The 53,635-nt window shown below is 43.1% G+C and overlaps 1 protein-coding gene across 1 annotated transcript; it reads right to left on the minus strand.

Annotated features, from left to right (window-relative positions):
* Positions 1-4,505: 4,505 nt before the first annotated feature.
* On the minus strand, positions 4,506-52,712 carry CNGA3 (cyclic nucleotide gated channel subunit alpha 3). The gene is made up of 9 exons (XM_050932093.1): positions 52,625-52,712; positions 52,140-52,271; positions 27,731-27,847; positions 22,924-23,103; positions 18,675-18,728; positions 13,449-13,556; positions 11,605-11,712; positions 8,568-8,674; positions 4,506-5,917 (listed from the first exon to the last, which is right to left on the minus strand). The coding sequence occupies exons 2-9, from the start codon at positions 52,238-52,240 to the stop codon at positions 4,506-4,508; spliced, it is 2,187 nt and encodes a 728-aa protein (XP_050788050.1). The 5' UTR covers positions 52,241-52,271; positions 52,625-52,712.
* Between the last annotated feature and the right edge of the window lie 923 nt (positions 52,713-53,635).

Raw genomic sequence — 53,635 nt, forward strand, 5'->3', positions numbered from 1 at the left:
TCCAAGCACTCATTCCCTTTCCTATCCCCCTGCCACCAAGCTGTCCTGACTAATGGGACAGGAGGTGTGACTGAAGCAGATCTATGCTAGTAGAGTGGCTTCTAGCAGAGTGTGTGCTGCATTCATGGCATACACACAGAGACAGTAGATTAAAAACATAAAAAGGTTGAATGTTATTTACTTTATTTCTTAGACACCAGAATTCTACCACATTGAACCAAAACCAGAGCAAGAGAAAGCAGGTGGTTCTCTAAGGCCTTGTCTACACTACAGAGTTTTGTTGACAAAAGGCAGCTTTTCTTGCCAAAACCGTGGAGCTGTACACACTGCAATGGTCCCTCTGCAATTGACAAAACAAAAAGACAAGAGGCACAGAGCTTTTTGCGGCAAAGTTATATCACCAAAGTATCAGTGTAGACATTGTACTTGGTTATGTCATTTTAAAGGCCCAGGAATTTTTGAAATTCCACTTTCTGTTTGCTCAGCGTGGACAGCTCACATCGCATCTTCTCAGCTGATCATGGCAGCCACACATAGCAAACGCTTTCCCACTTGGAGCACACCAGAGTTGCTGGTTCTGTGGGGAGAGGAGGCTGGGCAGTCTCAGCTCCACACCAGCTGCAGGAACATCGATATCTACGGGCAGATTCCTCATGGCATGTTGGACAAGGGCTATGACCAGAACATGCCTTCCAACAACTCCCAGCTGCCAAGGTTAGAGACTCCGCCTGAAGTTGTCTTTTGGTGGGGGGGAAGGGGGACCAGGAAATCAGCACATGTGTAGGCTCCACTCCTAAAAATTAGGAACTCTAGGCAGCCACCCTAACAGGAGTCCTGGCTCACACTGGTATAACAGAGGTAGGGTTGCCAGACATCTGGTTTTAGACCGGAATGTCATTTACACAGTGTGCCAGGTGCTGAAGAATCTAATTGTCTCTGTCTAGTTTGGTCTGGGCAAGCTCCACCCCGGTTCAGGGTCAGCTACAGCAATTGTACTGTTGACACAGCTCTGCTGGGAATGTTGACACCCCACATGGACACTAGGAAGCTTAGATCACTCATCCACAAGGGTAATGAAGTTGCTTCTAATTTGCAAAAGGATGTAGAGTTATAAAATGTGTTTCCAGAAATAAAGCAAGCCTCTTACGGCAGTAGAACCTCAAAGTTAAGTTTGGCCAGCTTCATTAAGGTGACACTGAACGAGTTCACAAGAGGCAATGTGTGTGATGCTTTTCCTAGAGCCCCATAAAATTCATGGAGCGAAAGAAAGGAAAGAGTAACAGCTTCTTAATATGATTTCAGAGGCCACATTTGTTCCACATTTGATTTTATCACCACGACGTATTAAAGAGTCAAACTTTTATGGAAGCTGGGGAGTAAATAAACTGCAGGTTAATAAAATTGTCGATAACACTGAAGATGAAATTCTGTGCTCGATAAAGAACTTTTGTCATTAACTTCAGTGGGGACAAGTATTCACACTACACTTGGAGGGGCTGCAAATGCCAGTGAGAACAGAGAAATAATACAGGAAAATGAGAGCTATTCAGGACATGAGCAGAAAATACAAAAATGAGGCTATAGGGAGAAAAGCAAACTAATGCATTTGGGGGGAATAATCCAAAGCACACCCAATGGGAGAGACAGAAATCTGAGAAGTAGTCATGCTAAAAGAAGATCCAGGGGAGGAACACAGTGTAGGGTAGTAGCCATGAGTTTGCAATAGGATTTGCAGGGCCCTACTAAATTCATGGCTCATTTTGGTCAATTTCACTGTTACAGGTTTTTTAAAATAGTCAGTTTAACAGTTTCAGATATTTACATCTGAAATGCCAGTGTTGTAACCACGGGGGTCCCAAAAGAGGGTCACAGGATTGCTACCCTCACCTCTGTGCTCAGAGCTGGGCAGCTGGAGAGTGGTGGCTGCCAGCTGGGCTCCCTGCTCTACAGCCAGTGCTGGTGTCAGCAGCAGAACAAAAGTGAGGGTTGCAGGGTCTGGGGCGGGGGCTCACTTTGAGGGGGAAAGAGGTGGCCTTACAGGTGGGCAATCACCCAGTACCCCATGGTTAGGGGGGCACCATGGTCCTCCCACCTCAGCCAGCTCAAGGCCCTTCTAGCCCCCGAGTGCTGGGCCCTGAGCTGGGGTGGGGCAGGACAGGGCAGGGCAGTGGATGCCCCACCTGGGGGCTTCTACCGCGTGCCGGGCTCCAGCTGCTAGTTCCAACAGGGCTGGGACTTCCTCTTCCTCTGCAGGGAGTGCTCCCAGAGCCGTGTTAGACCCACCTCCCCTGGCAGAGCTGGATTAAGGTTTCCCGGGGACTTGGACTAGAGCAAGTCACGGCCCCTCCTTACCCCTTCTGCCTGTGACCCCACCCCCGTTCCTCCCCCTCCACCTGCGGTCCCACCCACAGCCCCACCCCTTTGTGCCGATTCCACCCAGGGTACCCCCCCATTCTGCCCTCCCCAAAGCAGCCCTGCAACCTGTTTGCTCCTTTCTACTCCCTGCCCCACTGTAGCTCCAAGACCGAAGAAGCTCTGTCCGCACCATGGCCCAGGGCTGCAGCAAAGAGTGAGAGCTCCTCCAGTCCCAGGACTGCAAAGGGGTTTCAGGTGCTAGGGCTTTCCCCACCACCCCTGTGCTTCTGCGGGGGACCAGGGTGGGAGTGATGGTGCCCCTCCAATCCCACCCACCCAGTGCTTCTGCTGGAAAGCAGGATCAGGCACTGGGGCTTCCCCTGCCACCCCACGGCTTCTGCCAGGGATGGGGTCAGGGGCCACTGGGCTAAATTCCCTCTAAGATGTGTGTCCAAGATTAAGTGCCGTGCAGGCACTAAGGGCTGCAGTGGGGAGAGATGGCCCCGACCCAGAGCCAGACCAGCCCCGGACTTGCCACAGCCGGGGAAAAGGTGCTGCCCTCTCTTTCCCCCCCAGCCCAGGTGTTACTGTGGGGAGAGAGAGCTGGGGGGGAGTCCTTTCTCCTCACCATAGCCCAGGTAGCCCCACTGCACCCCCAAACCCCTCATCCTGAGCCTGCACTCCCAGCCAGAGCCCTCACCCCCCTGCACCCCAACCCTCTACCCCAGCCAAGGCCCCCCCACACTCCGAATCCTTTGGCTCCACACCCACCACATGAATTTTGTTATGTGCATCAGTATGGAGCTGGAGGTTAGCACATGGTAGGAGCTCCCTATCCCTACAATAGCCAGATTTCATGGTAGGGACCTAGTGATGTGGCAGTAAAAATCCTCAATACAATTTTGCCTGCCAGTGTGATTGCACCTGGGATGTTGCATTCAGTTCAGGGCAGAAATTTACCAGAAAGATAAGTGACAACCTAGAGCAAGTTCAGAGAAGAGCAACCAGAATGATTAGGGACCTGAAGGGGCTGTATTGAGGAAAATTAAGAGTAAATTTTGTCTAGCTTAGCTCAGTAATGCTGATGTGGTGCCATGGTAACGGATATCTGAAAGCCATAAATTCCAAGAAGGGAGAGGAATTCTTTAGGCTGGCATGAGGGGATTATAACAGGAGTAATAAAATAAAAAGAGAAGGAAACCTTAGGCTTAATATCAGGAAAGGCCTCCTAACAGGATCCAGGATCTTCCTCCCCTGCAGAAATACTTGCAGATGGAGATCTGGGTGGAGGATCAGAGCAGAAAAATCTGCTCCCCCCTCACACAATTTCCCTCAAATTATTCAATAGGGGTTGCCCCCATGCATTATAGTCAGGAGTTCTGCCCCAAAAGCCGGATGAAATCCTAGGGGATGGAGAACAGGCCCTCTACATAAAAGCAGAAGGTTAAGCACCACTGGTTGCTCTATAAGGACTTTCCAATGACCACAGCAGAGCACAGTAGAAAGGAGTCATTTCGAGATCTGTAGCATTCAAGTACCTGGGTATTTCATAGCATGTAACACATTATATAGCCAAGACAGGCCTTTCCTATAGGTTTCTTAACATTGCTGTGAAAGAATATAGATTTTGGGTAGTCTGGATTTACTACATGGATTTAGTAGGTTACTAGGCTACCAAGTAGAGCGTGTGGACATAGCATAGTTAATTATTAATACAGATCTGTCTCCTCTTTCTGGAAGAGTCCATTACTTTACACATGACTCCTTCAACCAGACAATGGAAAGAGATAAACAACAATTAAATGTGTAAAGATCTATACATACCACATTAAAGATAATCTGAGCATGACTCGTAAGAAACATGTCATCAGTACAAAAAGAGACCCAAATGACAATCCAAAGTCTCCGCTTAAAAACAAGATAAAAAGTAACAATTTCCTATTTACAAGAAAATATTGCTTTAGTTAAAAACTCTAAAAACCATTCTCTTGGAGTCCATATAAAAATAATTGTGTGTGTGTGTGTGAGAGAGTGTTTTCACATATATAATATGTTTATATATATATGTATATGTGTGTGTATATATATATATATTTATGGCTTTACATGCTGAAATATTCTAGATTAAATGAGGAAATATAAATGAACTATTAATTCTTTTTCTGCACTTCTTCAGTTTTTACAGATTCTTCCCCTCCATCAGATAAGAAGCCACTTCCATATTTCTTCATTTTGTTTTCCACTTTGGTGAGTCTCTGCTTTACTTTGAGTTGGGTTGAGTTGTATTCTGCCATGAGCCTAGCAAACCTCGTCTGTAGATTGTCCAGAGTGCTTTCAAGTCTTTCTACTTTTTCTTCTAAGTCTTTAGGGTCGGCTCCTGCTTTTGCCGCCTCCTCGTCTATTAAATTGTCTTTCATCAGAATTTGCCGCCCTTTCTCTTCCAATGCCTTTTTGGCATCAGGATATTCAGTGAGGGCTTCCATCAAATCATCTTTGGACAAACAGAATAGATCGGAATAACCAATGCTCCTGATGTTGGCTGTCCGTCTGTTACCAGATTTGCTACCTTTGATGTTTAAGATGCTGATTTCTCCAAAGTAGCTGCCATCGCTTAAGACAACAAACTGTGTTATGCCATCATCTGCCACCACAGCCAACTTCCCCTCCTTAATGATGTACATTTCTCTCCCAATATCCCCCTTTTTGCAGATGTAATCTCCAGGACTAAAGACTGTAGGTCTCAGCTTCAGCACCAGCTCAATAAGAAGCCCAGCTTCACAATCCTGGAAGATACGCACTTTCTTTAGCGTGTCTAGATGGACATTGATAGCAATTTCAGCCTTAAGTTTGTCAGGCAGGTTTTTAAGAACTTCTTTCTCATCTACTGTTTTCTTGTTGGTCCAGAGGTAATCAAACCACTTAATGACCCTGGCCTCCAAATCCTTTGTCACCTTTCGGAAATGCATATACTGTTTTATGGAATCAATTTTGGCCTGGAAATCTGCCCTGGAGGCATTCATGTTGGAAATCATAGAGCCTACGTTACCGACAATAGTAGCGAAGATCAGCACACCCACCAAGAAGTCAATGACCACAAAGAGATATTCTTCATCTTTCACAGGAGGTGGGGTTTCTCCAATTGTCGTTAGTGTCAGTGTTGACCAATACAAACAGTAAATATACTTTCTGGATAGACGTCCATATTCTGGATGGGACACATTGGGATAGACCCAGGAGTCAGTTCCAAACCCAATAAGCTTTGAAATTGCAAAATATATGCATGCATTCCAGTGGATGATGATAAGAATGTACAAGACAAGATTTCCAATCCGAAACATATTTGGATAGTTTGTCCTGGTTTCTGTGCGGTCAAAAAACTCAAATAGCCTGGCAAACCTCAGCAAGCGGTTAAACCGTAGTTCAGGATAGTTCAACCCAAGTTTTAAATATGCCAAGTCTGTTGGTAAAAGAGAGAGCATATCTAATCTGAACTGTACAGTAGTAGTGTAATGTAGTCTTAGTTTCTTTTCATCTTGGACTAGTAAGCCTTGTTCAAGGAAGCCTTAAAAGGATAAAAAAAAACCGTTTTTTGTTATAATACATTAGAAGATGGACCACAACCTATAATTAGTCAGAAACCGGCTGCAGCTTATGCTTGAAGGATTCCTATTTGCTTGCAAATACTGAAGACATTATTGCATTTCAAACTTATAATATATATGGACATTAATGTACTTTCCATAGGTTTTTAGTATAGTTCACAAAAAGATATTGTATAAGCTTTATATTTAGTAGTAGCAGTAGAATTACAATAGCACATAGAGACCTCAAACAAAACTAGGGGTCCATTGTGATAAACATTCTATATACATTAAAAGACAGTACATGCCCCCAACGAGCTTAAAATATAAAGGCCCCAAACTCACAAAGACAATTATTTGGACCACTGAAACACGGAGCCCTAATGAAGTCAGTATAGCTCCATGTGGGTGTTGGTTCTATCTGTGCAGATCTCATTGCAGGATCAGGGTCCAAATAGATAAGCCACACCATGAATGGAAGCATTATTACCCCATCCTCCCTCAATGTTAACAGAGATTAAGGGTCAAATTCTGATACTCTTCCTCATGCTGAGTAGCACTTTATTCCATGATTAGTCCCACTGAAGTCTATGGATTAAGATGCTCTTCAGTGTAAGGATAGCAAAATCAGTCTCTAAACGTATGTCTACACTACAATTAAACATCCATGGCTGGCCTATGCCAGCTGACTCGGACTTGCAGGGCTCATGCTAGGGTGCTGTTTAATTGCAGTGTAAACATTAGGGCTTGGGCTGGAGCCCAAGTTCTGGGACCCTCATCCCTCGCAGGCATGGGTGGCAAGTTTGTAGAAATTTTGGTGGTGCTCAGAACCCGTCCCCCCCAAACTCCGCCCCCACCTGCCTAAGGCTCTGGGAGGGGTTTTATTGGGGAGGGAGGTCTGGGGTGCAGGTCCTGGGCTGGGGATTAGGGTGCAGGAGGGGTGCAGGGTTTGGGATGGAGTTTGGGTGCTGGGTGAAGGCTCCAGGCTGAGGCAGGGAGTGGGTGTGCAGGAGAGGGTGAGGGGTGCAGGCTTTGGGACGGAGTTTGGGTGCAGGCTCTGGGCTGGGGGTGGGGGCACAGGAGCGGGTGAGGGGTGCAGGCTTTGGGGGTGGGAAGGGGTGTGTGGGAAGGGGGAGGGGGTGCATATTCTGGGAGGGAGTGGGATAGGAGGGAGTGCAGGGGTGAGGGCTGTGGGGCTGAGAATGAGGGATTCATGATGCAGGAGGGGGCTCAGGGCTGAGGCAGAGGATTAGGGTGCAGGGGGATGAGGGCTCTAGCTGGGGATGAGGGGTTTGGGGCATTGGAGAGGCTCAGGGCTAGGGCAGAAGGGCAGGGTAAGGGCAGCCTGCCCTGCCATTAGGAGATGGGGGGAGCTAGGACCCTGGGGCAGCAGACAGCAGTTCTGCCGGGAGCAGCTCCGCATAGGAATGTGCTATTCCGGCAGCACAAGCAGGCACGGGAGAGGCACCCGCCGCTTTCTTTCAGGCAGTGACGCGGCGGGGCGGGGGGGGAGACCCATGGCAGCCGGGGCCCGATCCAGGCAGGGCCAGAGGAGAGACCCAGCTCCAAATATTGCTGGAGCACAGCCCCCAGCCCTGAATATTTCTGGTGCTCGGGCACCTCAAGCCCATATAACCTGCCGCCTATGCTCACAGGACCCTATAGCCCATGATCCAGCCTGACCCTGAACATCTACACTGCAATTAAACAGCCCCACGAGGACAAGCCCCATGAGCCCGAGTCAGCTGGCATAGGCCAGCCGCGGGTTTTTAATAGCAGTGTGAACATACTCTAAGTGACCTGCTCCAGGTCACACAGCAAGTCTGTGGCAGAACTGGGAACTGCACTCTAGAAAGTTGCAGTCTAGTGCTAGCCTTAACCACAAGACCAATACTCCTCTCCCGATTTAAGTGAATAACTTGGGCTGAGTGATGCAGACAAATATGTGACACAATATGAAAAACTAATCTATATTTTAAATATATTTATGATAAGGAGGCTGAGTTTACTTTCTGCTGTGAATTGTTTAAATGTCTCCCATGGCAATAGCAGGTTTTACCTCCCTCCTGCAACTGTTGTCACCGTTTTACTCATGTCATTTGCTTGGTTGCACAGAACACAGTATTAAAGTTCTGGTACAAATCCACTGCAAGAGAAAAGTTCTTAGCAGAGGCTGTCACAGCACTCTTGCAGGCAAACTGGCTCCGTCACCTCATGACATACTTTTTTTTTACACAGAGAATAAATAGCCTGTAGAATTCATTGCCACAAACTATCATTAATGCCAAGACATTAGCAGGATTAAAAAAACGTACTCAACATTTATATGGATTTAAAAAATCCACCATTATAGTATATAGGGTTGTTTTGTTTTTGTTTTTAAATTTGGAAGGGATATAAGACGGGGAATATACCAATCTCTAATTGCGGGGCGATAGGAAAGGCTTTTCCTAAACACAGGTTATTCCACAATTTCCCACCTCAAAGTTTCCTGTGTTTTCTTCAGAAGCATCTAGTTTTAGATGCTGTTGGAGACAGGATATTGAACTATATGGGCCACCAGCATACTGATCCAGTAGGGCAAAACCCATGTTATGTCTGAAAACAATGTAAAATCCTAAGAGGACTCACCTGTCCTGAATCTGACGAATGTGTCCAGTATGTAGATGATATCTGAGCTATAGTCCAAGACCACCCATAATATAATATGTTCGGTTTGTAGCTCATCAAAACAGGCTCTAAAAAATAACCACAAAGACATGGAAGATTTCATTCCTCTTGTATAAGCAGGCGCAGAGAGTACTATATATGTATTCTGAAAGCATTTTAACAACTGTTGCTGGCACTGCACAAGCTGTGGGCATCATGTCTGCACTGGAGTATTTGCTGTGAATTTAAATGTAATGACTTAACATAATGGGATATTTCTGAAACCAAAGGTCTTACACAGCAGGGGCAAATTTCACACATATACACACATCCCACAAGTTACTCTGCATCAGTTTTCTCAGCTCAGATCCTCAAAATCTCACATCACAGCATCAGAGCTACAAGCAGAGGAGGACTGTACAGAATTCATTCAGACCCCATCAAGTTAATTCTTGGATCAACTGGAAGAAGGTTTGCTCCTGTGTTACACAGGGCACACCATCTCCCATGTCTCCCAGAGGCTAAGTGATCTGCCTTCATAGCACTCCCATATGATTCTGATACACTGAGTCCGATTGTCCATTTCACGTACTCCAGTAATATCTCCCTGCCATTGGAGGAAAAGCCATGTCAAAATTCCTCATACTAACTTTAAATGACTCTTCTCTGCCTACTCCCCGATCTTGCGTGCCATCCACCAGCCTATCTATCCCTTATTGACTACCACAAGTTTATCCATAAATGGTAACAGTGCCCTAGAGAAATACATTGGCTTAGTGTCACTTTGTACTGTAGACACTAGATGGCACACAGATGCCACTGCAGGCACAGATTTGGGAGTGCTTGCTGCCAGTCAAAGACTTTTTAGGCAGACAGACAAAAATCATCAGGCCACACATCCTAACTCATAAAGAAGACATATGAATAAACTATACAAAGGGGTTCCATGCAAAATCATCCAAGAAACTTTATAGGGAGATAGAATGATCCAATGGGGAATTAACCAAATTGTACACTTCTAAATGCTACCTTTAAGGAGAAAATAAAACTGGAATAAAGTCCAATAACTACCAGCCAACCCCTCATCTGTAAAAGTAAAACTGCATCTTCTGCTATAACTGCCTCTGATGGCACCTAGCAAGCGGTCATCAAACTTCTATCCCAGGAAGGAAGAGAAAAGAACATTTCAGTGACAAGCACTCTGGGCTCCTATGAAAATGCAGAAAGCATGAAATGCACATTCTCAGCTTTTGTTTCGCAAAAGCAGAGATTTACAATTTAAAAAAATAGAATGGAGGAGTCTTCTCAACCTATCATAGAATTATAGAAATGTAGGGATGGAAAGGTCTTTGAGAGGTCATGTCCACCCCCCTACCCTAAAACAGGACCCTGACGGATGCTAGGACCATTAAAGGCTCATTATTTTCCAAGTCATGCCTGTCCCCAGCCTGGTCTCTTATGAAGGAATTAAATTTCACATTAAATAATCTAATATAGTATCAGGATTGTTAGATTTTTAAAGCTGCCTCAAAAAAGGGAAAAAGGAGGGTGAGGTAATATCTTTTATTGGACCAGCTCCTGTTGGTGAGAGAGACAACAAGAAGATCCGTGTGTGGTTCCAAAGTTTGTTTCTCTCACCAACAGAAGTTGGTTCAATAAAAGACAATACTTTATCCACCTTGTCTCTTTAATATCCTGGGACCCAATACGGCTACAACTACACTGTATAATGAAGAAACAGCTTTTAACAAGAGTGCTATGTTTTTTGTACAAAACGAAAGAGAAAGAAAGAAAATGCATGATGGTGTGGTGTGATAAAAAGGTTTTAACAGCATGAGTTTAGCAATAAGCTCTGCAGGTAATTCCAAATGAATGCTGAGAAAATCTTGATAGTGCCCCATCCAGTGTGTGTGGAGGGGCACATTTTTTACCAAAAAACTATTTTAAGAGAACATCTTAAATGTTATTGCTAATATTTTCAGCTCCCTCTGCCTGGAACAACAGGCTTCATTAGGATCATGAGTCTAAATATACAGACTTGGAGGGAGAAGAACACTCTTCAAAATCACCTAAAATAGCATTTTTTTACAGAATATCAGGATTTTAAGGCCCAAGGAATTTGGGGACTTCTAGGCTAAAGGCATAGAAAGAATTTCCATCTTTCTGGAATTTCCTCTCATCAACAGTAGAAAGCTCCTGTTTATATCCATGATTGGTGGCAAGATTCTCCTAGCATAATCCTATCACTGATGCAGTACTCACTCGTCCTATACCTCGAGAGCTAGGGGTAGAACTTTTATCTGGCTTTTTGGGCTACTTGTGGGAGGTGGAGAGTAATGGCAGCTGTTTTAATCTGTTCAGGAGAGACAGATTAGTGAGCAGAGTGCAGGGAGTCCAAAGAACATGATATATGTACGGGACTCTTAATTTTATCTCATAGATATTGTTTCCACATATGTAGTGTGCATATGTAGGTGTGTATGTATATTATATACATGCACTTTAGAAGAACAGAAACCAGAATAAAGGATTTGGAACAGATGTCTGACACATAATCCTAAACCAGGGATCGGCAACCTTCGGCATGCAGCTCGCCAGGGCTGTTTACCTGCCGCATCTGCAGGTTCGGCCAGTCGCAGCTCTCACTGGCCATGGTTCACTGTCCCAGGCCAATGGGGGCGACAGGAAGCGGCGCAGTCCGAGGGATGTGCTGGCTGCCGCGATCAGCCGAACCTGTGGACACGGCAAGTAAACAAATTGGCTCGGCCCTCCAGGGTGATTACCTTGGTGGGTCGCATGCCAAAGGTTGCCAATTCCTGTCCTAAACCTTTAAAAAAAATAAAATAAAGACATATCCTCAAGAAAATTAATTAGTGATTGAGCAATGCAGCAGCAGTAATGGGGAGGAAAAAGTCTGGACACTATATTAAAATAAAAGAATCAGGTGGGCTTTTCCAGTTCCAGACAAGCCAGGCATTCCTTCCACAGCCTAAAATAAGCATTAAATATAAATCCATACCTGCACACTAGCATACACCAGTTATAGAATACTGGGGTCGCGATTATGGTCAGCCACCTATAGTACAGGTTGCTTGAAGGATCAATCACAAAGATCTCCTTTTTCTTCCTGAAAAGTAAAAAACATGCAGAGGTACACTGAGGGAAATTATTTCCATAAGGAGGTCATGTTTTTGATCTCCAAGGCTGAACACTCTTCTAGTAGATTGTAATGGTTGCAGCTCAGTTAATGACAAAGGCATAACACCAGAGGGTGTGCCATTCCTGCTGAAATCCCAGATATTACTCAATAGAGCAGCTGAAGCTTTTCTCATTTGACTCAGTCTATTCCTACATGCCCCAAAATCCAAGGAAATAAAAAAGAACTAGAAAAATTTACATAGATGTCAAAATAACACTGAAACATGTGTTATCATTTAAAAAACCCATTCTGAACAGTCATAGTATAGGCACCCTTCTTTTAAACTGAAAACAAACCTATTGACCTTTCCCATCAGACAAGAATTTTTACCAATTTCTTCTAAAAACCACAACAAAATTGTGATAACCCTGTTCCTTGAGTCAAAGAGGTCATTGCCTACTTTGCACTCTCAAAAGAATAACCCTTTCTCTTATAAGTCAATCCCATTCTTTTCTCTTCCGGTTTATTTCAAAGAACCTTAGATTTGTGTGAAAGGACAAACCCCACTGCACACTGTGGGAGGTTGACTGAGCTTCCTCTAGAAAAAACTTTGGTTAAGAGAGAAGAATCTATGTCCTGGGATCAGAAAGAATCCATCCAGAAGTGGCATTCTTAACTAGGGATTACTACAGCAATACGGTACCTACAGCACACTCTACACACATCTGTGATATATTCATTATAACACACACCTCAGAACCAGCGTTCATTCTGCACATATAACACTCATTCTCTTTCCATCTTTTCTTTACATGGCATTGAACAAAAGCCAACTCTAATCAATGGGAATGGAGTTTATAAATTGCTAACTAGGGAACAATTGTCTATTTACATACACTAAGGGCCAAATGCACTGCTTGATGGAAGAAATCACAACCACATTGAAGTCAATAGAGTTTCTCCTGCTCACAATAGGGTAAATAATGGAAAATATAACTGAAGATGTTGAACTGGTCAGTATTTGTATAAATACAATGTTTTTGTTCTGTGCCCCACCTTGATTCTACAGATATTCTGAACCAGGACCAAGCCTGTACAGACTTGCAAAGGAGACTGCTGTTAACTAATAGGGCCTTATAGAGAAGGCAATTTCTTGCCTTCTCAGGTGATCAGAGATCATTTGAATTCCCTTTACTGCTCAGTCTGAAGCAGGGGTGCCAGAACAGGTTGGGGGGGGGGGGCAGAGGGCCATGGCCGCATCACTTTACCGGCTGTAAGGACAAGCAACGGGGTGAAGAGGAGCGAGTGGGGGGGGGGGGGTCTTGGGGGAAGAGGCAGGGTTGGGGCATGGCCTTGCGGAGAAGAGGTGGTGCGAGAGTGGGGGCTTGGGCAAAAGGGGTGGTGTGGGGGTACGGCCATGGTTTGGGCACCAGTGGCCCCGTCCTTTTAGGAAACTTCCGCTACTCCTGGTCTGAAGTTAGTGCAACAAAGCATTGGGAAAGTGCCAAGGAAAAACCTGTATGGCTGGGAAGATTCTGCATGTTCCTTGAGCAGTTGCAGTTTCAAATTTGAAAATTCATTATAGCTTTGACACGAGAACACTCCTGCAGCTTGGGAAAACACTGACTGTAGCAGGAGCCTTGCTCTGAAGACTTAACTACTCCATGTAAGGCTCTATGGTGCAGGAGGTGTGTTACAGCCATACATTCACTAGCAATACTTACTCCTCTTTTTTTTTATCATCTTTTTTGTCGTCTTTTTTCTCCTCTTTCTTTTCCTCCTTTTTTTCTTCTTTTTTCTCCTCCTTTTCATCTTTCTTTTCTTTATTCTTGCTGTGTAATATAGTGTAACATTTAGCAATGTTCTCAATTTACCAGGCTAGGCTAGGCTAGGCTAGGCTAGACTAAGCAAGGCTAGAGGATGGAAGTTGAGGTGGAATAAAGGAGGCTATAGAGCTGGGTTTTGCTCCTACAGAAGAGGAGAGGGCAGGGCTTCTCAAGTAGGCCATCCACCCATTTGGTATAAATGGGACCTGTATTACATGATCTACACTCCAGAATTAAGGGTAGCATGGTACTAAATCATGTTGGCTGATTCTGTGAGAGATTAACCCATGCTTTATCAGGCAAGTACATATAACATTGTTTGCTTTGTTTATAGCAAAATGTTTCCTGTTTGCTTGAGTCTTTAAAATTCAGGCAGTCAAAAACATCTATTTTGTGGCATTAGAACTTGAAATGGTTCGACAGTCTCAACATCTGCTTGGTCCTTTGATATACTCTAACCCCAACAGCAGCGACTGCCTGTTTAAAGCTGTGGTAGTGATTAAGTAAAAAGGGTCAGATCCTTCTCTCACACTTGTTTTGCTCCTGGGTAACTCCATTAAAATTACCCCTGACTTACACCAGTACAAGGGGAGAACCATAGCCAATGTTTGAACAAAGCCAATCAAAATGTGGAAACAAGCTTTTGCTGTCTATTCAGCACAGCAGTGTTATTCAAAATCTGAACATGAAAGGTGAAAATCTAGAAGTCAATAGGAATTTTGTCATTGACTTAAATAGGTCAGGTTTTCACCTCACATTTATTAATTTTTCCGTAGACAATAAATGTAAATAAACAAATGGTGTTCTGCTACTGCTCTCTCTTCACACTGTTATTTCCTGACATTCAACAGCATAAGAGGTAGACTCAAGCTGCAAGGTTCTGGTCCGGATACAAACTCTTCTAGAGTTCATACCTGGGGTTCTGCTTCAGCCCAGTACAGAGGAAGCAGTCCTCTATTTGATTTGAACTTCCCCAAAGTTTGGGGTTGTTCAAATCCAGGTTGTGGTGGTATGTCTCCATTTGCCATATAGTCAAAGAAACCCTTTTCAGATTGGATGGAAATTATTTGCTAGAATTTTGCCACTGCCTGATTGATCTTTAAATTTTGGGCCAAATTCTTTTAGTGTAAATGGTGAAACTCCATTGAAGTTAATGGAACTGTATCAATTTATACCAACAAAGAATTTGCCCCCAAAATTTCTACATACAATGTTTGTATTTAATATTTTTCTTCCCAAAGTAGACAGTGTCCCCATGCTTCAGTTAGGAAAACATCAATATCCCTGACAGTTTAATGTAAATGGGCCACTTGCAAGTCTAAAACTCTACGTATGAGCTGTGGCTTGCATGGTAGACATGGCATTTTCCTCCCATGGTGTCTGTCTGTTCCACTCTGATCTGCACACGCTAGGGGCTAGTCTACATTGGCACCACTGCTGCAGCAGCACTTTGATGTGGCTTGTGTGGTCGCATCAGAGCACTGGGAGAGAGCTCTCCCAACGCTCTAAAAAACCCACCTCTACAAGGGGCATAGCTACGACCGCTGGGAGCATGGCTCCCAGACACCCCCGCTCCCACCGAAACTTGCTGTGCTCGGGGGGGCCGGGGGGGGTTCACACCCTGAGCCAGAAAGTTGCAGTGCTGTAAAGTGCCAGTGTAGACAAGTCGGAGGTCTGATTCTGCTCTCACATCAGAAGTAAATTTATTCAAGTGAACTGAATCACTCCAGTGTGAAGCTAGAGAAGATGAGAGCAGAATCACCTACCAGAGAGGCAAGTAGAAAAATCCTATTGCAGGATCTTAGCCAATGGGCACAGCAGGGAAAAATGCCATGAGCTCACATCACGTGTGCTCACCACATGTTCTTGCACATGCCTCTCACAGCAGAGAAAGCTTATGCTGCGGTTTGTAGAGTTACCTAAGAACATGCCAGTTTTAACCAGAGTACAGTATTTTAAGGGACAGGAGGACAGTGTGAAAATATATTCACTAATTTTAAGATAAGTGCAATTGGCTTGGAAATATCCCTTACCCAATGGCAATAAACATGAGCCCTGCTACTACCGCACTCCCATTGTGATGCAGTAGGGCATGGTTATTTGAAAGACCCCTGCCTTACTTGGCTGGGAGGATTCAAAATCCTAAAACCATTCCTGTTTGCATTCTCCAAGAGGTTATTTAAATGTTCACCAAACCAGGTTTGAGCACAGTCAACACATACAGTGAAACTTCACTGATGCCCATGAAAATCCAGGGAGCACAACTGTAGGGCAAAGCTAGTCTTTGTGTTGATTGTCTGATTAATTGAAAGAGCTCCTAAAGTCCTACCTATACATAAGGCCAATCAAATAAGTTTTTGCACATCAACCCACCTTAGCAGGGCTAGCACAACAGCAGAGGGTGCTATTCACAAGTTCATTTTCTTTACCATTAGCCTTCTGATCTTGTGTGATTGCATTTTAAAGTCAAATATTGCCGTTCCCACAAAGCTCTATGCCATTCAGAAACACTCTTGGGTTATCACATTATCCCTTCTGACAGCAAGCTACTATGCTTTTGTGTATGACATGAACCCCATTCATAACCACTATTTGTATCAATGAACTGGTCCACGATACTCCAAGTGTTTGGCTCCCAAGGGTGGTTGTATCACTAAGGCATAATGTTTCTTTTAAAAAGAGCTGTGCTGCTGCACATTTATAAGCCTGATTATGCAAGGAAGATTAATTTGACACGGCTAAGCAATCAAAATGTATCAGTGCCATTGAATCATGGAAGGGGTGTTTTGACAAAAATTAGTAGTTAACCCACTTATCAGTAGATGGCTGTTTTTATTGTGTTTGGGGATAGAATTTCCCCTGACCCTCTCCATTTACTACAGACGTTCACTGAGGGCTGGATTCACTCGCCTCTTTGTTTAGACACTGCTCTATCCATCTCCCTACTCTAACTCGTCCAGACTAACCCGCGGCATCGGCGGGTTAAAATCGATTGCTCGGGGATCGATATATCGCGTCTAGTCTGGACGCGGTGTATCGATCCCCGAGCGCGCTTACATCGATTCCGGAACTCCATCAATCCGAACGGAGTTCCGGAATCGACGCGGAGAGCCGCGGACATCGATGCCGCGCCGTCCAGACTGGTGAGTACCTCGATTTTAGAAATTCGACTTCAGCTACGTTATTCTCGTAGCTGAAGTTGCGTATCTAAAATCGATTTTAATTCCTAGTCTGGACGTGGCCTAAGAGACAGTAGCTATTGCCACGGCAATGTTAGTACAATGCAAAAGCACTCTAAAGACTTGCCACTGGAGTCAAAGGAAAGGACAGGCCACTCCTTTCCTCTATCCTGAGAGCAAGCACAGCCCCTGCATGACATCTGCAGACTTGAAAGCCTCGTCTCCACTGCCCCAAGAGTGGGCACTCTGCTGCCCCTTCCATCTTGACAAACATGGAGCTCTACCAAAACTGTAGCTTATTTCCTCTGAAGTATTATTGAGTAAGCAGCATTCAAGTAATTGTTTGAAAGGATATTCATGTTTATTCCCTTTGACTAAAAGAAAAGGAAAGGTCTTTTGTCCAGTTTCTCCTGAGTACAGGGAGAGGAGATGTCCCCGTAGGCTGGGAAAGACTTGCCTGCCTATACCATTATAATCATATTACTATAATATTTAATAAAATGTAGTGCTTACATAATGTTTTTCACCTTTAAACTGCTCTACATATCAACTAACTATGCCTCATGACACCCTGGTAAGATAAGTCAGTATTGTCTCCATTTGGGGAAACTGTAGCACCAATAGTTGAGTGACAGGCACAAGATCACAGCATGAATCATGGCCCGAAATGGGATTAGAATTCATATTTATGTCTCTCAGTCCTGTGTCCTGACCACTAACCCAGGCTTTGCACTTTTAGTTCTACTATTACTGTTCTACAGTAACAGCCCCAAATCCTGAGTATTGGGTCATTGTTGGAGCACACATGACACTTATTTTTAAATCAAGCACATGGAAACAAACAAAAACAAATCACTTAAAGAGAAGTAAGAATTTCTCCCAAATGTAAGTATGGGGTTTGAAATGGAAAGAAGTTTTCAGAGGATTTATCATTTTAAATTCACAGTGTATTGTGAATTAATTAACAATTAATTGTTTGGGGGAATAGGAGCAATTTCCTCTGTTTCTAATATGGCCTAAAATGATCAAAAGAATTTCCTTTTGGTCCTGGGGATTTTTTATTTTTGTTTTTACCCAGGGGAGAATTGAAAAACTAGACTAGCATCATGGCAGGAACAAAGCTGCTACTGGCTGCTGTGCCATTCCCAAAGCTAGAGGGCAAGAGCCATTACCAACAGTAGTGTGGAGTGATTTCAGATTACACATTTTCTAGAGCTCTTCCTTTGAAGGAATTAAATAGCCTCAGAAATCTAAAATGTTATTATTCCCTATCACTTCCACAGATCACAAGACCAGAAGGAAATGTTGTGATCATTTCTGTAAGACCGGTATGACACAGGCCATACAATTTCATCAAGCAATTCCTGCACCAACCCAACAACTTTTGGTTTAGCTAAAGCATATCTTTTAGAAAGACATCCAATCCTGATTTACACAGAGTGCATCCAGAACTTCCGCACAACCTGCTCAAAATCAACTTTTAACCACAGATGACAACCTGAAGGTATTTGAACATTTGATTTGGAAGCAAAGCCCTGTGTGTCAATAAAAAAAGAGAACACCATTAAAAAAGAATATAGAGCTCTCTCATTCATACGTTTAAATGTTAACAAACCCATTAGCAAAGCTGCAAAATCAGCCAGCCTGAATTTGAGGAGGTGGGGGCTAAGTAGCTGTTCACTCAGACTGGGTGGGGGAAAAGAAGAGAAGCTGCCCTTCAAGTTAAGACACTAAGAATTCTCCTGGAAACAAAGGGATATTTCCATGACCTACAAAACTAAATCTTTCTCTACAATAAAGCCATATATCAGGAAGGTGCTTGGAAAAAGATAAGCAGGAGTCTATAGCTACAATTGTCACTAACATGTTTTCAACAGGGAAGAGGATAAGGAGCTGGTACATCACAGGCAGGTAGGTGCTATAAAGCAAGCAGTGATGTACTTACTCTTCATTGGTGTTGTTGCTGTTGTTGACATTAAATCTGGCCAGGGACCAGTGGCTGTAGCAAGTTAAATAGAACACAGTAAAGGAACAACATGAAAGCCTTGGACATTTTGTGCACATGTTCACCAACATGATAGATCAAACTGCTGGTCCTATACATACTCTGAAAAGATTAAGAGGGTCAACTTTGACCGCCGCTGTAAGTCCCTTTGCATAACTATTCAGAGCACCCTTGATCATGTACAGAACATACACATTTGTGATCATGTCAGATGTCTGAAGCACTTTAGCCTGCTCTCAGGTGTATTAATGCTTGACAGCATGAATCTCGCTATTTATAGCAGCGTTCCCATTTGGCTGCTCTTATAAGCGTTTCTCAAGCCTTTCAAGTCTTCTTCATAGAAGCAGTGCCAAGAATCCTGGACAGACAGCAGAAATGCCTACTGTTGCTGCAAAATTAACTCTACATAATGGCACAACAATTTGGAGCTGCTGTCACATGGTAACAGCAGCAAAATCTGAGATGGGGAGACTGGATATCTCAGAATTTGGTTATCTAAAGAAATAACATTGTTGGCACACGACCAGTTTTGTCCACTCTAATGGCTTTGAATCAGAAACACTAATGGGCTCCTAATGCAGAAATCAGAAAATCTCTTGGCTCTTGACTTGAGTGACTAGAAGATAGAAGCATAACTAATCAGACAAAATATATTACACATGCAAAGAAATACACAGTTTCCAAGCCTGAATTATTAAGAAGCAGTTTCAGTAAAGATGGAACTGTATCGATCTGCTGCAAATCTGTGTGATGTTCACTATAATATTAATTACCAGCTGCAAATTCAAACCAAGTCCTTACCCATCTCAGACTGTGCCACAAACTATGGGAGCCTGAACTTCAAAGAAAGAGCCTGCCAAAAAGTTACAAGTTACATCAAAAACACATCACTGTGTTTTAACAAACCACAACATTTTTTTTAGCCAGCTGTATGGGGTTAATTTAAACCACTAAGGCCTGGTCTATACTACTGAGCTAAGTCAATGCAAGGCAGCTTACACTGACCAATATAAGTGTCTACACTAAAATTTCGCTCCTGCCAATGTAACTGCCCTACTACACCAACTTAATAACTCCACCCTCACAAGAGGTGTAGTCAGTGTTGATGTAGTTAGGTCAATGCAGTGTCAGAGTAGACCAGTGGTTCTCAAACAGGCGTACACATACCCTGGGGGTACACAGAGGTCTCCCAAGGGGAGATATTTGCCTAATTTTGCCTAGAGATATCTAGATATTTGCCTAATTTTGCAACAGGCTACATAGAAAGCACTAGTAAAGTTGGTACAAACTAAAATTTCATACAGACAAAGACTTGTACCTACTATACACTGAAATGTAAGTACAATATTTATATTCCAATTGATTTATTTTATAACTATATGGTAAAAATGAGAAAATAAGCAATTTTTCAGTAACAGTGTGCTGTGACATTTTTATATTTTTTGTCGCAATTCTAAATCTGTGCTCAAACATGGCATCTGTATGGCCAATTGTCAGTCAAGGGGTCACATTGGTGCCGTGTGCAACACCATAGTGCCGTGTGCTACCCTATGGTGCACTGTGCAACATTATAGTGCCGTGTGCCCATTCTCGAACCTTCTGTCTGGTCAATTGTGGGTCAAGTTAGTGCCATGTGCAAAAGAGTAGGGTGCCGTGTGCAAAAAAGTAGTGTGCCGGGTGCAGATCCTGTTTACGTAGAGGGCACCAGCTCGGAACCTGGAAGGTGAAGGAGCTACGGACCAATCAGACGCTGACACAAGTAAGAGTCTTCAAATAAAACTATGTCTCGTGCCAAAAATGGCAGGAGTATCCGCATATTAGCTGAAAGGCCTGATCACCCTTTCAGCCAGGGTCTCTTTCAGATTTTGCCGGCTCGTGTCGTGTCATTTCGTTTTGTTTTTTGGATTATTTCCCATCAATTCGTAATGCTTTTGGTGTCTGTACTGCTGGTCAGTTGCGCTTGGAGTGTGGTATGTGCATTTTAATTTCTGTAAATACTCTGTTTGCTTAGCCTCTTCCTTTTTTTTTTTTTCTCTTCCCTTACTTGGTGCAAAGTTGCGTATACAGTATATGAGAGCCAAATTGTTGTATTAATTGCTATTGTGGTTGGTTGGTGTATTTTACAATATTCAGTTAATGCGCAAACAGTTTACTTAGTTTTGTGTATCTGCTCTGGTTTTTAGTGAGTAGTTGATCATAAATCATTTGGATTCTTGTTGTTGGATGTAAATAGACTGTGTCAAGTTGTGTATGGTTTTATTCTGATAGTGTTTCTAGTTGATAAATTGCCCTTCCCTGGCCCAAGTTGTAACTTATCCTCGTTAATAAACAGCCACGTGGTTTGAAATTTCAATCTGTCACGTTTTGATTTTCCTCTCTCAATCAAATACTTACTCGAACCTGCATTGGTCTCGGACATTTTTATGTCTGACTTTGTCAGCAAGTAGTTTTTAAGTGAGGTGAAACTTGGGGGTACACAAGACAAATCAGACTCGTGAAAGGGGTACAGTAGTCTGGAAAGGTTGAGAGCCGTGATTGTAGATGCTATATTGGTTACATCAACTGCTACTGGCTTTCAGAAGCCATCCCACAATACCCCACATTAACAGTACAATCAGTGCAAGTGCTCCTGGCGAGTACGCACACCACCAACACAAGGAGTAAAGTGTAGATGCACACAACCAATGTAATTATTGCAGTGACTGTATGCTGACGTTAGTTAGGTCGCCTTAATTTTGTAGTGTAGACATAAACTAAGTCATGTATTATGTTCATTTGCAAAATAGAAAGCCTGGAAACACATGAAGGGCTCACTTGAAGGCATTAGTTCATTTATTTAAAAAAAGATTTTAGACAAGACTAAAACTGCTTGTGGCACTGATCAGTGAATATCTTCTAATGACTCAACTCAGCCAAAAAAAATTCTGATTTCTGGACCAGAAGCCTATCAGTGATTTGATGGAGGATATTTGGGTGGATACGATTAAGCGTTACTGCATTTTGCACAAATACTTGTAGTGGAGTTTCCAAGCACTAGAGGCTAACGTCCAGATTCTAAATGTCTTTACACTGGGAACTGCTTTCATCCCTAGTATAGAGCAGCAGAGTGACAGCAAGTAAGCTGACCACATGTCAATGTGCTCTTTTGGGAAGTATTTTCCTCCCAAACAGTACAAAATAAAGTCCAGGTGTAAGGGACTGTTATGTCATAAGCAATGTAAGCTAAAAACATCACTTCTGAAACCCTTGCCAACATGCTTTTGAGGAAGAAAATATTTTAAGGAAACAGCATTCATTATCATCATTCATGTGAGACTCAGACAATTGGTTTGTTTAGTGCTTGAGCAGGATTGTGTGGTATAGGTGTTTACACTACAACCTGCTTCTTACTGCAGAGTGGGAAAAAGTGAGGAAACTGGGGCATACAAATAGTTTAGGGGGACAAAGCATTTATTTTCTTCATTCAGGAACTGGGTTTGTTACTCTTACCTAATGAACAAATAGAGAAATAGCATTTCTAAGCCGTGGTTGCACATTTGCTAGCAAGCACAATGACAGCCAACAAAAGCAGCAGGAATGCATTAGTTGTAGCAGAAGTATCAACATCATCTGCATGTTGCACCCCTATGTAAGAATTTCTTATGTTATATCAGCTGCTGGGAAAATGTATTATTTACCTAAGTGCTTCTGCAAGCTACCTGCAACTGAGGGCTTGTGCCTCCATCTGTGAGGTCAAAGACCCCAGAGCTGCAATTTCAAACTGAACCATGCCCTCCTCCACTGCTTATCCAGGGAGATCAGCCAAAGCAATGGTTACTTTCAGCTAATTATGTATAAAAACCCAGCATGATGATCCCTAGGGAAATTACATTTATTAAGCAGCTCTATCTTATTTCCATTCCATTGCTGGCTAAGCTCTACTCTATTGAAACGCATGTAATAGGATACGCTGACTTCTGGAGAATTAGGGAAGCCTCAGCTTGGACTAAACTCACTATTGCTTTCTCCAGTTTTCTTGGAAATTGGAGGACTTAAATTATCTTTCAGGAAAGTTTCTGGAGAGTATTAGCTACCCTACTCATTTCCTATCCTCAAATAAAACACAGCCTGCTCACATCCCATTCACAGAAAGAACATGATTACCCCAAGACCACTCTTCTCCCACTAAAGTACAATCAGATCAACTTACTTTTTCACTTTGCCTGGCTGCTCATAGTTGCTCAAATTGGAGTGAGTGTTACTTTCCCTGCTGGATATCTCTTTGAGCTCTGGCCCTCGGATACGCTCAAGGAAAGAATCTGGCCTTTGGTCTTCATGATGCAAATGTCGTGTCGCCCATGATCTCAGTGATAAGATGAAACGGGATAACCTGTAAGGAAGAGACACACAATGTTGTCTGAAGAGACAAGAATCCCAGATGGCTCAGGCTTCGTTCAGGACTAGAGCCATGTCCTGTAGCAACTAGAACTTCTGCATCAATGGGGCTTAGGTGGAGAGTATCCCAGATGGCGTTTTCACAGCCTCTGGACCCCTGCCACATCACTGGAGTATGACATTTTGCTGTATAATATTAGGCACCTTCAACAACTTCCACATCATGGGCTCCCCATCCTCTAACATGGTAAAGGAACCAGGAAGATACATTATTCACCAGGCCTCAATGTCCCCCACCAGCACCACATGGGACGGGAGCCAGAGAGACATCACTAGCTGTTTGACCAGCAGGCAGCTTGCTAAGGGTGGGAGGGACTGGAAATCATACTCTAGAGTTCTAGAAGCTTCTGACATTAGAAGTAATGTAAAGAGGTGAGAGATCCTGTGCTAAGGGAAGGGGGGAGATGTTGAATCCTCATGTGATGACATACCCAAAGGTTACCATGTGAAGTAAGGACAAAGGGTGATTGGATGGTGAAGGAGGATGGGTTATGAAGAGATTGCTGGAAAGTGATGGAGGCTGGAGATTCAGATTAAGGGGACACTTTCCCTTTAAGGATATTTTAGTGGGTTGAGAATGTGGATGAAGTTTACCAGTAACTCTGCAACCTTATTTTGTAAATCTCATCTGTGACACTGGCAAACAAGGTACCAGCTCTTCCCAAGACTGCAGGCATTAGCTAAGAACTGAGAAACTCACAGCTGGAGATCAGACAGTTCACCTGTGTGCTGGATTTGCTCAAAATAGGATAAGAATGTTTTGTGTTTAAACTCTATGAAATGCATGTAAGTTGCTGTGTGTATGAATCTCACTTGCAATGTCTGTATTCTGTGCTATCAGAAACTATGTACATTTTACTTTATAACTTTGAAAATGTTTGCTCTGAACTTGTGAATGCAGGCACAGGAATCCTCCCTTCTCTCTCCCCACCCCTCCAGGACTCAGGAGGACCATCAAAATTTAAGTAGTCCATTACAAGACAAAAGCTTTGTTAATTGCCTCATCCACCCATGGGGAAGCACATGCAGAAGACCTCCTCCCATCACTCTGAATTCTGGAAGAGGGAAATAAAAATAGTTGATGTGAGGATTTTTCATCTCTTTACTGTTTAATTTCTCTCAGGGCCAGGTAAACCAAACTGAAGCCAGAGATCCCCAAGGGTTACTTCCAGTATTCCTTCTAATTTTTTACGTCCACGTGCGGTATGAATTCTGTTATGTGCATCAATATGGAGGTGATGTGTGACACATCACCTTCATATTGCTGCACATAACATTGATGTGGTGTGGGGGTGAGGGTTTCAAAGTGTGGGAGGGAGCTCAGGGCTGGGGCAGAGGCTTGGGTGCAGGGGGTGGGGGCTGTGGCTAGGGGTGAAGGCTCTGGGGTGGGGCCGGGGATGAGGGGTTTGGGGTACAGGCTGCCTCAGAGCTGCAGTGAGGAGAGAGGACTCCCTCAGTCCTCTCTCACTGCAGCAGCTTGGGGCCAGGGAAAAGGTGCCTCTCCTCAGCCTTGGCAGCTTCAGCAGGCCTGTGCCGGGCCGGGGGTTCCTCTCCCCTACAGCTCTGGCAGGCCTGTGCCGGGCCGGGCCAAGGGAGGGGCTCCTCTCCTCCGGCTGCAGCAAGTCGGGGGCAGATCTGTGCTGGGGAGGGGTGCGTCTCCCTGCTGCTGCAAGTCCATGGTGAGGGAGAGGCGCCTCTCCCCACCACAGCCCTGAACCCCTGCATGGGGCTTAATAGGCAGCTGCATGGCCGTGTGGCCACACAGCTTAGAGAAAACATGGTTTATTTCCTTGGTCCACCCTAAAAGATATTTTGAATTGACAGATCTCTCTACAGCTCTGTCACTTTTAGGATTTAGATGGTAACTCATTTGTGTGTACAGGGATAGGTTTGCTTGCTTTAACCTGTAAATAACTCTCTTTTTTCCCTAGCTAATAACACTTTACATAGTTTATTACAGGATTGGCTACAGGCCTTGTCTTAGGTGCAATATCTAGGGAACCCATTGATCTGAGATGAGTGACTGGTCTCTTGAGACTGGAAGCAACCTGAATGTGGTTTGATTTTTAGTGTAAGTGACCATTTATCACTAAGTCCAGTTTGTCTGAATGGCGATAGGCTGGAGAATCTAAAAGGACTGTCTGTGATTCTGTGTTAAGACTGTTACAGTGATCCCTGAGCTCACATTTGTTACTGACTTCGTAAAATCTATTTACAGAACATACCACCAGTTTGGGGTGTCTGCCCTGTTTTTCCCAGTCTGCCCTGAGGTAGGCACCAATGGTAGTGCACCACTCCAGACAGAGTGACATCATCTAACTACCTTCCTATTTCACTTCTTACTGTTTGTAGCTTTTGCCTGTTGTGTCATGTCAATTATTAGACTGTAAACACTTCAGAGCAGACAATATATCTATCTGTATGTTCTCTAAAATGTCTAGCATACTGTGTGCATTATGAATAACTAATTATGATAAAAGAACTAGCCCCTGTTATGAAAGCCACCAATCGCCTGTTGCATGTAAACTAGCATTTCCTCATCCTAAAATCCTAATGGAGCACTAGAATAACATAAACACACACTCTTGACACCCGTATAAGTTTTGTCACTGCTGCATGGTTTCTCTTTATGTTCGTCCCATCCCAAGTTATATGTTCTTAAAGGACAATAGTCGTTCTTTGTAAAAGGGGTAAAGTGAGTATTATGCTTCTAAAATGTGTCCAAATGACAATATTTGAGACTGAAATCCCCAGCAGTAATAACAGGTTATCAATATAATATTCCACCGAGGAGACTATTTTCCTCTAATGGCAGCCCAGTCGAGACAGTGCTGTGTACTTCCATGCTTCCTAGACCTGCCCTGAGCAAACAACATGGTGAAATGCTGAACAGAGCAGAACTTCTTTGATAGGCCCAGCAATATTCAAGGAAAATTCTTTAGACTTCTCCAGATACGCAAGTATTACATCTGTCCAGAATCTACAAGGTGGATGACACAGTAGTGAAAACACTAGTGCTTTAGCAATTTAAATGCTACTGTACAGTACATATGCCACTTGATTGCATATTCTCAAGGGCCTAAGACAATAGTTTCTGACAGACTTTCCTCGGAAAATCTTATCCTTGAGTTGCAAAAGATAAAAAAGGAAGGAACACAGAAATCAGAGGAGTTTTTCACATTCCTGTTTCTTTATTAGTTTCCACATCGAGTCAGTATCATACATATAGTCTAAAGCCTACATTAATTAAAGGATAGAATGTAATTCTAAGACTACAAAACAAAAACCTCACCAAGGCCACAGAATAAATGATATAGCCTTCACCTCATTGACAAAAACCTTCACATATGAAATTAAGGACCAGTATCTTTGTGCCTGTCTGGTAGACCACAGTTTGTGGTTTGCAAATATAATGAAAATGATTCATTTGGTTCATCTTAACTACACTAGAAAGCAGAATATTTTAAAGGGGCACAGTCACCTCTTTTAGGCACCACTTTCACAAACCTAAGATCAGTCAAGAAGTTCCTAAAATATATTTTGATTCCACTGAAAGCCATTCACCAACAGAATTTGCATCCCACACATTACAGCACTGTGTTACTGCATGAGAACCGGAAAGTAAAAGTAACTAGAAGCAAAAAGGGAACTGAGTAGTTTATTTTCCATTGTCCAAGATGAGAGAAATGGAGAATAATAAACTACATTTGTAAAATGACTTCAGTTTTAATAATCGTTTGCTTTAATATGTGACATTTAACTTGAAAGTGTCCCTCACATAATTAATGACTATATCAGAAGACAAACAGAGCTCTAAATTCAGTTGAAATTCTTTAAGTCAGGCACAGAGGCCCCTATTTAGGAATGCACTTAAATCCAGGCTCCACTTCAGACACGTGCTTAATTTCCAGTGAACTAAATGGGTCTTAAGCACATTCCTGAAGATAAGCATGTGTTTAAGTGCTGTCCTAGAGAGATGTGTTTTCCTAAAACTGGGCCAAAGTCAGCACCTCCAACCTTTGTTGACTGAGGCTCCAAGTGCATCAAAGACATCATTTAATCCTAAAAATACTCAGCAATCCCTGTATTCTCAACATCTACTATCTGCTTTCTTGTCAGAGCCATCCACCATCAAAACTGGGAGGGAATAGTTATTACACTCTTATTACATAAGATTATATCCAGTTAACAGTCTGAAAAGAAACGTATTTATCCCTTCCCTTACTGTCTGACTTTACTACTAATTTTTCCTCCATAATCAATTTATTTTCAGCACTGATTAAACCTTTTTCCTATTTGAACTACAATGTGCTTTTCTGCCTGAGCCCACTCACCAACTCCAGCACACTAAAAATTGAGTTATACGATACAAAATTAAGGTCAAAGCATCTTATTTCAAGTCACATGATATTTATGTTCATTATAGGCTTTTTGTGTTTTCAGATGGACTGAACTCATTTTCTAGTAAATCTGTGATGACCACCCCTGTCCTCCCACATTCAACAACCTTTTGCAGACATGCTATCCTTTAATATTCAGAATTAAGCTACTTAGCCAGTTACCTAGCCATTGCTCCAGTGCCTGTGAACGAGCTCCTGCGGGATTCAGACAGGCCTCTCGTCTCCATGGAAATGACTCTCTGCAATTCTGAACAAGTGTCCTCACACAGTGAATGGGTCCTGCAAAATCAATTTTAAAAAAGAAGGCTTTTATTCAGCCTGCAATGCATTTGCCACTCATTTAGTTCTTCCACTCACATATAAGGGGGTGAGGGGAGCAATAATCTTCTCTCCATCACAAAGGCTACTGCAGCCAGGTACAAAGTGAACTCATGACAAGCCTAGTTTACTAATTTTCTGTCGCAGTCTTGCACCCACTGAAGTCAGTGGAAGTTCTGCTATTGATGAAAGCAGACATAAAAGTGCACTTTTTATTGATAAATACATGGTTCAAAGATCATACAGAAGTTACTACAACAGAATGGGGTTCAGTGTTGCCAATTACATGAGCTCAAAATTTATGAGTCAGCCCCCTCACCCCAAAAAATCATGAGATTGGCTTTAAGATCATGAGATTTTAAAAATAGTGGAGAAACCCTGTTTTTATTGAAGACAATGAGAGTTTTAAAATTGATTTCCGTGGGCCAGAATTGCATCTTGTCCAATAAATTCTGGGTTCTTTTTCATTACCTCCTGGTTTTTCACTCCTTAGGATTCACATTTTCAAACTCTTCTCTGCAACCATGAGAACTAGAAACTTATTACTTTTTTAATGAAAGCTGAGATTCTCACATTATCACATGACTCTGGAACCTGGGGCTTTATGGAAAACACCAGATATCATGTGACTTGCAATAACATTGCAAGAGTCAGCAACACCCCAACAGAAGAAATTAGTTAATTAACTTTGGTGTATTTTCAGTGGAGAAAAAGACTCGCACCAGCGGTCACACTTACAACTTAAATAGCCACTCTTCATCACACAGTCTGAAAAGAACTCTTTTACCAAATTGTTCCAGAAACTATTGGGATTCTCCCCATGCTGATTGTTTTCTTCTTATTCTCTTCCTGATATAAAAAGATAACATATATTCTGCTTGATGTTAGAAAGGCTGTATAAATCTGACTCAGACCTCTTGTTATTGATTAGAGTATTTGATATATACACAGCAATCTTAGGTACCATTAGTACTATAATGTTATTGCAATTACTGTTCACATTATTTTTTTCTTATGAGACTAGCAAATAATTTTTTAAGGAGAGAGTGGAATAGGAGTTCTTATAGAAATAACTAAAATTCAGAAATGCAGAGTGAGACAAGAATGTCTTCTAGAGAAACAGATCCTACAGATGTCCAAGAAAGTCAGACCTGTGTATACTGAGAGTAGAAGGGCAAATTATTCCAGGCAGAAGATTTCTTATTCCAGAACCAAAGGGCATATTGTTCATCTTGTACCACCATCACAGCCTTTTGTTCCTCAGAAGTTAGACTAAGGGTATGTCTACACTGGAGGTGGAAGGTATAATTTCCAGCTCAGGTAAACAAACCCTCGCTAGCTCTGATCAAGCTAGCATACTAAAAATAGAAATGTAGCCATGGCAGCGCAAACAGTGTGAGGTGCTAGCTACCCTGATTATCATCCCATCAGAGACCTTAGGTACCTATTTGGGGTGGCTAGCTTGTCCTATCACTTGTGCCAGTGCAGCTACACTTCCATTTTTAGCTTGCTAACTTTGATCAGAGCTAGTGTGGGTATGTCAACTCGAAGCAGAAATTACATCTTCCAGCTCTATTGCAGACATACCCTCAGAATGTACATCTCCTCAGTGATGGGCATGTGATCTCAGAATAAACATCTGTTTGGAAAGTCTGGGTTAGGGATTGGGCCATTAATATTGGATGCACATCCATAGGGCCTAATTCTGATCTCATTCCACAGAGAATCCCTTCTCTGTGACTATACATCCTTTCAGCAGCCAGGAGGTAGAAGTGGCTGCCGGGAGAGAGAGGAAAAGGGTAGCTGGGGAAAGCAGGAAAAAGGCAACTGAACTGTTGCTAGGAAAAGAGCCTGCACTGGACACAGGTCAATCTTTGTGGGATAGGCAACCATGGGTGGAAAGAAGGTGGTGAAAGAGCCAGAGGTTACTCTTGGGGGAGAAGGAGAAGCATCCATAGGTGAAGAAGAGATATAGGACAGAATGGAGAGCAGGCAGCCATAGGAAGGAGAAAGAGGAGGTAGCAATTAGGAAGACAGAACAAATAAGGGAAGCTTCATGTGGGGCAGAGGAAACGTGGGGAAGTTGAGGAAGGAACTGGGATAGGGGCAGGGAACAGAAAACCAGGAAATCATGAGGGGGAGAAGGAAAACATCAACCAAGGGTGCAGGAAGGAAGATAGTATTGGTGAGAGAACAAGGGTAGGGAGAGGAGCATGGCAGCAAAAAAAAAAGAGGCAGAGAGGCAGAAAAAATCATTAGGACTGGGGTAAAAGTAGGGAGAGCCCTGGAAAATATGGGGACAAGTCATATGTGGGACAAAGAATATTTTTCAAAGGGGCAATTTTTCAAATAAAGTGGTGTGGGGAGAAGGGTTTAGTGACTGCTGAAGGGTTATAAGTGTGTTCTGTTGAACTTCATATTGTTTTTCTGTGCCCTTTTTCTTTCTCCCTTCTAAGAAGGAAATAACCTAAAATTTACAAGGATGTATACACACAAGAACAACCATCCAACAGCTGGGTGTCTGATAGACCCCAGCCTGTGACATATTTGAATATTTGCCTTTGGCTAAATCTATACCATCTTGGTAACTATGACAATAGCCAACAGCAATGATGACCAACTAACCCACAAAGAAATTAGTCTACCAGAGCCCAGTTGTACAAATACACTCTAGCTGCTGGCAAGCAGATGAAATAGTATAAACACACAAGTCAACAAGTGTGTTAAGACCTTTCCCATGGTGGGAGAAAAGGGCAAAAAATGGTTTTGCATATATTGGTTCTACCTGAGAAAGACATCTGATTGTAGAATGAAAGGGAGATGTGGAAATTTAACTGAATGAAAGAGCACAGAGAGAGTTGTTTCCTAACTACAGTCAAACCAAGAGTAGAGAGAGGTCAGTGGGCTGTGAGCCTTGTCTATACACAAACTTGTAATGGTGAAGTTAAACTGGAAGGAATTAATGTAAGCTAAATCAATATAAGTAGGGCCCTACCAAATTCATGGTCCATTTGGTAAATTTCACAGTCATAGCATTTTAAAAATCTTGAATTTCACAGATTCAGATATTTAAATCTTAAATTTCACGATGTTGTCACAAATCATGAATATGTATTTAAAAAAAAACACGTAAAGCCCTTAAGTCAGTGTTTCTCAAACTGGAGTTCCTGACCCAAAAGGGGGTTGCAAGGCTATTGTGGGGGGGTTGCAGTATTACCACCCTTACTTCTGCACTGGCTTCACTGCCGGGCGGCTGGAGAGCAGTGGCTGCTGGTCGGTACCCAGCTCTGAAGGCAGTGCCACATCCAGCAGAAGTGCAAAAAATAAGGATGGCAATACTGCAACCCTCTCTCCAGTAACCAGATTTCATGGGGGAGACCAGATTTCATGGTCTGTGACATGTTTTTCACTGCCAGGAATCTTGTACGGCACTGAATATAAGACATTTCTAAACCTATTTAAGTGTCCACACTAGGGTTTGCACCAGTTTAACTAAAACAGTGGTTCTCAACCAGAGGTACCCATATTCTGGGAGTACGCAAAGGTCTTCCAGGGGGTATATCAACTTATCTAGATATTTGCCTAGTTTTACATCAGGCTACATGAAAAGCACTAGCAAAGTCAGTACAAACTAAAATTTCATATGGGCAATGACTTGTTCATACTGATCTACCTACTATACACTGAAATGTGAGCACAATATTTATATTCCAATTGATTTATTTTATAATTATATGATAAAAATTAGAAAGTAAGCAATTTTTCAGTTCTTCCTTCTTCCTCGGCTATCCCTCGATGCAAGGATGATGTCTGCCAAGGGGGTTCATTGGTGAGTTTTTAAGTAGCTGAGCAGCCCAATTCTTGCCCTGCACATTTTTCCACTGAAGTGACAGGTGTAATCTTGGAGGAGATATAGTTGTTGGCTGGACAGTTGTGCCCTTTCTTTCCTCCTTTGTCACTTCTCTGTCTCATGAGCACATCTGTTCTCAAAGTGAGCTGTGGCTTAATGCATGGTGTGGAGCCACTGTGTTCTGTTCCACGGCAAATCCTCCCAGTTTGTTGGGTTGATGCTTCTCTTTTTAAGATGTACTTTCAGTATGTCTTTGAAACACTTCTGCTGCCATCCACGAACTCTTCTTCCCTGACTTAACTGAGAGAAGAGTACCTGCTTCGGGAGGCGAGTGCCAGGCACAGATAAACAGTGTTTATTTCTGTTTATTTTTCAAGGCTTGTGGATCTCCTCTGCTAACCCCAGATGCTTTTGTTTGCTTGTAACCTTTAAGCTGAACCCCCAAGAAAGCTATTTTGGGTGCTTAATTTTTGGAATTCCTCTTTTAAAATCTAGCAAAACCCACATGTATTTTTCCTTTTTGTTTTTAATAAAATTTACCTTTTTTAAGAACAGGATTGGATTATTGGTGTTCTAAGAGATTTGTGCATGCTGTTTTATTAGCTGGTAGCCAGAGCAAATTTCCTTTGTTTCCTTGCTCAGCTCTTCCCCAGGTGGGGGGCGAAAGGGCTTGAGGGTACTCCACAGGGAAGAATTACCAACTGCTTCTTCCTGGGTTAAAAGGTTGGGGGTTTTTTGGCTTTAGGTGGTGGCAGTGTTTACCAAGCCAAGGTCAGAGAGAAGTTGTAACCTTGGGAGTGTAATACAAGCCTGGAGTAGCAAGTATTAATTTTTAAAATCCTTCCAGGCCTCCACTTCTGCACTCAGAGTGACAGAGTGGGGATTCAGCCTTGACAACCTTTTTGCAGATCTCTATCATTGAAGACTCGTTTGAGTAGTCTTCCAAAAGACTGGCACAACAGATACTGTATTCAATTTCTGTGTCAATTCTAGCTGTTTCGGAAAGGTGGCTGCCAAGATACAGAAAATGGTCCACATTTTCCAGGGGTTCTCCACTGATGGTGATTTCTGGAGTACAAAGGGTAGTCTGTGCAGGTGAGGGCTGGTAGAGTACCTGGATTTTCCTGAAGTTAAGGAAGTGTGATAGGTATCTGCAAAAAGTTTTAGGGTGCTTTGCAGGTCGGCCTCTTTGTGTGCAAGAATGGCACAGTCATCTGCATACTGAAGGTTAGTGATGCCAATTCTTATGATCTTAGATTTTGTTTGGAGACGTCAAAGATTGAGGAGTTGGCCATCCATATGATACTCAATCCCAATTCCGTCAGGAAGGCGGTCATGCATGAGAATCATGATAACGGCAAGGTAAATGGAGAAGAGTGTTGGAGCAATGACACAGTCCTGCTTGACAGTGATGAGAATGGTGAATTGTTCGGTCTCTGAGCAGTTGCACAAAATGGTGGCAGTCATCCCATCATGGAGTAGTCTGATGATGGAAATGAATTTCTGTGGACAGCCAAACCTACTCAGCACTCTCCATAGGGCATCACGACTGATAAATTCAAAGCCTTGGTTAGGTCAATGAATGCCATGTACAGTTCCTGGTGTTGATCTCTGTACTTCTTCTGAATCTGTCATGTTGAAGATCATGCTGGTTGTGCCTTGGGATGGCCTGAAGCTACACTGTGATTCGGGGAGTTCTTCGACAAGAGGGAGGAGGCGGTTTAGTAGGATCCAGGCAAGAATCTTCCCTGTGGAGAGGAAGGCAATACCTCTCTAGTTCCTGCACAAAGATTTGTCCCCTTTCTTGAATATTGTAACAATGTTGGCAGTCTTAGTCAGGTGGAATTTCTTCGCAGGTCCAGATTTTGTCGCGGCGTTGGCAAACTTTGTGCTGGAGCTTTGTTCTACCAGCTTTAAAAACCTCAGCTGGGATGCCATCTGGGCCTGGTGCCTTATGATTTTTTGTCTGAGTGATGGCATACTGGACGTCCTCAGAATATGAGGGATCAGCAAGTTGTTCCAGTGCTGAGTGTTGTGGATAAACTCAATGGTGTCTTCAGAGACCTTGGATTTTTGGTTTAGTAGGCTCTCAAAGTGCTCCTTCCAACATTGTTTAATGGCTGCATTATCCTTGAGGAGGCTGGAGCCATCCTGAGAGCGAAGTGGATTGGGCCTTTGAAGCTTGGCCCATATACAGCTTTTGTTGCTTGAAAGAAGCTTCTCATGTCATCCTGGTCTAAGAAATCCTGGATCTCAGAGGCCTTTTCTTGCCGCCACTATTTCAGTAATAGTGTGCTGTGACACTTTTGTATTTTTATGTCTGATTTTGTAAATCGTTTTTAAGTGAAGTTAAACTTGGGGATACACAAGACAAATCAGACTCCTGAAAGGAGTACAGTAGTCTGGAAAGGTTGAGAGCCACTGAACTAAAACAATTTAATTAAACAAGGGCAAACCTGTGTAAGTTGGGGTATAGACATGCCCTTAATGTACCTGGAAGTTTTAATATAAGGAGTCCCAGAAGTAAATCAGCAATAATACGAAAATCAAAGTGAACACAGATTAAAATATTTTGGCCATGTTTTCCTGAAGACAACTAGAAATAAAACCCTGTGTTCTGCCTTTACTAGTGACTTACAAACCTCTGATTTCACAAATCAGATCTTGCTGCAGTCAGGCACAAATCTCAGAGAGATTTTAATTTCAATTGTATTAGACTCTAAGAGCACACTGAAAAAAATTAACATTGAAACTAATATAACTGTGCTGATTTATTAGTAGGAACATAAGCCAGGCAGGAGGTAAGAGACACTACCAGAAAAACCTTATTTCCTAACCTGCTTCACTTTGTTTTTCATTAAAACCAACCTAATTTCCTTCTTTGACTGATTTAGTGGATAGGGGAGAAGCTGTAGACATGATATATCTTGATTTTAGTAAACCTTTTTACACAATCCCACATGACTTTCTTATAAGCAAACAAGGGAAATGTGATCTGGATGAAATTACTATAAAGTGGCTGCAAAACTTGATGAAAGACCAAACTCAAAAAGTAGTTATCAATAGTTTGCTGTCAAACTGGGGGGATATATCTAGTGGGGTCCTGCAGGGGTCTGTCCTGGGTCCAGTACTATTCAGTATTTTCTTTAATGACTTGGATAATGGAGTGGACAGTTTGCTTATAAAAGCTATGGATGGGATTGCTAGCACTCTGAAGAACAGGATTAGAATAAAAAACAACCTTGAAAAACTGGAGAATTAGTCTGAAATCAACAAGATGAAATTCACTAAAGATAAGTGCAAAATCCTACACTTAGAAAAAAAATCAAATGCACAACTACAAAATGGGGGATAACTGGCTAGGCAGTAGTACTGCAGGAAAGGATCTGTCCGTTATAGTGGATCTCAAATGACATATGAGTCAACAATGTGACGCAGTTGTGAAAAAGGCTAATAGTCTGTCGTCTATTGATAGGAGTGTCATATGTAAGACATGGGAGGTAACTGTGCTGCTCTACTTAGAACTGGTGAGGCCTCAGCTGGCATACTGAGTCCAGTTCTGGATACTTTAAGAAATATGTGGACAAACTGGAATGAGTCCAGAGGAGATCAACAAAAATGATAAAAGGTTTAGAAAACCTGACCTATGGATGAGAAAAGGTTAAGCAAAATGGGCATGCTTAGTCTCGAGAAAAGAAGACCGAGGGGACACCTGATAACAGTCTTCAGGTATGTTGCGGGCTGTTATAAAGAGGACGGTGATCAGTTGTTCTTCATGTCCACTGAAGGTAGAACAAGAAGTAATTGACTTAATCTGCAGCAAAAGAGCTATTAGGGAAAAAGTTCTAACTATCACAATAGTTAAGCTTTGGAATGGGCTTCTAAGGGAGGTTGTGGAAACCCCATCATTGGAGGTTTTTAAGAACAAGACAAACACCTGTTGGTTTAGGTATACTTGGTCCTGCCTCAGTGCAGAGGGCTGGACTAGATAGATAACCTTTCGAGGTTCCTTCCAGCCCTATGTTTCTATGATTTCTATGAAAACTCTCTAACCCCAACTTCCTGTGTTTTGGTGCCAGCACAGCTATATCTTAATTAGGGCTGTCAATAAATCACAGTTAATTCATATAATTAACACAAAAAAGCAATCACTATTAAAAATTAATTGCAATTAATAGCAGTTTTAATCACACTGTTAAACAATTGAATACCAATTGAAATTTATTAAATATTTTTGGATGTTTTTCTACATTTTCAAATATATTTATTTTAATTACAACACAGGATACAAAGTGTACAGTGCTCACTTTATATTATTATTTTATTATTATATTATTAATATTTGCACTGTAAAATGATAAACACAAGAAATAGTATTTTTCAATTAACCTCACACCAGTACTGTAGTGCAATCTCTTTATTGTGAAAGTGCAATTTACAAATATAGATTTTTTTTTGTTACATAGCTGCAATCCAGACCAAAACAATGTAAAACTTTTGAGCCTACAAATCCACTCAGTTCTACTTTTTATTTAGCCCATTCACTAAGAACAAGTTTGTTTACAGTTACAGGAGATAATGCTGCCTGCTTCTTATTTACAATGTCACCTGAAAGTGAGAACAGGCATTCGCATGGCACTTTTGTTGCCAGCATTGCAAAGTATTTACAGGCCAGATATGCTAAATATTCCTATGCTCCTTCATGCTTTGACCACTGTTCCAGAGGACATGCATCCATACTGATGACGCTCGTTAAAAAAATACTGTTAATTACATTTGTGACTGAACTCCTTGGGGGAGAATTGTAGATCCCCTGCTCTGTTTTACCCACATTCTGCCATATATTTTGTGTAATAGCAGTCTCGGATGATGACCCAGCACATGTTCATTTTAAGAAAACCTTCATCGCAGATTTGACAAAATGCAAAGAAGGTACCAATGTGAGATTTCTAAAGATAGTTACAGAACTCAACCCAACATTTCAGAATCTGAAGTGCCTTCCAAAATCTGAGAGGGATGAGGTGTGGAACATGCTTTCAGATGTCTTAAAAGAGCAACACTCTGATGTGGAAACTATAGAACCCGAACGACCAAAAAAGAAAATCAAACTTCTGCTGGTAGCATCTGACTGAAATGATGAAAATGAACATGCGTCAGTCCGCACTGCTCTGGATCATTATCGAGCAGAACCCGTCATCAGCATGGATGTATGTCCTCTGGAGTGGTAGCTGAAGCATCAAGCGACATATGAATCTTTAGCACATCTGGCATGTAAATAATTTGTGACACTGGCTACAATGGTGCTACGTGAATGCCTGTTCTCACTCTCAGGTGACATTGTAAACAAGAAGCAGGCAACATTATCTCCTGCAAATATAAACAAACTTGTTTGTCTGAGTGATTGGCTGAACAAGAAGTAGGACTGAGTCGTTTCATAGGTTCTAAAGTTTTCCATTGTTTTATTTTTGAATGAGGGGGTGCAGAGGTTGTACATAATTTTACATTTTATGTTCAACTTTCATGATAAAGAGATTGCAGTATAGTACTTGTATTAGGTGAATTGAAAAATACTATTTCTTTTGTTTTTTACAGTGCAAATATTTGTAATCAAAATAAATATAAAGTGAGTACTGTACATTGTGTTGTATTCTGTGTTGTAACTGAAATCAATATATTTGAAAATGTAGAAAACATCCACAAATATTTAAATAAATGGTATTCTATTATTGTTTAACAGTGTGACTAATCGCATGATTAATCATGATTCATTTTTTAATCACTTGATAGCCCTAACCTTAATACTTGCTGGTGTTAGATAAGGAGTTAAGTAAGCAGCTGACAAAGTCCCACTCTGCAAGACACATATCTGTTGTGAGAGGTCTTCTGATCCATGGTTGCCTCTTTAGTACACTGTAGCTCACTCAGAAACTGAAAATCCAGAATCCATTGTCTGCCTCCCACCTCGTGCTTGAAATGCTTAAAACATGTATAATATAATCACACTTTGCACTTCAGTAGAGCCCTTGAGACTCTGAAGAATCAGCTGGGGAGCATGCAACTACCCATCTAGTTGCTAGTGTTAGCTACAGGGAACATATTAACCAGCTCTTCATCAGCTGCATGAGCTTTGTATTTAAGTCTGGTTATTGATTTTGATCTATAAAGCTGTACGGTTTGAGTCCTGGCTATTTGAATGATCAACTTTCAACCTAGTTAAGATCAGCTGGCACACTTGTTATAACCTTAGTCCCAGATTTGGACCTTAGCGTCCAAAATATGGGGGTTAGCATGAAAACCTCCAAGCTTAGTTACCAGCTTGGACCTGGTACTTGCTGCCACCACCCAAAAAATTAGAGTGTTTTGGGGCACTCTGGTCCCTCTGAAAAACCTTCCCTGGGGACCCCAAGACCCAAATCCCTTGAGTCTCACAACAAAGGGAAATAATCCTTTTTCCCTTCCCCCCTCCAGATGCTCCTGGAGAGATACACAGACATAAGCTCTGTGAAACTACACAGAGTGACTCCCCCTCTCTGTTTCCAGTCCTGGAAGCAAAAAGTACTTTCCTATTCCCCCAGAGGGAATGCAAAGTCAGGCTAGCAATCCAACACACAGATCTCCCCTTGACTTCTTCCTCCCACCAATTCCCTGGTGAGTACAGACTCAATTTCCCTGAAGTAAAGAAAAACTCCAACAGGTCTTAAAAGAAAGCTTTATATAAAAAGAAAGAAAAATACATACAAATGTTCTCTCTGTATTAGATGATACAACACAGGGTCAATTGCTTAAAAGAATATTGAATAAACAGCCTTATTCAAAAAGAATACAAATCAAAGCACTCCAGCACTTATATTCATGCAAATACCAAAGAAAAGAAACCATATAACTTACTATCTGATCTCTTTGTCCTTACACTTAGAAACAGAAGATTAGAAAACAGAACTACTTCTCCAAAGCTCAGAGAAATCAGGGCAGCCAGAAAACAAAGACCTGAGACACACAATTCCCCCCACCCAAAGTTGAAAAAATCCGGTTTCCTGATTGGTCCTCTGGTCAGGTGCTCCAGGTGAAAGAGACATTAACCCTTAGCTATCTGTTTATGACACGCCCCCCAAATTGCAGACAGTGGGGAAGCTCACTGGCGGCGATTTCCTTGTAGAACTTGAAAATAAACAGATTAATACAACACATACACCTTTACATATACTCCTAAGTATATAACTAACAGACTTCTACATTTTAAGAACACTTTTTAACTACTGAATTCTGGGAAACTCTCACGGGAGAGTGCATCAGCAACTTTATTAGAAGCTCCTGTGATGTGTTGAATTTCAAAATGAAAATCTTGGAGAGCTAAACTCCAACGAAGAAGTTTCTTGTTGTTCCCCTTGGCAGTATGAAGCCACTTTAGTGCAGCATGGTCAGTTTGTAGTTGGAACCGCCGTCCCCAAACATATGGGCGTAGCTTTTCCAGGGCGTACACAATGGCATAGCATTCCTTTTCACTGACTGACCAGTGACTTTCCCTCTCAGACAGTTTCTTGCTGAGAAACACGACAGGATGGAAGTTGTGATCTGTTGCTTCCTGCATGAGCACTGCTCCTATACCACGCTCAGATGCATCCGTGGTTACTAGGAATGGCTTGTCAAAGTCCGGGGCCCTGAGCACAGGGTCAGACATGAGCATCGCCTTAAGCTGGGTAAAGGCCTTTTGACACTCATCAGTCCACTTAACTGCATTTGGCTGGGTCTTTTTGGTCAGGTCGGTCAGTGGGGCAGCGATTTGGCTGTAGTGTGGTACAAATCGCCTGTAGTATCCGGCCAAGCCTAAGAAGGATTGGACCTGCTTCTTGGACCGTGGGACAGGCCACTTTTGGATAGCATCCACCTTGGCCTGTAGGGGGTTTATGGTTCCTCGACCCACCTGGTGACCCAGGTAAGTCACTCTGTTTTGGCCTATTTGACACTTTTTGGCCTTAACAGTTAGTCCTGCCTGCCTGATGCGCTCAAAGACCTTTTCCAGGTGTAGTAGGTGTTCGGGCCAGGAGTCTGAAAAAATGGCCACATCATCGAGGCAGGCAACTGCAAATTCTCCCAGTCCAGCTAGTAGACCATCTACCAGCCTCTGGAAGGTGGCGGGTGCATTTCGAAGGCCGAAAGGAAGGACATTGAATTCATACACCCCCGCATGGGTGACGAATGCTGACCTCTCCTTGGCAGGTTCATCTAGCGGTACTTGCCAGTACCCCTTGGTTAAGTCTATTGTAGAGATGAACTGGGCACGTCCCAACTTCTCCAATAGCTCATCGGTGCGTGGCATTGGATAGTTGTCCGGACGAGTTACCGCATTTAGCTTACGGTAGTCCACGCAAAAGCGTATTTCCCCATCTGGTTTGGGTACCAGAACCACTGGAGATGCCCATGCACTGGTAGATGGGCGGATTATACCCATCTGTAGCATGTTCTGGATCTCCCGTTCTATAGCAGCTTGGGCATGAGGAGACACTCGGTAGGGTGGGGTTCTGATTGGGTGAGCATTACCTGTATCAATGGAGTGGTATGCCCGTTCAGTCCGTCCTGGGGTGGCTGAGAACAATGGGGCGAAGCTAGTGCACAGCTCCTTGATTTGTTGCCGCTGCAGACGTTCCAGGGTGGTTGAGAGGTTCACCTCTTCCACGCCACCGTCTTTTTTCCCGTAGTAGTAGACACCGTCAGGCCACTCAGCATCATCTCCCTGGACTGTAAACTGACAAACCTGTAAGTCTCTGGAATAGAAAGGCTTGAGAGAATTAACATGGTACACTTTAGGCTTTAGTGAGGAATTGGGAAATGCCATGAGGTAGTTTACAGCTCCCAGGCGCTCTTGGACCGTGAATGGCCCTTCCCATGATGCTTCCATCTTATGGGCCTGTTGCGCCTTCAAGACCATAATCTGGTCTCCTACCTTGAAGGACCGATCTCTGGCATGTCTGTCATACCAGGCCTTTTGCTCTTCTTGAGCATCCTTTAGGTTCTCTTTAGCAAGGGCTAAAGAGTGTCGGAGGGTGCTTTGTAGGTTGCTTACAAAGTCCAGAATGTTACTTCCTGGAGAAGGCGTAAACCCCTCCCATTGCTGCTTCACCAACTGTAATGGCCCCTTAACCTCGTGACCATACACAAGTTCAAATGGTGAAAACCCTAAACTGGGATGTGGTACAGCCCTGTAGGCAAACAGCAACTGCTGCAACACTAGGTCCCAATTATTGGAGAATTCGTTGATGAATTTTCGTATCATGGCCCCCAAAGTTCCATTGAACCTTTCCACCAGGCCATTGGTTTGATGGTGGTACGGGGTGGCAACCAAGTGATTCACCCCATGAGTTTCCCACAGTTTTTCCATGGTCCCTGCCAGGAAATTAGACCCTGAATCTGTAAGGATGTCAGAGGGCCAACCTACCCTGGCAAAGATGTCTGTTAGGGCCAGGCACACAGTGTTAGCCCTGGTGTTGCCTAGAGCTACTGCTTCTGGCCATCGGGTAGCAAAGTCCACTAAAGTCAGTACGTACTGCTTTCCTCTGGGTGTCTTTTTTGGGAAAGGGCCCAGAATATCCACAGCTACTCGCTGAAATGGGACCTCAATTATGGGGAGTGGCTGGAGAGGGGCCTTGACCTGGTCTTGAGGCTTTCCCACTCTTTGGCATACCTCACAAGACCGGACATACTTGGCAACGTCCTTGCCCATCCCCTCCCAGTGGAAGGACTTCCCCAACCGGTCCTTGGTTCTGTTCACCCCAGCATGGCCACTGGGATGATCATGGGCTAAGCTTAAGAGCTTCCCCCGGTACTTAGTTGGAACCACCAACTGTTTTTGCAGCTGCCATTCTTCCCGGTGTCCACCAGAAAGAATTTCCTTGTATAAAAGTCCTTGGTCTATAACAAACCGGGATCGATTAGAAGAGCTGAGAGGCGGTGGGGTGCTCCGTGCCGCCGCCCAAGCTTTCTGAAGGCTGTCATCTGCTTCCTGCTCAGTCTGGAACTGTTCCCTTGAGGCTGGGGTCACCAGTTCTTCCTCAGACTGTGGACTTGGGCTTGGTCCCTCTGGAAGCAATGTAGGTGATGGGGTTGTTTCCGTTGCTGGTGAACCGCTCTCCGCTGGTGCACCTGAGGGTATTTCAGGCTCTGGCTGAGCCTTTTGGGTATGGCTGTCTTGTGCTTCTGCCAGTTCTGGCTCGCTGGCGCCCTCTGGCGTTGAGTTTGAAGATGTGGTTGCACTTGCTGGGGCTGGTTGCTGTTCCAGTTCCGGGCCTGGGACTGGAGATGCTGTGGCTGTTTCAGTGGTTGGCATGGAATCTGGATCCACCACCTCTGTCTGGGTCTCTGGTAACACAGACGGGGCGTCTGTGGATGGCTCAGGAACAGGAATGGGTCTGGAAGCTTGCCTGGTTTGGCTACGTGTAACCATTCCCACTCTCTTGGCCCGCCTCACCTGGTTGGCCAAGTCTTCCCCCAGTAGCATGGGGATAGGATAATTGTCATAGACTGCAAAAGTCCACATTCCTGACCAGCCTTTGTACTGGACAGGCAGTTGAGCTGTAGGCAAGTCTACAGCTTGTGACATGAAGGGGTAAATTGTCACTTTGGCCTTTGGGTTGATGAATTTGGGGTCAACGAAGGATTGGTGGATAGCTGACACTTGTGCCCCCGTGTCTCTCCACGCAGTAACCTTCTTTCCGCCCACTCTCAAATTTTCCCTTCGCTCCAAGGGTATTTGAGAGGCATCCGGGCCTGGGGATCTTTGGTGTGATGGTGGTGTAATGAATTGCACTCGCATGGTGTTCTTGGGACAGTTGGCCTTGATATGTCCCAGTTCATTACACTTAAAGCATCTTCCATCTGATGGGTCACTGGGCCGAGGTGAGTTACTGGAGACTGGTGAGGTTGAAGGGTAGGGTATCTGTGGCTTTACTTGGGTGGTATGTGGGGTCTTTGGCTGTCCTCGGTTGTAGGGTTTATGGTCTGTGTGCCCCCTGGGGTAATCGTTCCCCTTGACAGTAGCTTTCTTGCTTTCTGCCAGTTCCATCCATTTGGCTCCAATCTCCCCCGCCTCAGCGATATCTTTGGGATTTCCATCTTGTATGTACCGTGTGATGTCTTCAGGAACACCATCCAAGAACTGCTCCATTTGTATGAGGAGGTTCAGTTCTTCCAAGGTTTGAATGTTGTTTCCTGTTATCCAGGCCTCATAGTTTTTTGCAATGTAGTAGGCGTGTTTGGGAAATGACACCTCGGGTTTCCACTTTTGGGTTCTAAAGCGCCGACGGGCATGATCTCGGGTTATCCCCATCCTGTATCTGGCCTTGGTTTGAAAAAGTTTATAGTTATTCATTTGCTGCTTAGGCATTTCAGCTGCCACCTCTGCTAAAGGTCCACTGAGTTGTGGCCTTAATTCTACCATGTACTGGTCTTCGGGGATGCTGTACCCAAGACAGGCTCTTTCAAAATTTTCCAAGAAGGCCTCGGTGTCATCCCCTGCCTTGTAGGTGGGAAATTTCCTGTGCTGTGGAGCAATAATTGGCGCCGGGTTGTTAGGGTTGGCTGGAGTCTGTTGCTTAGCCTTTTCTAATTCCATGGCCTGTTGGTGGGCTTCCCTCTGGAGTTCTATCTGTCTTCTGTGGGCTGCCTCTTCTTCTGCTTGCTTCCTTCTGTGGGCCAACTCTTCTTCTTCTATTTTTCTTTTGTGTGCTGCCTCTTTGATTTGTTCTTCTCTTTCTTTCATCTCCATTTGTCGCCTGTGTTCAGCTTCTTTGAATTGCTCTTCGGCCTTAATTTTTGCCTTAGAAGTCATGGTTCCTGTTTTCTTGTGTTGGGGTGCCCTCCGGTGTTTATCTTCTGAACTGCAGGCTCTGTTCCCTCCTGGAGTCTGCCTAGCAACAGTGCTTTTTTCCCTTTCTCTCTCTAGCTAATGTTCAATGAAGGTAAACCAGAAAAACCACTTTATTTGCATGCATATAAGTGCTGGTACTTGCCTCCTAATGGGAGGGCTATTGTGTGACAAAAGACCCTCAACAGTCTCTTAATGGCTTCTCGCTTAACATGCAAGCCACAAACTGCCAGAGAGAGCAGAAAAAAAAATTCTCTCTGGTTCCCTTTTAAAACCAACTGTTTCTCTCTGCTAAAAAGCCCTTAGCAGAGAAAAGAAAAATATAATATACCTACTGGCTTCTGGATTCTGTCTAGATCCCACCCACTGCCACCATGTTATAACCTTAGTCCCAGATTTGGACCTTAGCGTCCAAAATATGGGGGTTAGCATGAAAACCTCCAAGCTTAGTTACCAGCTTGGACCTGGTACTTGCTGCCACCACCCAAAAAATTAGAGTGTTTTGGGGCACTCTGGTCCCTCTGAAAAACCTTCCCTGGGGACCCCAAGACCCAAATCCCTTGAGTCTCACAACAAAGGGAAATAATCCTTTTTCCCTTCCCCCCCTCCAGATGCTCCTGGAGAGATACACAGACATAAGCTCTGTGAAACTACACAGAGTGACTCCCCCTCTCTGTTTCCAGTCCTGGAAGCAAAAAGTACTTTCCTATTCCCCCAGAGGGAATGCAAAGTCAGGCTAGCAATCCAACACACAGATCTCCCCTTGACTTCTTCCTCCCACCAATTCCCTGGTGAGTACAGACTCAATTTCCCTGAAGTAAAGAAAAACTCCAACAGGTCTTAAAAGAAAGCTTTATATAAAAAGAAAGAAAATACATACAAATGTTCTCTCTGTATTAGATGATACAACACAGGGTCAATTGCTTAAAAGAATATTGAATAAACAGCCTTATTCAAAAAGAATACAAATCAAAGCACTCCAGCACTTATATTCATGCAAATACCAAAGAAAAGAAACCATATAACTTACTATCTGATCTCTTTGTCCTTACACTTAGAAACAGAAGATTAGAAAACAGAACTACTTCTCCAAAGCTCAGAGAAATCAGGCAGCCAGAAAACAAAGACCTGAGACACACAATTCCCCCCACCCAAAGTTGAAAAAATCCGGTTTCCTGATTGGTCCTCTGGTCAGGTGCTCCAGGTGAAAGAGACATTAACCCTTAGCTATCTGTTTATGACAACACTCAAGCTAACGGTCACCAGATTTAATCACCTAGAATCCAACCCAGTGCTCACTGAAATCAATGGAAAGACTCTTCCATTGACTCAGGAGACATTGGGTTATCTCCCCCGCATGCTTTCCTCATAGACTCATAGACTCATAGACTCTAGGACTGGAAGGGACCTCGAGAGGTCATCGAGTCCAGTCCCCTGCCATCATGGCAGGACCAAATACTGTCTAGACCATCCCTGATAGACATTTATCTAACCTACTCTTAAATATCTCCAGAGATGGAGATTCCACAACTTCCCTAGGCAATCTATTCCAGTGTTTAACTACCCTGACAGTTAGGAACTTTTTCCTAATGTCCAACCTAAATCTCCCTTGCTGCAGTTTTAAGCCCATTGCTTCTTGTTCTATCATTGGAGGCTAAGGTGAACAAGTTTTCTCCCTCCTCCTGATGACACCCTTTTAGATACCTGAAAACTGCTATCATGTCCCCTCTCAGTCTTCTCTTTTCCAAACTAAACAAACCCAATTCCTTCAGCCTTCCTTCATAGGTCATGTTCTCAAGACCTTTAATCATTCTTGTTGCTCTTCTCTGGACCCTCTCCAATTTCTCCACATCTTTCTTGAAATGCGGTGCCCAGAACTGGACACAATACTCCAGTTGAGGCCTAACCAGCGCAGAGTAAAGCGGAAGAATGACTTCTCGTGTCTTGTTTACAACACACCTGTTAATGCATCCCAGAATCACGTTTGCTTTTTTTGCAACAGTATCACACTGTTGACTCATATTAAGCTTGTGGTCCACTACGACCCCTAGATCTCTTTCTGCCATACTCCTTCCTAGATAGTCTCTTCCCATTCTGTATGTGTGAAACTGATTGTTCCTTCCTAAGTGGAGCACTTTGCATTTATCTTTATTGAACTTCATCCTGTTTACCTCAGACCATTTCTCCAACTTGTCCAGATCATTTTGAATTTTGACCCTGTCCTCCAAAGCAGTTGCAATCCCTCCCAGTTTGGTATCGTCCGCAAACTTAATAAGCGTACTTTCTATGCCAACATCTAAATCGTTGATGAAGATATTGAACAGAACCGGTCCCAAAACAGAACCCTGCGGAACCCCACTTGTTATACCTTTCCAGCAGGATTGGGAGCCATTAACAACTACTCTCTGAGTACGGTTATCCAGCCAGTTATGCACCCACCTTATAGTAGCCCCATCTAAATTGTACTTTCCTAGCTTATCTATAAGAATATCATGCGAGACTGTATCAAATGCCTTACTGAAGTCTAGATATATCACATCCACCGCTTCTCCCTTATCCACAAGGCTCGTTATCCTATCAAAGAATGTTATCAGATTAGTTTGACACGATTTGTTCTTTACAAATCCATGCTGGCTATTCCCTATCACCTTACCACCTTCCAAGTGTTTGCAGATGATTTCTTTGATTACCTGCTCCATTATCTTCCCTGGCACAGAAGTTAAACTAACTGGTCTGTAGTTTCCTGGGTTGTTTTTATTTCCCTTTTTATAGATGGGCACTATATTTGCCCCCTTCCAGTCTTCTGGAATCTCCCCCGTCTCCCATGATTTCCCAAAGATAATAGCTAGAGGCTCAGATACCTCTTCTATTAACTCCTTGAGTATTCTAGGATGCATTTCATCAGGCCCTGGTGACTTGCAGGCATCTAACTTTTCTAAGTGATATTTAACTTGCTCTTTCCTTATTTTCTCTTCTAAATCTACCCTCTTCCCGTAAGCATTCACTATACTAGACATTCCTTCAGACTTCTCAGTGAAGACCGAAACAAAGAAGTCATTAAGCATCTCTGCCATTTCCAAATCTCCCGTTACTGTTACCCCCTCCTCATTGAGCAGTGGGCCTACCCTGTCCTTCGTCTTCCTCTTGCTTCTAATGTATTGATAAAAAGTCTTCTTGTTTCCCTTTATTCCCATAGCTAGTTTGAGTTCATTTTGTGCCTTTGCTTTTCTAATCTTGCCTCTGCATTCCTGTGTTATTTGCCTATATTCATCCTTCGTGGTCTGACCTAGTTTCCATTTTTTATATGACGCCTTTTTATTTTGTAGGTCACGCAAGATCTCAAGGGTAAGCCAAGGTGGTCTTTTGCCACATTTTCTATCTTTCCTAACCATCGGAATAACTTGCTTTTGGGCCCTTAATAGCGTCCCTTTGAAAAACTGCCAACTTTCCTCAGTTGTTTTTCCGCTCAGTCTTAATTCCCATGGGACCTTGCCTATCAGCTCTCTGAGCTTACCAAAATCCGCCTTCCTGAAATCCATTGTCTCTATTCTGCTGTACTCCCTTCTACCCTTCCTTAGAATTGCAAATTCTATGATTTCATGATCACTTTCACCCAAGCTTCCTTCTACTTTCAAATTCTCAACAAGTTCCTCCCTATTTGTTAAAATCAAGTCTAGAACAGCTTCCCCCCTAGTAGCTTTTTCAACTTTCTGAAACAAAAAGTTGTCTGCAATGCAGTCCAGGAACTTATTGGATAGTCTGTGCCCCGCGGTGTTATTGTCCCAACATATATCTGGATAGTTGAAGTCCCCCATCACCACCAAATCTTGGGCTTTGGATGATTTTGTTAGTTGTTTGAAAAAAGCCTCATCCACCTCTTCTGCCTGATTAGGTGGCCTGTAGTAGACTCCCAGCACGACATCACCTGTGTTTTTTACCCCTTTTAGCCTAACCCAGAGACTCTCCACCCTTCCGTCTCCTATGTCCATCTCCACCTCAGTCCAAGTGTGTACATTTTTAATATATAAGGCAACACCTCCTCCCTTTTTCCCCTGTCTATCCTTCCTGAGCAAACTATACCCATCCACACCAACATTCCAGTCGTGTGTATTATCCCACCAAGTTTCAGTAATGCCAATAATGTCATAGTTGTATTTATTTATTAGCACTTCCAGTTCTTCCTGCTTATTACCCATACTTCTTGCATTTGTATAAAGGCATCTAAGATACTGGTTTGATTTTGCCTCCCAGCTTTGCCCTGACCCTCCTTCCTCTCTGCCATTATAGCCCGTGCTCCCTCCTGTTTCCATCCCATCTCCCAGGTCTTGTTCCCCACTTACCTGTGGGCTTTGCTCACCTGTCCCCGTCGAACCTAGTTTAAAGCCCTCCTTACCAGGTTAGCCATGACCATGAGGGTTAGCCCTCATGACCAGGTATTCTTAGTGTAGGGTCCTTGACTCCAGAATTTACTTCCTCAGCTGCTCCATCCGAGCCAGAATCTGCTTAACTTCAGGAAAAGGAACAAGGCCCAGCTCTTTCCTCAGGCTTTGGCTAAGGAACTGGTGCTGGGTGGGTAAATGGCTGTGTCATTGTATTTTGGGACGGTCTTGTGTTTTGTTCTTGGTGCTTGAGTTTTTTTTTAAAAGGTCGCTTACTGTATTAAGCTGTGTACACATGCCCTGATACTTTTTGCAGTTGAGCTTATTTTATCAATAAATATATGCTCTGTAGGCATGTATAATGTGGATTTGTAGCTTAGGAAAAACAGAACCCTTGTGAGAAGACTGTACTGAAGTGATGACATTCCACATTCACAGAAATGGGTTCTATACATTTGCAACTGGATTTACTTTTTTTTACAAATTTATCAGATATCTTTGTTTCCGAAAGTGTCATTCCAACATCACAGAGAAGTAATTGAAAAGAAATTAAACTTGATTCCACTCACTTATAAAAGTAAAAATCAAGAGAAAATCTAAAATGAACTCCATGCCTATACAAACACAAAGATGTATATAAACTAGTATTTTCCTGATTTTCTCTCCCATCCTCTTTGCATGCTGCTTGTCCTCTTAGGCCCAGATCCTGCAACTGGCTTTATCCAGGCACAAAGGTCAGTTTACAGGAGCCAGCCGCAGGATCGGTGTTTTAGCTGCAAACTCTTCAGTGCAAGAACTGTGTCTTTTTTTGGTTTTACACAGTGCCAGGCACAATCCTGATAAGGGCTTCCAGTTACCACTGTAATATTAAAATATTAATTATTATTATTATTATTGAAATGTTGAGCCAATGGGTTACACTGGTGTAAAATCAATATGAGAGGAGACTATGGAGTCACTGAACAAAAGATAATAGGTTAAAAAACAAAAACTCCTATTAGTTAAATTATACCTTTTAGACCCAAACCATGTTAGGCATGGTGAAGAGCCATACTACCACAGTGGGAACTATGGCTCTGTGCCTCAGGGTATGTCTACACTACGCAGACTATGTGTTGGCATAACTATGCTGGCATAGCCCCTTAGCATAGAAGCACTTACAGAAGGGATTTTTCTGTCAGTGTAGGAACACCACCACCCTGAACAAAGTTAGCCGTGTTGATGGACGCCCTCTTCCATCAGCATAGACCAGGCCTCTGAAAGAATCAATGGTACATGCAGCTGCTGCTCCACCCTTCAAGGGGTGAAGTCTGCAAGCTCATCTGCAGTTGTCCATATCTAGCTTCAACCTCCTCCCATCCCTTCTGGGTATCTGGCAGATCTAGCCCTGCACAATGCGTACCCTGGTCCATGCATAGGAAGTGCAGGTATGGAGGCTTCACCTTGCCCTCTTCATAAATCCATGGAAGCCCTACCCCTAATCTGGCCCTGAATTTGCTTTTGTACTTGTTTGGCCTTTGAGCAAAATGAAATAAAATCACTTTCACCTGCAAAAGACAGTTTGATTTAATGGAAACACTTCAAGGTTCTGACCCAATTTTAAATGTCCCCTTTTGAGCAACTGATATCATTTAGACATCTAACTACCCGATTGCGCCTCCATATCAGCAAGTTTGATATCCCTGTTATGTCAACCACACCCTTACATTATGGGAGGCGGGATTTTAAAAATCAGAGCTAGAGTTTTTTGGTACAGTGGACTAGGTTGGTAGCACACTTTCGCTCTCAATCACACCCACGAGTTACGGAGAAAAGGCTGCCACTGTACATTTCGTGGGGCAGGGACTACCTCTCTTGCCAGTACTGATAATTCTCACTACATTTGATGTCTAACTTAAAGCCCTAGCTCTTGGAGACCTGTTATTACATGAAAATCTCAGTTTTCATTTTCTTAAAAAGTATTCTTTTAGTCCTCTTAGTTCTCCATCTCCCCAGTATGCTTCAGGGAGTCTAATTTCCCTCCTATCTCCTCAAACTGGAGAATGAGAGACATAAGGAACTGGAGATGCAAATTTCCAGTTATCTATGATAATGACTCATGGTTTATAAAATAAGCCTTAACGTGGGTTTGGGGATAAGAACCACCGTCTTTCACAAATTGCAAACGACAACATATTAAACAACGCATTACAACACATGAACTCCCAAAGTTCTCCATTCACCTACTCTCTTTGAAACAATTTCACACTTCCCGAAATTTTTCACAAACATGTAGGTTATAAGCTATATTTCCTGTTTTCGTTTCAATCACATTGGTAACATTTTTGCAAAAAATTGCATGAGCTTCATGGAGTGCTTCAATATTATCAAAAAATTCACAAGTTTGTCTCATTGTTGCTTAGAATTACATTCTTACTCACAGCCTGACTAAGCCAAACTACATTGTCTCTTGATAAATACCAGTATATCTCACTGAGTGTATATCATTTCAGGCTGCTGATTGATGTTACAAGGGCATTTTATATTTTCTATAAATCATCTTACAACTCTTCTCTCTCTCTCTCACTCACACACACACACAAGAATATCTAATCCAATTACCTTTAATATGTCTTCTCTTTTAAAGGGAGATTACATCTTTTTTACTGATCTGTAATTCTTGTCATTAATATTGGCCACAGCAAACAGAATGTTTGAAACAAATGCTTTTCCAGGATTACCCTCATGTTGAGAGAGTGTAATTCATGTGGTAGACATGTATATTTAAGCCCCATTAGCTGTCATAATTAAGTCTTTACCGCAGATATTGACAATGAATGCAGTGACTTGGTTTTACTTTTAAACCTTTAAACAAGTGCCCTCACAGCTGCATAGTAATTTTGTTCTGCAAACTGTCAATCACTGCTATCCTTTAGTAAAAGGACATAGAGGAAAGAAGGAAAAATTGACCCTTGCCTTCAGCCACATTTTCTCTCTTTTGCAGCAGTGGCACTGTGCACAGATGCAAAACCGTGCTAAGATCTGCAGTCATGGTGGCTGCAGATCTCCCCAAGTGAGGACATTGTGCAGTATCGCTAGGTCAAACAGGGCATTCTGAATGGAATAAAGGCAACTCCACTTTCATTATGCAGCTATGAACAGCCATATATAGCCTATGTGCAGGAAGAAGGTGCTCACTCTATACAGAAGGAAAAGTCAGTGGACCCAAAAAGCGGAAGTGGGTGTTTCCAGGCTCTCTTCTGGTTACTCAACACCCCATACCCATTATTCACACAACCAAACCCAGTCAAGCTAATACGTTTCTCCAGTCTTAGAGCACAAATAATAAATACCCCACGGTGGTTGCCCCTAAAAAGAGGCAAGCTTGACTGAGACGGTGTGCATCCTCAAGAACAAACCGAGCCATATTTTCACTGCTGTAAATGCACTGCAGAACATTCAGGGTAAATCATACTCTCCCTCCCCGCCCTACAGGTATGGGGCTCATCTGAATTGGGAAAATGAGTGGTGTTTTATAACACATTAACTCATTTGCTTATACATTATATACACCATGCATTCTCCGAGTCTACCCATGCCCACAGAGAGCCCTGAGTGCAAAGGTAGCTGGTACAATTCCACGGTATGGGAGGAAGATATGAGGAGCCTGCAAAGCAACACACCACTCCTATGAGCCCACAGCCCTGTAAGGGGCTCCTTTTGCCCCAGACTGCAGGGAGGATTGAGAGATGACCTATAATTAGAGCTTGTGGATTTGCAACTATGCAGATTCAACAGCCATTCCACCGGAGGAAGCAGTAGCTTGGCATAGAGAGAGGATTCCTTCGCCTCTAACCCTTCCAACAAATCCCAGTACAGAGCCCAAAAATTAGAGGAGTATTCTATGAATGGGATTTGGTTTTCCTTGAGCACTTATAGTTCCCACTGAAGCGAACAGTGTTGTGACCCAAGGAATGCAGGATTTCGCTCCAGGAGCAGAAGTGATAGTAGCTTTCCTATTGTTGTGCCTTTTGCTCATCACAGCTACTAACAGTTGAAATTCAGTTAACTTCACTGGGTCAAAGAATGTGTGGGCAAGCACTCCCATAATGCATAGCACCACAGGCGTGCCACAATATATATGCAGTAATTTCTGTCTTCTTGGCTTTGAAGAAAGGGATATATTACCTGCTAAAGCCATTTTCAATTCTTTCAATGTCTTCATCAGTGGTCCTAATAGACAGCCTGTGCATAGCAGGGTAGGAATGCTGGGTGTTGATTTTAGCCATTTTGCTTTACATATCAGCATCCAAGTGACAGCTAAAACACAAAAATAACATATTGTAAAGACTGCAATGGAGCTAACGTGTTAAATATTTAAAAAATGATTTATTAGAAAAGAAAACTTTATTAATAGTTTGTAAAATGGCCAGTGATATTTATAAATGTAATGTGAACATTACGTGGTACATTTAAACTAGACAGGGCAAAACATTAGTGAATGTCAACAGAGAATAATTCTGCATTGGCAGAGAAAAGGACTAGATGAGTTAATAGACCTCTCTACCCTCTAGCTTCTACAAATAGTCACTGACAGACATATTTTATATAATAAAATTACATTAAAAAATCTTGTTAAAGAAACATTTAGGTTGCAAAAAGTTACGTTATACCTCAATTAAGGTTACTCGTGCAATCTGAATTTGGCCCCTCTGTTCATGCTCACATATTATTTTTTTCACAGGACCCCCATCTCATTCAATGCACAGGATGGATAGTGCTCACTGATGGGTAGCCAGTCAATATTTCTTTTTATCCTCATCGTTAAACATGTGGCACGATTCATCATCTACTGTTCACAATCCAAACCCAAAACTGAATGAAAAATTATTAATTTCCTCCTGGGCCTTTCCATGGTGCTCACTGTAGTGTCTTAGATCCCAATCCTCAAAGGTATTTAGGCACCTAATTCCCATTGAAAATCATTAAAGCGCTGCCGCGGCAAAGGACTATCCATAAAGTGCTGCGGCCCCTTCCCCCCGTCAGCGGCCCTGCAGGTACGGACCCTACCGATAGGGCCCCCAACGGGAGGCAAAAGGGGCAGGAACATTAAAGCACTGCGGCAGCAGCACTTTAAGGATGGTTCTCTGCTGCGGGGCGGAGTGGGAAATGTGCTAAAGCACTGCTGCGGCAAAGGACCCAGCAGCGCTTTAATGTTCCTACCCCTTCCCCTCCCCATCCCCGGCTGCTGACGGGCAGAGGGGGGGCAAAGGAAGCAGCTGCCCTGGGGCTAGTGATTTAAAAGGGCCTGGGGCATCGACATCCAGAGCTCCAGGCCCTTTAAAACAACAAAGGAGCCTCGGGCAGCCTGGCTGGGGGATGCTGATCCCAAGCCCCACCTCTTCTGCCTGAGGCCCTGCCTCTTCCAGGGCCCAGACCCACCCCCCCATACCAGTAACTGTCCCCAATTACTTTCACCCCGGACAAATTATAGCAGGAATGGCAAAAGGCATATCCCTGACACAACTGACCCACTGCCCAATGTCAAGCCCTTGCTCCAAAGCATGGAGGCTCTATAGTTTCTCAATGAAACTTGTAATGTTTTTAATGTGGGCAAAACACTACTTTTCTTGTTCTTAGAAACAGCTAAACCAATTCAGCAGGAACTTCCCCCAAAAAATCAG

The sequence above is a fragment of the Gopherus flavomarginatus genome, chromosome 1, assembly GCF_025201925.1.
Source record: "Gopherus flavomarginatus isolate rGopFla2 chromosome 1, rGopFla2.mat.asm, whole genome shotgun sequence".
Classification (NCBI taxonomy): domain Eukaryota; kingdom Metazoa; phylum Chordata; order Testudines; family Testudinidae; genus Gopherus; species Gopherus flavomarginatus.

Excerpts from the sequence above, each read along its gene's own strand:
- CNGA3 (XM_050932093.1), bottom strand. The coding sequence starts at position 52,240 with ATGGCTAAAATCAACACCCAGCATTCCTACCCTGCTATGCACAGGCTG. Across the intron at positions 27,848-52,139 it reads ATTGAAAATGGCTTTAGCAG|GACCCATTCACTGTGTGAGG; the intron begins GTAATATATCCC and ends TTGATTTTGCAG. Across the intron at positions 5,918-8,567 it reads ATTCGTCAGATTCAGGACAG|GCTTCCTTGAACAAGGCTTA; the intron begins GTGAGTCCTCTT and ends TATCCTTTTAAG.